The 72089-nt window shown below is 44.5% G+C and overlaps 1 protein-coding gene and 3 pseudogenes across 1 annotated transcript; 2 read left to right on the top strand and 2 right to left on the bottom strand.

Moving 5' to 3' along the window:
• The first annotated feature begins 14614 nt into the window (after positions 1-14614).
• LOC134362326 (5.8S ribosomal RNA) lies at positions 14615-14767 on the top strand (annotated as a pseudogene).
• Positions 14768-23083: 8316 nt separating this feature from the next.
• LOC134361800 (small ribosomal subunit protein eS6-like) lies at positions 23084-23826 on the bottom strand (annotated as a pseudogene).
• An 11363-nt stretch (positions 23827-35189) lies between these two features.
• On the bottom strand, positions 35190-38178 carry LOC134362133 (histone RNA hairpin-binding protein-like; annotated as a pseudogene).
• Positions 38179-51679: 13501 nt separating this feature from the next.
• LOC134362090 (thymidylate synthase-like) lies at positions 51680-61913 on the top strand. Its single transcript, XM_063077436.1, has 7 exons — positions 51680-51884; positions 53710-53783; positions 56273-56447; positions 58964-59065; positions 59877-60052; positions 60559-60630; positions 61754-61913. Exons 1-7 carry the CDS (start codon positions 51680-51682, stop codon positions 61889-61891), a joined length of 942 nt encoding a protein of 313 aa, XP_062933506.1. The 3' UTR covers positions 61892-61913.
• The last annotated feature ends 10176 nt before the right edge of the window (positions 61914-72089 follow it).

Genomic DNA, 72089 nt, shown 5'->3' with positions numbered 1-72089 from the left:
CACTGTTTAAGGTTCAATAGGGACAGTCACTTTCAGAGTTTTCCAATCTCTATTGTTCTTTAAAAATATTAATTTGAGAAAGTTCTTTCAATTGGTTGCACATAACCCCTCCTACTGCATAGCTTTTTTTCCTTTTTTTAATGATGTCTTTTGATGAGCAGGAGTTATTGAGTTTAATATGAACATATTTATCAATGTTTTCCTTTATCATTTCCACCTTGTGTGGCTTTCTAAATAAATTTTTCACTCTCTTGACATCGTAAGAACATTCTCCTACGCAGGTTTCTAAATATTTTGTTTTTTGTCTCTTGCCTTTAATCTTTTAATTTACCTGGAATTGATATTTATGCTTTACAAGAGGTAAGATAACACATTCTCTTGTAAATACAGAAAGTCAATTGTTTAAAAAATAACTGTTTGTTGAGAAGTCAGCCTTTTCCCCAGGACTGAGGTTCTTGACCTGCAACACTCACATTGTCACATGAGGCAGGGTGGCTACTGATCATCTGCTCTGCTCTGTTGGTCTCTATTTATTGGTCCCTACACAGTCCCACAATATCCTTATAACTATTGCTTTGGAATAAACTTTCCTCATTCTCTCCCTCTTGTGGAATATACTAACATTTATAAAGCAAACGTATTTCACACGGCCTAGTCTCCAAAGCCCTGTAGTATCAGGTTTAGCCTAACTTCTTAAAATTACATATAGAAATGTTGACCTTGCAAAAGACAGGAAACTTTCCTCAGGCTAAAGTCTCTGCTATAGGTAGAGAATTGCTGGCTCAAGGACAGATGTCCTTGGTTAACCTACTGATGGTTATGTAAAAATACTGTAGTAATTGCTGTAGGGAAAAACAGCATTTGCTAAGAACAAGCTTTTGTTGGTGGATCGACTTAACCTTTTGCAAATTGCAGTATGGAATGTCACTCTGCTTATTTCAATGATGTTACTAGTTTTCCATTTGTTAGCCATAATTCTACTGATATCCTTGTGTTTTTGTAATGGTTAAATCAACTGAATTTTCTTGTAAAACTTCCTTGTCTTTACAATAAAAGGGAGAGGCTAACTTTGGAGGCGGCTGACACACTCAGTTTTGCCCCTCCTAATGGGGAAATTACTGAAGTGCAGTCTGTCCAGGCCTCAGTGCAGACACGGTGCATGAGTATTCACATAATTCTTTTTCTTCATATTTGTTAAACAAGGAAAAGAGGTGTAACACTCTCTCTCTCACCATGGAAAACAAGTCGCCTAATGTGTTCTTTTTCTCATGTTGGCCTCGTGATGAGTTAGGGAGTGCCTGCTGGAATTTATCCCACAATTCAACATATAAAGTTTTAAGTTCTCATACCCTCAACTGTCAGATAGCATATGAGGGGGTGGGCAGAAGTCTCAGTGGGTCCAGTATTTTTTAAAGTTTGCATGCCGACAGCTTGATCAATGGCCTGCAGAGACAAGGGGCAGAATGGGTGCTGTCTCTTCTGGCTGAAGTAACGCCTTTGTGCCACAGGCTGTGGGAGGTTCCCCATCTCTGTGGTTTGATTATTCGATTCTGATCCTGAACTTGCACATTGTGGATGACTACTCCTGAGCAAATTAGGAAAACTGACTTAATTACAAGAGGGTACAGATCATGGAGGCTGAGTAAAGTGGTAGAGGGTTGGAGAATGGATAAGGTTGCTGGAGAATGATCAGAATCAGACTAAAAGTCAGGAAGGCAACAAAGAGTCTGTGTAAATTCCAGCATTATGAAAGAAACTGCTACTGCCACAAATATTTCACACCTGTAATTTTTCACCAATTCACTTTCCCAGAAAAAGAAAACAGCCAATTTTCTTCAAAAAGACTTGAAACTTTTCCCATTTGATAATAACATGCTGTCACAGGACTTCTTCATAACATTTAAGAGAACAAATAATAGACATACAGTAAAACAGAAAAGGTTTGCATGAGATAACAGGGATGAATGCCATAGTGAAATCTACTTCCAAATAAAGGATGATCTTGCTGTCCTGCTTAATTCAGTTATAACCCAACTGTCAAGTTTTGCAGATCTTAAGAAAACACCACTCATAGCAGAGTAGGCTAAATAACTTTGCAAAAACTGGTAAGACAACATTTTAATCAAATGATATTCTTTCTTTCCATCTTCAATGGGATATTTTCAAGAAGTTTCCCATTGATGAAGGTTTCCTCAGCATTATCAATAAACCCTTGCTTGTGTATATTATGGAGCCATTAAACAGGATTCTCCCCTTTTGCAGGCACTTGTGTCTATATATAATTAAATATATTTCTTTGGTTTATGACAAATCAATTTTTATTTATTAGAAATGTGACCTTATTTCTGAAGATTCGGTTAAGCATATGGGAGTACATTACACTTTGTTTATATATTTTGTTTATATATTTGTTTGTTTATATATTTGTTTATATACTGTTTGTCAACAGTAAACATTATCTTTGGATCAATATCAAACTAAAATATCTCAGGTGGGAAAGAAATTAATTTAAGAGGTTTATCTTCATTTTTGTATTTTCTTTATTTTCCCAGCATATCTTGAATACTTTGGAATAAATGGACTTAAATAGGATAACATAGTTAATGAGACACTTTCTAGTGATGGAAAACAACTCCTTGATTACTGTTTTTCTTTTATATAATCAAATATGCATTGAAAAAATAAGATTAATTGAAATTAGCTTGAAAAATTTATCTAACTTTATGAGGTAATAACTCATATTATTTAAGCATTACCTGCATATAAGTTCTATTTATTATTAAATAATAGTCAAAATGTAGCTTTATTAATTAGGAAGAGAATCTGTATTGATTCACCTTTACTGAAATTTTCTTTAAGAAAAAGGTTCCAGAATCATAGAAACTTGCCCCATAGCTTCATCTGCTGCATAACCAAAGTCCATTATCTCTGTGTCCTGGAAATACATTGTGTTTCAGTCTTAGCTTCTGCTATTAAAAGTGTTCTTTTTTTTACCTCTTGCAGAGTACTTAGCAGGAGGGCCTGCCCTTTGAGTGGGCAGTCACCCACAGTCTCTTGTGGTCTGTTCTGACAGAATGGTGATATAACTGGACCTGATCTTCTGGAACCAGAGCTACCTACCACAGCAGGTGGCAACATGCAGGAAGAGCCTGCATCAGTGGGCCTGGGCACCCCTGAGCCCATGCAGGAACAATCCCATAGTTGGGGTGGCTGTGGGAATGGCCAGGATAGGATGCTTGTGGGAAGCGGGGGGTGGTGCTGAAATGGAATCCATAGACTGAAACCAACCTGTCCAGGTGGTGGGTGGAGCTGATCACTGCCCCCCAACAGAATGGAATAGGGTCCTATGTCCCACGATGGAGGGGAAAGCAGCGAGAGATGAAATTATGAGTCCTATTTGATTTGTTTAATTGATTATTATGTGAGGGGAGAGAACTAGCATTTTTTAGCATTTTAAAGTTCCACTGACTGAATTAGGAAAATTGACTGGGTCCGCCTGCATTACTTATGTGCAAAGGGATTGCATTTTCCTCCCTCCCTCCCTTTGTTCTTTTTTCCCTTCCTTTCCTCCATGGACAACTTTATGTATTGTTTTGGAAAAGCATGTTTCTCACAAGACCATTCCATGCTAACTATCCTTGAGACCTGACTTGTGGGATGTGCATGCACATACTTGTGTTTGCTTGTGTCTTTATCAGCTAGGCTAATAAAGGGACATTGTTTCTAATCTGTGCTTTAGTCTTACAGCAGGCTTATCTTTTATTTTTATTATTTTTCATCATTAGAATAATATTTAATTCATTGAGTCTTCTATTCCTAATGAGATTTTCGTTTCTGCTTGAGATTTTCTACCCACCCACCCCCTTTTTTTTCCCCATTTCTGCCTTTCATTTCTCTTTCATGCCCTTTGTTTTCTCTACTTTGTGGATTTTGGCCCCCTCTGAAGCTGGCTTATTACTCTTGGAACTGAAATCAGACAAAAGCAGGTGTACTCATAGTGGGAGAGTCACAGTTGCACTAAATGTTCATATTTTAATATTCTTGTCACAGAGTAAATGATTTCCTGTTGTTTATGGTAAAGCCACAGGAATGTGGACATCAGCAATATTTGCTATCAGGAAACATCTCTCTTTCCCTCCATCCTCCCTTCCTCTCTCTAGCTTTTTAGGATTTACTTCTTTCCTTCTTTCAGTAGGGTGCAATGTGTTTCACTGATAGATTTACTTTTAGTTATTGATCAGAGATGTCATTCCTCAACATGAGCCCAGGTGTGCCACTCAGATAATCAGTGTTCTGTGGGAATGAAAGACAGGAAGAAGGAAGTATGTGATATGGCATGTCTTAGTAATCGGCCTTCATTATTTCCTATATTGATCATGGCATTCAAACCCAAAATCTGTGATGATTTGTGTTATTTTTTAATTATTTGATTGTGCTAACTATAGGTTAAATTGTTAACACTCAATGTTGTTATTTAGCAAATATCTTTACAATTAACCCATTCTATTACCTCTGCTATTTTTTAAGAATATGGACTGGATATAGAATGGTTGTAAGTACCAAGAAAATGGTTTGAAGGGTTAAAGTTGGTTGAATTAACATTGTGAAAATGTCCATATTACTCAAAGTGACCTACAGATTCAATGCAATCCCCATTAAAATTCCAATGACATTTTTCTCAGAAGTGGAAAAATCTATCCTGACATTCATATGGAATAACAAAAGACCACTAATAGCCAAAGCAATTTAGAGCAAAAAAAAAAAAAAAAAAAGCTGGAGGCATAACACTACCTGACTTTAAACTACACTACAAAGCTATAGTAACCAAAACAGCACGGTACTGTCATAAAAATAGACACATGGACCAATGGAACAGAATAGAGAATCCAGAAATCATCCTACACACCTACAGTCATCTGATCTTCAACAAAGGCATCAAATCTACACACTGGGGAAGAGATTGCCTCTTCAGCACATGGTGCTGGGAAAACTGGATATTCATATGTAAGGGAATGAAAAAAGACCCATATATCTCACCATATACCAAAATCAACTCAAAATAGATTAAAGAATTAAATATACATCCTGAAAGAATAAAACTCTTTAAAGAAAACATAGGGGAAACACTCCAGGAAGTAGGATTGGGTATAGACTTCATGAATACGACCCCAAAAGCCCGGGCAACCAAACGAAAAATAAACAAATGGGATTATATCAAACTAAAAAGCTTCTGCACAGCAAAAGAAACAATTAACAGAGTGAAAAGACAACCAACAAAGTGAAAAAATATTTGCAAAATATACATCTAACAAAGGATTAATATCCAGAATATACAAGGAATTCAAACAACTTCACGTAAAAAACCAAGTAACCCAATTAAATAGTGGCCAAAGGAGCTGAATAGGCTTTTCTCAAAGGAAGATATACGAATGGCCAACAGACACATGAAAAAATGCTCAACGTAACTCAGCGTTCAAGCAATGCAAATCAAAACCACTTTGAGATACCATTTCACTACAATTAGGATGGCTAATATCCAAAAGACTGAGAATGATAAATGCTGGTAAGGTTGTGACAAAAAAGGAACCCTCCTTCACTGTTGGTGTGACTGGAAGATGGTGCAGCTTTATGGAAAATGGTATGAAGGTTCCTCAAACAATTACAGATAGATCTACCATGTGACCCGGCTGTCCCACTGCTGGGAATATAGCCAGAGGAATGGAAATCGTCATGTCCTAGGGATACCTGTACTCCCATGTTCATCGCTGCACTATTTACAATAGCCAAAAGTTGGAACCAGCCCAAATGTCCATTGATGGATGACTGGATAAGGAAAATGTGGTATATCTACACAATGGAACACTACTCTGCTATAAAGAAAGAAAAGAAAGAAAGAAAGAAAGAAAGAAAGAAAGAAAGAAAGAAAGAAAGAAAGAAAGAAAGAAAGAAAGAAAGAAAGAAAGAAAGAAAGAAAGAAAGAAAGAAAGAAAGAGAGAAAGAGAGAGAGAGAGAAAGAAAGAAATACTACCATTTGCAGCAACATGGATGGACTTAGAGAAAATTATATTAAGTGAAATAAGCCAGACACAGAAAGAGAAATACCACATTTTCTCACTTATATGTGGGAGCTAAAATAAATAAACAAACAAATGGTGGGAAGGGGAGAAGACACAGCAATCACAGTTCCTTGAACTTGTTAGGACAAGTGAGCAGATACGATGTTGATGGGAGGGATGGGGTAGAGGGAAGGGGAAAGGAGGAATTCGTAAAGGGGCACGAAAATCAACCACATTGTATATTGACAAAGTAAAATAAAATGAAAAATAAATACAGTTGGTTGAAAGCCGGAAGCCTTGGTTTGATTCTGGAGGACTTGGGGCAGGTGGCGTTCAGCCCGAGGCTTTTGTCTGTTCCTCTCGTCTGCGCTGTTGTCTACCAACCTCTCCTTATCTCCTGAGAACGGACACCGGGGCCTTCTGTCCATGCACAACGTCAACCTGCAGAGGATGAACCGACTGATAACCGAGCTTCAAAACTGTTGCTCCACATTCGGCCCCACAGCATCCACTCACCCTCCGTGTCCGCTACAGAAGTGGCGACTGCACGCTGACCCTGTCCCCAGCGATGACCGGCTCTGCCGACACCCCTGCTTCTCTAACTGTGCAGGCACAGCTTGCCCCGCAGCCCTGACCGTGCGATCGCCCCCTCGCTCCGTGCAGCCTTCCCTCCTTCCCTCTCCACATCACCGTTCCTAGCGTCCTCGACCTTCACGTCCGTTCTTCTCCTGTCTCTTTCTCCCCAGCTCTGCCCCGACGCTCCAGCCACAGACTCAGCCCCGTCTGAGGCCTTGCTCGTCCGAGGAGAGCAGCCCCCCGTGCTGCAGCCGTCAGCGCGCAGGGCCCGCGGCCGCGACGGCGCCCACTGCAGCTCCCCACGGAGGGGCGTCTGCGCGCAGAGACGCCTGCCGGGGGCGCGGGCAGGGCGGACGCTTCTGCGGCGGGGGGAGCTGGCCCGGGCGCCGCGCGGTCGGGGCAGGGTCCAGGAGGGGGCGCCAGGGCCGGTGTCCTCCCACACGCTGCTCCTCTCCGGATGAGCCCGTATGGCCCCGCCTGCGGGAAGAACGTCTCACTTTTAGAGAAGCAACTCAGACATCGTCACTGTTCAACAAATCCTGAGTGGATAAACACACGAATGGAAGAGCGAGTGCTTGTCACGTTTTCTTTTGTCTCAGCCTTGGCCGGGTGGGAGCCAGACGGAGGAGGGCCCGGGGCCACTGCGGAAGGGCATCTAGAAGTGGGTGGTTCCACCTTTCAGCGTGTGGAGGGTCTTAGGACTGGATCTCAGGCTGGAGCTGCTTACCAAGTCCCCTCCGTGAGAGCCGGTGGCTGACCAGCCCTCTGGCTGTCCGTGCTCTGCGCAGGGGCGCTGAGGTTGCTGGCTCTGCGAGCTGACCTCTTAAGTGGCTTGCATCTGCGTGTGTCTTCGGTTGTCCCTGATTCACAGAGAACTGGCGCTTGAAGTCATTACCCACCATGGACTAGAACCCCAGGACTCTGCCCGGTTTGATTTGCTACAGTCAGCAAGCATCAGCCTGCCCCTGGACAAAGGGCCTGCCTGCTTTGCCCTGGCCGGCTTTGCTGCACAGGAATGCCTCCCGCCGCTCGCCCGCGCCCCGATGCCTGTCCTTCCCTCACTGGGCACTTCCTACACGTTGCAGCCCCTGCTCTTCCTGTCCCCGCAGGCAGGAAGGAGGTAACGGTTCCCCACCTCTGGAATCCTGGAGCCCTGAGCCGTGGGCCAGCCCAGCCCGCACAGTCAAGGTGGGCAGAGGCGTCGTGCCAGCAGGGCTGTAGGCAAGGTCCCTGAGAACAGACTGTCTCCTGGGGCAGGCGGGGATGGGGCTGGAGGGCCGCGGGGCAGGAGCTGACGAGTCCTAACTGAATCAAATGCGAGAGGAAAGCCAGGAAAGACAGCAGCAGGGAGCAGTGCACAAAGCATCCTGGGGCCGCGTGCTGAAGGCCTCCCCAGGGAGAGAGCCGCGCCAGAGAGCACAGAGCGGGTCTAGCTGAGCCCGCACAGAGGACGTCGTGCCAGGTGCCAGGCAGAGGACTTGGCCGGGCTTGGGCGGGGATTGGCACCACCGTCCTGGCTGCCTTCTGCGGAGATATGAAGGTAGATGATGTGTAGCGGGAAATATATAACTGACTATTACTAATCCCTTGATACTCTCAAGTAATGCCCTTGTTTCTGAAAGTCCATATAAGCACTTATATGCAGGTATTTTCTTTTGAATAAAGGCCCGAACATTGATAGACCTCATGCCCCATCTGGCAATGCAGCACAGAATCAAAAGCGGACCTAGGTTTGAATCTCAGGTCTGCCTCTTATTAGCTATGATTGATGGCATGGTCCTTACCCTCCCTGAGCCTCAGTTTCTTATTTGTACAATGCGTATGATAACATTGACTTGAAAATTAACTGAGAAATTGCATGTGAAACTCCACAGTGCCTGGGACGTGATGGGTACACAGTGTTCTCATACTTATTAATTTTATATTTTCAGAGTGAAGTCAGGGTCTTTCTACAAAGGGCATTCTAATGACTGGACCGGGCACGTAAACAGACTTCCTTCATCTCCGTGGGCTGAATCCCTGGCAGTGAGGTACCTACCTCACATGGTTGTTATTCTGCATCCTGTTTGCATCCCTTCTGTTTCCCCTCGCCTTTCCTCTTTCCTGCCTCTCATTCTGTCACTGTTGGTCTCCCTCTGAAGTCGAGTACTGTCCCAGCTGTGGCACTGTGAAGTGTTCAGCTGCCCACCAGTGGGAGCACCTGACCAGAGAAACCAGGGGGGTCAAAAAGGAAGTTTGGTGCCACAGTTTCTGTCTGCTGCCTGTGACGGTGTCATTGTTCCCAGGAGGCCGGCATTTACACTCCACTTCTTCCCAGGACCTTTGCTAAGCCTTTATTTATATAAGCCCAGAAAGCCCTCCAGCAGATTGATTTAACATTTAGTCATTTTACAGTTCTTTTCTTAGACAGACTTATGTAAACCGATGATCAATACCTTGGCAAATCGTTTAGATTTCCTTCAGAGGTAGCTAAGCCCAGATAGAGTTATTAAAATTATAGAAATTATCATTCAGAGATTAAAGATTTAAACTTGGTGACTCTATATAACAAATAATTGAACCGAACTTTGGTCCCTTGGAATGTAGAGCAGTGCTCAGCCAGTACAGTGAGCCTTCTGGGAGACCTGGAGCTTGTCCTGCCTGGCCTTGAGGACTCACCTGAGACATCTCCCACTGCAGGTGGCCACCCCTGTGCCATCTGTGAACCCTCAGGGATCTGTGATTCTGGCTCATTCAACAGAGGGAGAGGCGTGCTTAGATTGACTCCACCTTGCACAACAGCCAGACGTTTAGAAGAATCAACCTAGAAAAGAATAGAAAGCTCATTCCACTTATTACTGGTGAACCCCATGACAGCCTCAAACAAACCCACCCTTGGCTATAACTTCTGACTATTTTTGATCTTGTTCATCAGTGCTTGCTGGTTGAAAGTGTTCTCTTTTGTGATGAAGTGACTATTAAGTGTTCCATAAAGTTTACTGCATATAGTGCAGGATTTCCACTTTGGTCTTGCTGTAATGATCAAGTAATGAGAAGATAAAATAAGTCTGCCTAAATTATAAAGATTAATACTGCTAAAGTTTTCTCAATAATTAAATCCACATAACTAAAACCAACAAAATGCAAAATAAAACCATAGCTCTGCCATCACCATTCAGTTTATTTCTATAATTTAAAAATAATTCTTATGACCAGGGCACCTGCTATAATTTGAATGTTCATTGCCATAGTGACATGCTGTCATGGCTCTTTATACCATAAGGGGCACCACTGTATGCTGGTCTTTTAGAACACAGAAGAAGTCTCAAGGCTCAAAAGATGTACATGTTTCCTACAAAAGTATATCCCATCCATTCCTGGAAATATATAATCTACCTAGGTGACAGGTTGTATATATCAGCTCTGTGGGTTTAGTTTAATCTCAGTCTTCTACCAATAAATAGATCCATTTTTGTGTGCTGTCAAATTAGGTTGTTCTAAATATGTAAAACTGATCAATCCTGAGATCAATTCCAAATATAAATGAATGCCACCCTGTAGGTCCTTCTGGGTCACAGCCCGTTGTACTTGATAGGTTGTTGGTTGACAGTATTTTTCCTTAATATGGAAAATAACACATGGCTGGAGTGATGGCCGTTAGAAAGCAACTTTGTCATTAGGGAAGTTTTCAGAACTGCCTCCAATGTTACATTCATAAAAAATGAAAGGTTGATTGTGTCTACCTTTACAACATTTAAGAAAATAGAAATTAGGTCAAACATCACATGGGCCAAAAAATCCTCCTGGCTGACAGAATGTGGGCAATCTTTATTCATTACACATTTCTGAATTACTATGTTTACCAGGGTTGTTGGCTTTAATGCATGATTTACAAAGAACTGCACATTGCAAACTTCTTAATGGGTTTGATTCTATTCTCTCAGAGTAAAAAGGCTTTACTTTTTTGAACGCCCTTGATTTTCTGTACGTAGGATTCTAAACAGAGATAGTGAGATATCATGCAATATAATTTTCTGCTTTTCTTTTTATCACTTCCTTTAATATGAGCCTTCTTCTCATTAGTAAGAGGTATACGTGTTGTCTTAAAGAAAATTAGGTTGTTACTGCAGGAATGCAAAAGGAAAGAAATAGTGCAGTGTTCTGTTTTTACATATTTTCAAAATAAGCTTTTTAAGTCCAGATCAGAAATGGTAGTTTTGAAAGACAATGCTTTTGATTTGAAAGAGATATAGTTCATTGAATGAAGAGAGGACCCTGAAATAACCTGTCCTACTGTCTTAATTTGCTCAGGCTTCTGTAACAAAATACCATGAACCAGGTGGCTTCAACAACAGACATTTATTTCTCACAGTTCTGTGGACTGGGGGAGTCCACACATGGTGGAAGGCGTAAGCTAGTTCTCTGGTCTGTACTTGGTCTCTAGGGAGTGGACGGAGTGGTAGGCGTCAGTGTCAACCGTCAGGCCAGCCATGCCGCCACATGTGGGGCCCCAAGCTGGGGACTTGGACTTGGTCTCCAGGGGTCGGCAGATGGAGTGGTAGGCATCCGGGTAGAACAGCTGGCTGGCCCCACTGCCACCTCCAGGTCCCCGAGCCGGTGACAGGGACTTGGCCTCTGGGGGCCCGCGGATGGAGTGGTAGGTGTCCGGTTCGACTGGCTGGCCGCCTGCGCTGCCACCTCCAAGGCCCTGAGCCGTGGACTTCTATTTGTTCTCTGCTTGGTGGAGGGAGTGGTAGGTGTCCGGGTCGACCGGCTGGCCATCCGCATAGCCACCTATGGGACCCTGTGCCTGGGACTTGGACTTGGTCTCTGCGCGCATGAGGATGGAGTAGTAGGCATCCAGTTTGACCATCTGGCAGGCCACACCACCACCACCGGGCCCCCAAGCCGGGAACTTGGACTTGCTCTCTGGGGTCCCGCAGAAGGAGTGTTAGGCATCTGGGTCGACCAGCATGCCTGCCATGCTGCCACCTCTGTGGCCCTGAGGTGGGGATTTGGATGGTCTCTGTGGGCCCGTGGATGGACTGGTAGGCCTCCAGGTCAACCATGTGGCCGGTCACACCGCCACCACCGGTGCCCCGAGCCGGGGATGTGAACTCGGTTTCAGGGGATCTGCGGATGGACTGGTAGGTGTCTGGGGAACCAGCTGTCCAGCCACACTGGCACCTCCGGGGCCCAAGCCAGGGACTTGGAATTGGTCTCTGGGGGCCCATGGATGTTGTGGTAGGCATCCGGGTTGAACAGCTGGCCAGCTGCACCACCACTTCTGGGTCACGAGCCGGGGTCTATGGGGTCCTGTGGATGGTGTGGTAGGGGTCTGGGTCAACTGCCTGGCTGGCCAAATCGCCATCTGTGGGGCTCCGAGCCGGGGACTTGGACTTGGTCTCTGGGGGCCCACAGATGGAGTGGCAGGCATCCGGGTCGACCAGCTCACCGGCTCACCGGCCACGCTGCCACCTCCAGCGCCCTGAGTCAGGGCCTTCTACTTGGTCTCTGGGGAGTGGATGGAGTGGTAGGCGTCCAGGTCGACCAGCTGGCCGGCCACGCCTCCACCTCAGGACTCCAGGCCAGGGACTTGGACATAGTTTCTGGCGGCCCACGGCGGGAGTGGTGGGCGCCTGGGTCGAATGGCTGGCTGTCCCCGCTGCCACATGCGGGTGCCCAAGCATAGGACTTGGTCTCTGGGGGCCCGCAGATGGAGTGGTAGGCATCCAGGTCGACCGGCTGGCTGGCCGCACCTCCACCTCAGGACCCCAACACGGGGACTTGGTCATAGTCTCTGGGAGCCCACAGATGGAGTGGTAGGTGTGTGGGTTGAACGGGTGGCCAGCCATGCTGCCACTTCTGGGGCCCCGAGCCGGAGACTTGGACTTGGTCTCTAGGTTCACGCAGATGGAGTGGTGGACATCCGGGTCCGCTGGCTGGCTGGCTGGCTGCGCCACCACCTGTGGGGCCCCGAGCCAGGAACTTGGACTTGGTCTCTGGAGCCCGCGGACGGAATGGAAGGTGCGTGGGGTGACCAGCTGGCCGGCCATGCCGCCACCTCTGGGGCCCTGGGTCAGGGACATGGACTTTATCTCTGAGGCCTGCAGATGGAGTGTTAGGAGTCCGGGTTGACCAGCTGGCTGGCCACGCCACCACCTCCAGGGCCCTGAGGAGGGGACTTGGACTTGGTCTCCAGGTGCCCGAGGACGGAGTGGTAGGTGTCCGGGTCGACCAGCTGGCCGGCAGTACCTCCACTACTGGGGCCCTGATCCAGGGATTTGGACTTTGTCTCCAGGGGCCCATGAATGGAGTGGGAGTTGTCAGGCTTGACCAGATGGCCGGCCTTACCACCACCTCTGGGACCCTGAGTCAGGGACTTGGACTTGGTCTCTGAGGGTCCACGGATAGATGGAGTGGTAGGCATCCTGGACGACCAGTTGGCCAGCCGTACCACCACTTGCAGAGCCCTGAGCCGGGGACTTGGTCTCTGGGGGTCCACGGATGGAGTGGTAGGCGTCCGGGTTGACCAGCTGGCAGGCCGCGCCTCCATCTCAGGTCCCCAAGCTGGGGACTTGGACATAGTCTCTGGGAGCCCGCGGATGGAGTGGTGGGCGTCCGGTTTGACTGGCTGGCCCTACCGCCAACTGCAGGGCTCCAAGCTGGGGACTTGGACTTGGTCTGTGGGGGTCCGCAGATTGAGTGCTGGGCATCTGCGATGACAGCTACCTGGGTGCGTCACCACTTCTGGTACCTCAAGCTTTTGAACGAGGAATTCCCAGTAAGTGCTGCTCATAAGCTTGCGTTGATTAAGTCCCTGCCCTTTGTGCACACCGCCGGTAGCTTCTACCGATTGGATGGTTTAGTGAGGCCCTCGGATCGGCCCCGCCGGGTCAGCCCACGGCCCTGGCGGAGCGCTGAGAAGACAGTCGAACTTGACTATCTAGAGGTAGTAAAAGTCGTACCAAGGTTTCCGTAGGTGAACCTGAGGAAGGATCATTAACGAGAGCGAGCGTTGGCGCCAGAGCGATCTGGGCAGGTTGCCGCGTGCTCGCCCGTGCAGCACAGATGGGGCGGGTGCTGCCGGGCCCTGCTGGCCGCGAGAAGAGGCGCTGGGGACTCGGGACAGGGGGCGAGCTGTCGAGGGAGGCAGGCGGGCAGGTGGGCGGTGGGGGTCACTGCGGTCGGTGGGCATCTGCGGTGGGGGGTGGCTCACGGCGGTAAGGGGGTGGGGGGCTCAGGCCCCCTCCCTACCAGCAGTAACCGCCCCCCGCCAGCCCCATCTCCGGTCGAGGCCGCCATCGCCGCCGCCCATCTCCTCTGCCTCCTTTCCCACTAGGGCGGTTTGAGGGTTTTGGGGGGCTGGGTGGGGCAGCCGCGCGCCACCCCCCATGAGCCTTTGGCATGCCCTACGCTCCCTTGGTCGTGACTCGTCCAGGGTGGGCGGGAAGATAATCCTGTCTTGCTCGGGCCGCAGCCAGGGTCTGTGCCGACTTGTCGTGGGGGCCACCGGTGTGCGCCCGCCCATCCCCCACCTCCTCATCCACCCCCCATCCAGGTACCGAGCGTGTCCCAGCAGGGAGGTTTAAAGACCCTGGGGTCGCTCATCCACCCGGGGTTGGGGCGGTGGGCCTGTGGGGAGTGGTGAGGGCCTCGTGCCTTTCCCCTCTCCCCCAGACTCTGTCCTTCAGGCCGGGGCGCATCGCTGGACCCTGGGCACAGCCACGGCGGGGGGGGGGTGCCTGGCGGCCATCAGGGCCGTTGCACATGCGGTTTGCACATTCCATGCTGCATTGGGGGCCTGGAACACCCGGGTGCCTGTGGGGTATCTGTGCTCCCCCTGCGGGGATGATGACGCTGGACACAGATGGTGAAGAGCCCCTCTGACCTGTCGGAGTCTGGTCTCATTGCCATCTTACTGGCCGGCCTGAGGCAACGCCCCCCAAGGGGCTCTGCCATGCCAGGGGGAGGGGGTCCTCTCCCTCTGTTAAACCTCCTAGGACTCTGAGCGGTGGATCACTTGGCTCGTGTGTCAATGAAGAACGCAGCTAGTGGTGAGAAGTCATGTGAATTGCAGGACACATTGATCAATTGACACTTTGAACGCACTTGCGCGCTGGGTTCCTCCCAGGACTAGGCCTGTCTGAGCGTCGCTTGAGGATCAATCACCCCCAGGGGGTGTCTCTGGCCTCCACAGGGTGTGTGGCTGGGGGTTCCCTCGCAGCACCCCCTGGGGACCCTCCGTCCCCCTAAGTGCAGACCTGGCGGTGGCACCGCTGCCTTCCATCCTCAGTCCTGTCTGACTGTGGCCCCGCACCCGCCAGCTGGCGGTGCACTGGGGGCATTGGGAGGGGTGTGGTCAGGGAACCTTGGCAGCTGCTGCTGTCCCTTGCCACTCACAAGAGGGGAGGGGAAGAGCTGCTGTGTGCCATCATCGCCCTTCTCATGAACAGGCCACGGTCCCTTCAGGAGTTCCTTCACGCCACACATGGTCTGGGGTTCACCGGAGCAGTGGAGATGGTCCCGTGCTGGGTCACATCCGGGTTGCAGTGGGTCACCGCTTGCCCCCAAGCATTGGCCCAGCATCAAGCCGGCCCCTCCTTTGGCCCTGCTCCATCCCCGTCAGTCCGGTTCATGCCAAGGCAGAGTCGCAGTCACCCGTGGGGTCGTTGCCTCCGGGAGTGCGCCCCTGCAGCGACCCAGGGGATGCCATGGCAACAACCACCAATGCGCATGGCCCCCGGGATTACGGTGCATGGTGCTGCCAGTGCCCCAAGTCCTGTGGTGTTAGAAGTGGGGTGGATGCGCCACGGATGCTGCCCGGCTCTGGGTGTTTGGTGTGCCCGGTGAGGGAGAGGGCTTGGAGGTGGGTTGACATCAGGTGTCGGGAGGAATGTTGGTTGGGGACAACCGCCTTCAGCTCCTATGTTCCCACCACTGTCTTTGCTCCAGTGGTTGGCCCCATTTAATTTTGTCATTAATCTTCCTTGTTAGTGATGTGTGCATGGACCCATTGTGGCTGTGGTCATGCTCTTGTACCTGTGGAATGAAGTTAGTATGTTGGATTTCTATCCACATTCCCTCAGGGACACGGTGGGTCCAAGTGCAGTAATGTTTATAACTAATTGATCACCAACCAGTTACAGATTTCTTTGTTTCTCCCCACTCCCATAGTTTCCCTTGATTTACCAAGAACATGTTTCCCTAGTAATAATAAGAATGATATATTGCGTTTTTGTTAGTTTGAGTAGGATCATTTAACTTTTCACTTTGTTCTTTGTACTGTTCCCAGAGTCAATTGGTAAAAAAATTAGAAAGTTTTACTATAAAGGTGAATAGCTAAAATAATAAAAATATATTAAAAGGTTTTTGATATTAATATTTTGTTTAGATTAGTTTATAGTATAATTGTTTTTAATAGTAGTATAAAATACAATAGAACGTTATAATCAAGTTTCATTATATAAAATCATGTTGTATATATTGTGATTTTGGTCATAAATTAGAATAATAAATATAAACATAAGACATTAAATTGTTAAATATAAGTAAGATTTTATAAGAATTTAGAATATAAGTTTATGTATAAGTTTAAAAGGTTAAGAATTGTGATTCAGACCAAAAGTCTGATGCTCTCTAATGCCAAGCATGCTGCTATTGTATAGTTTCCTGGCCACAAGCCACAGGCTTTGGGGTAAACTATTGAAGCATGAGAGGGTGTTTTTATCACAGCATGAATGCTTTGGAACATTCTGATTTTTCTTTTTCTATAGAGATAAAATAATAAATGTTTCGGTTAAAAGATATATCATCATGTAAAAGGTTAAGTAAAAAATATAAATAAAGCAAGATTCATGTGGTCATTGTCCACACTTGCACTAGACATCTGTGGTCCATTTCTTTCTCTCCTCACCGATGCCACACCACCTATTCAGGTCCAATAAATCCTGCAGAGCTGGTCTCCTGCAAGTGGCGCCTGAATAAGGGACCTGAATTAGGTAAGTCTTTCTTTGTGTTTCGTGTGGATAGGCCATCACTCGTGGGTGCTGCAGACCCCCTGGTAGTCAGACCAGGAAAAGAAGGGTGAGAAGGCAAGAACTTTTGAGAAGTTAGTACCCTCTGTTCTGGAGAGGTATGACAGAGTGCTGCAAGACACGCTTAAGTTAGTACCCTAGTCGGTCCTTGAGCCAGAAAACTTGCTGTGCCACAAATCTTTATCTTACATCAGAGACTTTGTAGCCTGAGGAAAATTTCTTGTCCTTTGCATGGTAAATATTTGAAACTGCAAGGCTTTGGAAAACCAGGCCCTGTGAGGTAGATTTGCTTTATGAATCCTCTACATCAAAGAGGTACCTGTGCTCCCATGTTTATCTCAGCTCTTTTTATAGTAGCCAAGAGTTGGGACCAACCTAAATGTCCATTGACAGATGACTGGATAAGGAAAATGTGGTATATTTACACAACGAAACACTACTCTGACACAAAAAAGCATGAAATACTGCCATTTGCAGCAACACAGTTGAAGTTAGAGAAAATTATGTTAAGTGAAATAAACCAGGCACAGAAAGCAATAGTAGATGTCATCACTAATAAGTGGGGGCTAAACCCCCCCCAAAACACAAACAAACAAGTAAATAAAAAAAGAAAGAAAGAAAGACAAAGTCACAATAATTTGTTGAACTTTCAAAAGGAGAGAATGGAACTGAGGTTACCAGAGGTGGGAAAGTGGGGAGGTGGTAAGCGAGGAATTGGTAAAGTGCCACAAAAAACGATTACACTGTGTACTGCTGAATATGACCGCTGAGGTCAAATTTGATGGCTGAGGAGATGAGATGCTGAAAGGTGAACAGAGGGAACTGATATTTACTGAGCGTATAGTTCACTCCATGAACTTTTAATAGAATATTGAATTTAACCTTCACAATGGATCTGAGAGTTGGACACTATTTTTATCCCTACTTTATGTATGAGAAAACTGAGACTTAGAGGTCATATAGGCAGCAAGTCACCAAGCCAGGCTGCCCAGGTCCACCTGCCTTCTCCCCGACTGTGCTGACTCTGCTGGAGTCTCATGCGTAGAAACATCATACTTCTGGTCTACCAAACCTATCAGTATACCTAGAGCTTGAGAAACAATTGCTCTAGTCCAGTTAACATTTTTATAGGTTTTAAACCAGTGTGCTTTAGAATGAATTTGAGCAATAGAGCCTCGTGGGCATAAGAAATTCAGAAGAAAATTACTGCAAAGATTTGTGTGATGGTGGAGCTTCCTTCATGGTGACTGCCACAAACCATCTACTGTGGCTCTCGTATAAATGCAGTGTTTTCTGTGTATCTGGCTCCTCCCACCACCTTTCTCCCACATATCTTTGATTTAGGAGTAATTTCACACTTAAAATATCAGTGAGCTGTGTTGGGTGGGTAAGGGGCAAAGATCAAAGGTGATGGCAAGCCAGACACTGGCAGCTGTCTTAGTGGGCTGGAAAACTTGTTTTGGAGAAGTTATTTGATGGGGCAGTGGGTGGGCCTTGGCCAGGCCCCTCCGACACCCACCGCCTGCCCAGTCATGGCCACTGAGCCACTACAGGAAGAGCCCCGGGCTCCTGAGCTGGGGGGTGGGAGGACAAGGGCTTCAGCTACACCCCCGTGACATCTGCACCCAGCCCAGCAATGACCAAGACACTACTGGAAGCCCCCTGGTCTCCCCTGCAGGAATGAGGGGGGTGGCACAGGTCTCAACCCTGCCCCTGGTCCTTCCTCCTTCTCCCCCCTGTTTCCTTCCCCCTTCCCCTCCTTCTCCCCACCAACTGCTCTGCAACAACATCATAGAAAGTAAAAGATTAATATTAATAAACAAACCAAAAAAATGTTATCTGAACTAATGATTTGTTTCTAGTAAAAAGAACAAACTCTGAAAACCACTGTAAATTTATATTGGTTTTATATTTTTAAAATTTTGTGTTCTTTTTTCCTATATTTAAGCTTGTATAAAATCAAGGGCTAAATATCTGTCTGTAGGGGAAAAAGCTATTCAGTCCTAATGGAGAGAGGAAATAGGAAAGAGGAAAACTCCAACTGTTCTCTACTTAGGTACCTGAATCTGTTAGTAGCATGTGTTTATTACTCTTCCGTCACACGGTTGCAAACTTCATGAATTTTCTGAAGCCAAAGGAGAAGAGCTTTTGTTTTTCATGTGAGATTTAAGATATTGACATATACGATATCATTTGTTTGTATTTATATATCCTGCTTTGTTCCACAAAGGATTTAGAAGAGCTTTTAAGGATCGTGAGATCAACACAGTGATAGATAGATAGAAAGGTAGAGATATAAATAAAAATTAGTGTCATTGTATGATGAATTTAGTGTCATTGTATGCCATAATTACTGACATTAAGCTGATATTCCTAAAAGCCAAAGTATGAAGGAAAACCGTACAGTACATCATTTATATTTTGTCCTGAAAGCATAACATTCTTCAGTGAAGAAAAGATTTTTCTGACACCTAGGTTTGATGAGGACATCTTCTCTGACTTGCCCTGGCCCGGTATTTTTTGTGATATTCTGACAACAAACATAAAGAGAGGTGTCATAGGAAACTTTAAAAAATTTTTCCTTAACACAAGCTGAGGACATAACGAGCAAGTCCAACTCCATGGAAGCAATTTGCTGGTTAAATTAGAAAGTGTGGGTCAATTTACACATCTTGCTGATCATCTACCTTAATTTCCAGAGCAGAATGTCAAAAACACAGCCCACTGCCTGGCTGAGCACTTTCCTCAGCCACACATAGGGTGTGCTAATAGGCCATAGAACTTTCTTCTGCTTAGACCAGTCTGGGCTCAGATCCACTTCAATACAGTGCTTGTGGCCTTCACTACCCATTGACAAGAGGTGGCAAAAACTGAAGCCTATTTGTCATCATGGACTGGAACTTCTAGGGTCTCAATATGCACTTCACAGAGTACACAGGCCTCTGAAATTATACACACCATTTTCTGTGTGTGCATCTAAGTGTGCTTTTCTAGGGCCAGACTTGGAACTCTCAGTCTCTGGAAAGGTCACAGTCGGGGATGCATTGACACAGGTCCTTTAAACACTCCTTCTTCAATATTTCTGTCAAGAGCTTTTCAATCAAAGAAGCAAACGGTTCCAGCAGGAAACAGTTCAAAGGCGCAGTCTGGGGAGGTCGGGGCAGTGTTCTGAGCTGCTGATTAAAGGCAGGGCCCTGTGCACTGAAGATCAAAGCCCATCCTCAGCCACCACACTCAGAACTTAGAGCTCGCCCAGGCTGGCACCTGGCCCTGCCTGCACATGGAGGGGGCAGGTAGACCTCTACAGCCAATCAAAAATATTTCTCGAGTGTCTCTTGTGGGCCAGAAAATGAGGATACAGTATTGAACAGATTCCTGTCCAGATTGGGCTTATTCTAATGATTACACAGTCAATTACTATTTTTGTTATTTCCAATGAAGGGCAAAGAGGGCTGGATTTATCCTTAAAAATGGGTTGAGTATCTTCTAGAACACAAACAAAAGAACAAACACGTCTTCAAAATTCTCACCAAGCACAGCCAAGTACTTACTACTACTGCTAATCAATACTACTTAGGATTGATTTTCACAGTCTTTTACAGATCAAAATCATCATGTTAGTTTAGGAATAAAGCAAATATGTTATTCGTAATAAGAACACAACTCAATTCATCTTGCCAGCTTAAGACTATAGAAATATATTGTATGTAACTTTGGTCAGAAAGTACTTTTCTGGTGGAATTCAGAGAATAGATGATTCAGACAACAATTATGAGTAGATTCACTAAAGTTATTTTAAAATATTGAATATTTACCATAAGATGAAGGCACAAATCGACAGCTTTAAAAGAATTTAGCGTTTCTTAGTTTTATGATTGTTAGAAATGTCCTATAGCAATGGTGATAGAACATGTGCTGGCTCCCATCTGGTGGCTTCTGTTTCTCCATGAAATCTGAGAAACCTGCACTGAGAAGGAAAGGAGGAACACAGAGGTTTGAGGAGAGTGGAGCATGTTGAAAATTGTCATTGTGACTTGTTCTCTTTACACAAGTCTCTTTACACAAAAGCAGAGAAAAACTACAGCTACCTAAATTAATCAATTTTGTGCTTAATTTTTAACTGTCAATGCATATCCAAAGCACACCACACATTTGAAAGGTAGTGTACCATAAGACTGTAGGGTCAGACTATCTGCATTTAGATCCAGATCCTTTACTCACTAGCTGTGTGATCTTGGGCCTCAGTTTCCTTCTATGTATGGTGATGCTAATAATAGGTCATACCTTAGAGAGGTGTTTTAAATATGAATCAGTTGTCTGTGTAAATGCTTTCAATAGCAACTGAAAACACAGTAAGCAAGTGTCAGCAAGAATGATTTAAGGTAGACCAACAGCACAAGAGACTAGCACTAAAGTGAACATACAGAATAAATCACCCCAGTAGAAAGAGAAATAATTTTTTAAAACATTAAGAAAACTTTTAGAAACTAGAATGTAACATTACTAAATCAGTGTTTTCATAGAACATGGAGAAGATATGGCAATCATAAACAAGAAAATGACATAGGACTAATCCGTTAACAAGATAAGGAAAATTTACAGCATGAAAAGTAAAAAGACAAACCTCAAATACTTAGCAGATGGGATCAGGAGCTCCACGGCAGACGGCCTGCTGCACAGCAGACTCTGCTTTCTCTTCTCCCTGCGCCACAGCTAGATTGGGTCTCCAGCCACTGTTGCGGTTTGGTGTGGACAGCAGACCTGGAAAGGGCTGAGTCTCACTCCCCAGTCTGGCCCATAAAACTCGCCCCTGCTTGTTTCTCTGTGTTGTGAGACTATCGTTCAGTCACATGACGGCAGGTATTTTGCAGTAGCTGGAGCCTCATTTGTCCAGCATCACCCTCCCAGGAATAGGAACCTGTGGGCGAATGAGTCTCCTCACCAGACCACAAGGATCAGTGTCAGGATGGAGCCGGGTCACGCGGGAGGACAGGGAGGTGGGAAAGAGAAATAGAAGCGCTCCAGGAAGAAAGGTTCTTCGGGCTGCTGTACCTGTGACTTTCTAAAGACTGAAGATGTAGAAAAGGCAGGGAATGATCTGCACAGTGTCCTAGACTTGAATGTGTTTGTGATCAGCAAGTACAACAGTGCGGTTTTTCTGTAACAAACAATAGCTGCAGGCCCTTCTGGACGTCACCAGGTGCAATGCAGGTTCATACACCACTTCTCTGTTTCCCATTCAGATGAAAATTTGTAATGCCCTAAACATATGCTACACTAAAAGTGTGGCAATCAGAGTAAAATCAGACTAAGAATCATTAGGGCACTTACGTGAGTTGGTAGAAGGCAAGCCACACTAGATATATTAGGTTTGGTTGTTTACAATAGAAAATCCCAAATAGCAGTGGCCTAACCATAGAGATGCAGCTCTCAAGAAAAGCTGTGCAGAGTTGGATAGTTCAGTGCTGGGATTTGGTTCTTTGGTGCCAGGGGCCTGGGTGCCTACCATCTTTATGCTCTTCCTTTCTAGAGCTACCCTCTGAATGGAAGGTCACCTCATGTTCCAAGACAGCTGCTGGAGTCAGTCCTGACATTGATGATGGGTGAGAAAAAGGGATAAAACCTTTTGACCCCTATGTCCTTAACCACATCATTTATGTAGGAAATGTAAATTAAACCTACTATAAATTACGACTCCATATCTAGTAGAATGGCTAAAATTAAAAAGACTGACCAGTTCTTTTTGCTGTAACTGCCCGTTGCTATGCAGGAGCCCTGCCGATGCGGTGGCGAGGCGGGGGAGGGAGTGAGTGCTCCACTGTCCTCTGATTAGGTCTCAGTCTTTCAGTGAGCCCGAGTTGGATGTTTCTCTTCTCCTTTCCCCACCCTACAGCAGCCTGGAGTTGGGAGTATCCAACCCCCCGGTTGGTTCGGCTTGGGTAAAGCCCCAGTCTACTAGTCTCTGGTAAAGTGTTTTCTCCGTAGCCAGACCTTGTTAAAGAGAACAGAGAGCTCTGGGAGGATTTCAGAAGTGCCACATGCCCCCTTCCCCCACTGGATGCACAAGCGCAGGTTTCTTTATCCTCACCCCGAGTACCTGGTGGGGCTCCTGGCACAGGGCTCCCTGGATTTTTTAACTCTCAACCTAGTCCACACTAAGCCTCCAAAATTGGTAACTGTAGTGTAAAGAGTCTACTGCTAACGGCTTCAGCTACGGGGCAGCCGCTGCCAGGAACCTGTGATTCTGTCTGCCTGTTGGTCTCGCCAGTTTGGGGGAAGCAGTTTGTCCCATGACCTCGATTCTCTGATGGATCTAAGAAGACTTGTTGATTTCCAGTTTGTCCAGGGACTTTCTCTGTTTTTTCTTTCTGTTTGTTTTTCTTTTCTTTTCTTTTTTAAGGTTTGATCTTATTTGTTTGTCAGTCTTTAAAAATCTTATTTTTGACTGGACTCTGAAGTAGATGCTCTCAGAGAGGACAGCCTACGTCTCTGGGCAATCTGTTCCTGGCATTTTTCTTTGACCTCTTTTATTCTCTTGGTCAAAAGTGGAGCATATTCTGCAGCCTCTTTCTTGTTTTTCTTAGTGCTCTGTTTCTTCAGAGTAACATGCCAGCCTCTCCATTGTGGGACGTGTGGAGTAACAAGACACTGAATCTTGGGTGCGTTGGTCCCAGGTTTCTCACCTTCTTTATTTAAGGGCTTTCTCACATCCTATCGGTGGACATCATCTTCTTTAGAGAGACTGAGAAGTTTGAGGATTCTGCGAGCTCTTTTGGGCCCCAGACAACGAGGCAGCATGGCATCAGTCAGTCCAGGAATATCCTTCTCTCCTTTTTTTACAATCACCAAACTGAGAACGCTCCGACTGGCATCTATGGTGCAACCCCAATCAGACTTGCTCTTTCTTTCTCCAGCTCTCTTTGGCCTGTAACAGGAATGGCCCTTACTCAGTAGCCATGGACATGGCCATGGGCCAAGATACTCTGCTTCCTGGGGAAAGCTTGGTTGCTGTTTCCACCACTGACTCGGACCACGTAACCCTCCCAGTCTTCACCCAGAGTGTCAGCAGCAGCTCCTGCAGCCACACACTTCTCATAAAAAGTACGAAGTTTGCGTTCATCGTCCACGTCCATGAGTTTCTGGCAGCCAGTGGTGGGGAAGGGGAGACTCACCTTCATCTTGAGGCAGCTCATCGCCTCTGAGGTGCCGCAAAAAAGAGTGTTCAACTATTTTCTTATTTCGAAGACAGAAATGACAGCTTCTAAGGTCCTTACATGTTGGACTCAAGCTTACACTGTCATTTCAATTTCAGTTTCCAATTACACATAGCAATTGTTCAATGCATATATAGAAATGTGATTTATTTTTGCATGTTTATCTTGTTTCTTACTACCTTGCTCAATTCACCTGTTAGTTGTATGAGTTTCTGTAGATTCCTTGAGATATCCTATACACAGAATCATGTCATCTGTACATAAGGGCAGTTTTATTTCTTTCTTTCTAGTCTGCATTCCTTTATTTCCTTTTCTTGCGTTATGGCACTGGCAAGAACTTCCAGCACTAGGCTGAATAAGAGTGGTAAGAGTGGAAATCCTCTCTGTTGCTGATCTTAGGGGGGAAATATTCAGTCTTTCTCCATAGAGTATAATGTTAGCTGTAGGTTTTTTCTAGATGCTCTTTAAAAAGTTGAAGTTACCCTCTATGCCTATTCAGAGGGTTTTTTAAAAATCATGAACAGGTGCTGAATTTTGTCAAATGCTTTTTTTCATGGATTAGTGATTATGCGATTTTTCCTCTTTAATTATTATGCCAGATTAAATTGATTTTCCCATTACTGAACCAGCCTGCATTCCTGGAATAAACCCCACATGGTCATGGTGTATGGTCCTTTTTATATGAGTATGTTGCTGAATTCTATTTGCTGATGTTTTGCTAAGGATTTTTGCATCTATATTCATGAGGAATTTTGCCAGCAGTTTCCTGTTCTTGTGATGTCTTTGTCTGGTTTTGGTATTAAAGTAATATTAGCATCATAAAATGAATTGGAAAGTGTTCCCTTGTATTCTATAGAAGAGACTGTGTAGAATTGGTGTTAATTCTTCTTTAAAAGCTTGTTGAAACTCGCCAGTGAAACTGTATGGGCCTACAGATTTCTTTTTGGGGAGCTTTTAATTACACATTTAATTTTCTTAGTAGATATAGGCGAACCAAGTTATCTTTTCCATATGGGGTGAGTTTTAGTAGTTTGTGGTTTTTGAGGAATTGATCCATTTCATTTGAGGTGTAAAATTTATTTGTGTAGTGTTACACAAATAAATATAGTGTAGTGTTACTGGTAGTGTTCTCTTGCTATCTTTTTTATGTCTAAGTGGTATATGGTGATAGTCCTGGTTTTATTCCTAATATTAGTAACCTGTGTCTTCTCTCTCTCTCTCTTTCTTTCTTTCTTTCTTTCTTTCTTTTTTTTTTGGTCAGTCTTTCTAGAAATTTATCGATTTTGTTGGCTTTTTTCAAAGAATCGGCTCCCTGTTTCATGAATTTTCTCCGTTATTTTTCTGTTTCCAATTTCATTGATTTATTTATTATTTCTTTTTATTATTTCTTTCCTTCTGCTCACTGTGGGTTTATTCTGCTTTTCATTTTCAAGGTTCCTGAGGTGGATGCTTATATTATTCATTGGGACTTTTCCTCTTTTTTCAATATATGCATTTAGTATTCTAAATTTTCTTCTCAGCTTTAGATGTGTCCCATAAATTTTGATATGTTGTTTTTAAATTTCCATTCAGTTCAATGTATTTTTCAAATTTCTCTTCAGACCTCTTCTTTGACCTATCTGTTATTTAGAAGTATGTTGTTTAGTTTCCAAGTGTTTATATTTTCCTATTATCTTTCTGTTATTGATTTCAGTTTGATTCCATTGTTGTCAGAGAGCACACTTTGTATAGTTTTAGTTCTTTCAGACTTGTTGAGGTTTGTTTCATGGCTCTGGATCTGGTTTATCTTAGTATATATTCCATTGGGCCTTGAAAAGAAAGTGTTGTTGGGCGGAATGTTCTACAAATGATGATTAGATTCTATTGGTTGATGGTCTTGTTGAGTTTTTCTCTAACTCTGCTGATTTTCTGTCTAGTTGTTCTACCAATTATTGAGAGAAAGCTGTTGATGTCTTCAACTAGAATTGTGGATTTATCTGTTTCTCCCTTCAGTTCTATTAATTTTTGCATCATATATTTTGCAGCTCTGTTATTTGGTGCACACACATTTAGGATTGCTATAACTTCTTGGTGAAATGATGCTTTTGTCATTATATGTCATCTTTCTCTATTCCAAGTAATTTTATATGCTCTGCAGTCTGTGTTGTCCTGATATAAATATAACTACTCTGCTTTCCTTTGATTAATGTTTGCATCTTTTTCTATCTTTTTACTTTCAACTTCCCTGTATCATTATATTTAAAATGAGTTTCTTATAGACATCACATAGGAGGTTATATTTTTAATCTACTCTATCAATCTCTGTCTTTCTTGATGTACTTAGACCATTTGTATTTAATACAAACATTGATATAAGGGCTTAAATCTGCTATTTTATTTTTCACTTTCTCTTTGTTCTCTCCATTTTTCATTTCTGTTTTCTTTTTCCTGTCTTCATATTGGCTACTGACCACTTTTTTATCGTTCCATTTTGATTTATCTATAATGTTTCTGAGTGTATCTGTTTGTATAGCTTTTTTGGTGGTTGCTCTAGGTGGGACATTATATATACATAACTTATCACAGTATACTGGTATCATTTTACCAGTCCAGGTGAAGTATGGAAACCTTTCCTCCTTTTAGATCCCTTTACTTTACCCCATTTATAATACAATTGTCTTAAATATTTCTTCTACATACATTTAGAACAAGATTAGTGTTATAATTTATGTTTTGGCCATCAAATAATTTAGAAAACTCAAGAGGAGAAGAAAAGTCTATTGTATATACACATGTTTTGCTTACCATGTTGTTTTTCCTTCTTGATGTCTCACAGTTTCTTCTTTTACCATTTCCTTTTTGTTTAGAGAACTTCCCTAGCCATTCATTTCAGGTAGATCTGCTTGTGACAAATTCTCTGTTTTCTTTCCCCTGAAAATGTCTTATTTCTCACCTTCATTCCTGAAGGATATTGTCACTTTTTGCCACTAGGTATAGGATTCTGGACTTGTAGTTATTTTCTTTTGGCACTTTTGTAAGCATGCAGTGTGCTATCAAAATTAAAACTAAATAAAATAAAAATGAATGTGCTCCTATGCTTTCATAAAAGTGCGATTCACTGATGAGGAGGAAGGCCCATCTCTGTAATCTGGGGGACTGTGCTCACCTCTGGGTATTACATCTGAAAAGAAATTACAGAAATCGAGGTGTTGAGAGCAATGAGATAAATAGGGTGAATGGATACAAAACCACATCCAATGACTTAAAGAAACTAAGGCTGTTTCTTCTGAAAAGAAAATTCTCTGGAGCCTTATTTCAAAGTCATATTCCAAAGAAATAAGACTTGTTCCATAGGACCCCACGGGGTTTCTGTGAGAGAGGATGATAAAGGAGAGAGATTTCCGTTTAGCGTCAGAAAGACTTTTCAACAACCAAACCTGCCCAAAGATGCACTGCGCTGCCTGAGGATCATGTTCCTGTCATTACGAGTGCAGGGGCACGGGTGGGATGAATATTTCCCTAAGATGCCACACATATTTCAGACGATTGATGTTGCAATACCATATCAGGCATCTCCACTTCAATATGGGATTCTAGGATGTAAAATGAAATGAAATGTATTTAGACAGAAAATCTTCAGATTTGCAGATTTCATTTTGATGTTAACAACCATACAAAAGTTTTCCTGCATAAACGCATTTTATTACTACAGTTAATGATGACTACTTATAGGAAATGTGCCTGCCTTGTTTTGGATCTTGCCTGATCTTTCCTGTTTGTAATTCAAGGTGATACTATAAAGTGATATGTGTGATTTTAACAATAGCACTTAATATAGTGCTTTAATAATAGCACTCAATATAGCACTTAAAATAACACTTACTGCATACCCTTCACTGTCTGGGAACTTCTATATATTCTATTATTATCTCCATTTTACAAAAGAGGAAACTGAGGCATGGAGAGATTAAGTAACTCATGCAAAGTTATATAGGTAGTAAGTGGGGAAGGAAGGATTTGAACCCAGTGTGTCTGGCTCCAGAGTCCAGGCTCAAAACCAATATACCATCCACCACCCTTACTCATTATTAAGTTTAACCAACTTGTCAGACCTGTCCAGTCCAATGAATGTATCCCCTTCAAAGGTCACACCCTTAACCAATGGTGCTGCTGGGCTCAGAACATTTTTGGAATTCCTCCTTTAGACACAACCTAAAAACCTCCAGCACATTCTTCTGAACATTCTCAAGAGGCAAATCTTTCTCCATTGAGACTGAGCTTAATTTTTTAAAACAGCCTCACGTCATTTGTCGTCAAATCTGATGAATGGAGTGGCTGGAAAAGCTGGGTAATATCATTTGTGGTTTAAAACGGTAAATGTCACTGAAATGATGAGCCTAATTTCTTTGAATGGGTTGTAAACTGTCTTTGAAGGTCCTTCCAAAAGAGAAGCACCAGAAGGGTGGTGACTGACAACAACAGCATTGGTATAAGCCTCTAATCACCAAGGCAACCCAGTGTTTTGAAGGAACAACACTCACTTGGATGTGTACATCTGGTGATGTTATTTTTAAAGTTATATGCTACACAGATGCATCCTTTGCTATGTAAAAGAACTGTTCTTGCATTTATCAAGAAATAAAATGGAGTAGAGAGAAAGCACCAAACAGGAGATTCTCACGCTTTAAGTGCTCAAATAGCATAGACCTTCATTAGGTGACAGTGGGGAGAAAAGACCCAGACTTTGCCATTTCAGGTAGAAGCAACAAGTCCTTAGCTTCCTAGTGACACAGACCTGGGTTCGAAGCCCCACACAGCCATCTCCTAGCTAGTCTTGGGAAAAACTATCTCTTTGAGCCTCAGTGTCTTTACCTATAAAATTATATTACTTTGTCAGGATGTTGTCAAATTGAGAAATAATCTATATAAAGTGATCTGGCACATAATAGATCAATAACAGGAAGATATTAAAAATAACAATAGGTGAAATGCATAAAAATATATAAATAAGTACATCTTTCTCTCACAGAGAGTACAATAACCTCAGGAAAATATTGCCTAAAATGAGTACGCTTGGTGATCCAGCGTTCACCATTCAGGACAAAGGGGAGGACGTTTGGGACCCAGCAGGAGGGAAATACTTAGAAAATGTACGGCCTCTTAGGAGAGGTAGATTTGCAATCTGTACCGGCTCCCCGCTCTCTGGCTACCCCTTGCATCCTCCAGAGTTTGCGAGCCTGAGGCCCAGGGACGGAGTCTGGCTTGCACAGACGCGCTTGGAGACTGCAGCGGGGCCGCTGCGGCTGTGCACGTGTCCCTACACGGCGCGCCCAGCCGGCCGTGACCTCGGTGCAGGAGCAGCTGCTCAGAGGTGCCGTTTACTTGGCACACAGGTACCCACTCCTTTTTTCCCCGCTGTATCTGCCCAGAGGGGTGCTTTTGCCTGCTTCGCACAAGGCGATGTGTATTTATCCGAGGTCCTGCCACCGCGATGGGTTTTTGCTTGTTTTGCTTTTTTACCTGTTAGGTCAATAAGTATGAAAAACCAGGGGTTTCACATGACTTCCATATTTCTGGCTTCTTTTGAAAACCTGGATGTTCGTTCACCGTAGGCCCACATTCCTTCCTGACAACCATCACCACTTCGCCGGAGCCCACCCGCCTCTGCTGGCTTCGGCCACTCTGTGGCCCGCGGCCCCTGGCCGCCTGCGGGTCTCCCCCTGGGGCGCTACCGCTCGGTGCCAACGGCTCTGCCTTCCAGCCAGTGACATAGCTGCCTCCAGGGGGCAGCACTCGAGCGCACCGTCTGAGTGACAGGCGAGGGACAAGGTCCTTCAGGACAGCGGTTTCTGTCCTCGCCGCTCCTGCCGCTTGCTCCGCAGAGCCAGAGAATGTCGCTGCCATCAGCGGCCACACTCCGATGCCCGCCACTCCCGCGCCGGCAGAACAAAGCACGCCCTGTCCTCGCCGGCGACAGTGCAAATACCACTGGCTGCTTCCGAGGCTGCCAGCAAAACTCAGGCGACCTCGGGGACTATTCCAATCCGTTTCTTCGCTTTTTCAAAACAGCCAGGAGGGAGACACCCTATCCCTACAAAACCACTGGCAGAAACCAGGCAGAGGAAGAATCACTCTGGCACCCACGTAACAACGCTTGGGCAGTTCCTGGAATTCTCAGCCCAACCAGCTCAATTCCACGTTCGAGGAAATCGAGGACCAGCCTAGTGTTTTCAGTCCACGTCCTGATAGGTCCTGCTTAACGGAGGTTATCAAAGTGAAGAACTGCGCAGGCCACGTGAAGCCGGTTACTCAAGCTCAGCCTGCTTTCGGGGCACGGATCTTCCCGGTGGACAACGCGATGCTTTGCTGCCTGCATTTCTCTCCCTGGGACTTTTCTTTGGACATTGAAAACAGAAATATGAATAAGACCACTTTTACCTGTCTCATTCAAGAACAGGATTGTCAACCTCCATCCTCAGCCCTGATGAAACCCTGCAGTCCCTGACAGTGATGAGTGGGAAACTTTCCAAAAGTACGTAGCAGCACAATTACCAAGAAGAGATAGGATGTTGTTACCTAATAAAAATGCCATAAATATACAATGATGAACTACCACGGGAAACGAATTGATAGGAAAGGACACGTTGCAATGTGGGATAGTAAAAATCGCTTAAACTTTGCATGACCTTGAAGAAAGTCATGGTGATGTGGTTTTCCCAGGTCCATTACATAGTGCATTGAGATATGGCTGTTTCCAAGTCTTACCATCTAGTGAACTGAATTTAGAGTCTTCCTTCCCTGGACAGCCTGGAGTCTCTTGAGTCTCCAGGTTGCCTGCATTCCTGTCCATGCTCAGCATCCTTTAGGCAGGATCAGCTAACGAGACAATGAATTCTATGGGAGGCACCTTGCTTGTGGCAGTGGGGACAGAAGTGCCTCTCTTTGATAATCTTGAACAGTGGTGAGCAGAGGGTCAGATCACCCTGAGGTGGTGTCGCAACAGAAAAAGTGGCTGTGACACTGAGTTCCTGGATGGTTTTCTACAGCTGGTCTAGATTTTTCATGGCTCTTTAAATTAAAAGAATTTCCACACTTTCAAGTATTTGAAAACAAAGCCATGTGTGAGAATATGAGATCCACTTATATGCCCTTGCAAGAAATAGGTTGCATTCCTTTTTCTGCACTTAAAAAAAAAAATCACCTCTGTTTTTATTTCAGAATGCCATATTTGTAAATGATCTCAAATTAATCTTTAGCATGTGCCCATTTTGTTTTGATTTACTAAACTTTAAAAATATGCTTATAGTTCTCTTTTAACAGCTTGTGGCAACTTTTTCACAAATTGAAATATATGAGCAAATTAGCAAAATGAATACAATTAGCAAGCACCATTCAACAAGCACTATGGGTACAAATACCTTTACAGGACACAAAAAGCATGGTTATAGTAGATTTTACAATGCTGTGTAAGGTTTCTTATTTAATGTCACTCTTAATTAGCAAAATGCAATGAAATTACATGGAGAGAAGCAAACTAATATAGTTACCAGAATAGTAGTTTTACATGCCTGTGGGTACTTTTCACTTTTAAGGCAATTATGTGATGTAGTGGCAAGAACAAGAAGAACTAGGTTAGAGAGAATTCTCGTTGTTTATCTTAAGAGCTTTGCAATGTTGAGCAAATTGCTTAAATTCTCTGATCCTCATTTTAGTTATCTATAAAATGGGGTTTGTAATACTCTTATCATAGGTTGGAAAGGTTAAATGAAAGTCTGTGTAAAATGTCTAACATGGTGCCTGGTCCAGCATAGGATTCTCAGTAAAGATGGCTCCCATTATTAGTAGTTTTTGCAAGTGGTGGTGATTTAAAATGTTTAGGTAAAGCTTTCAGAAATAGTTGATTTTCAAATGATTTAAATCATTTATCACCAAAAATGTCAGTAATCATAAAAATTAATAATGATCTAAATCATTATTAACTAAACTATTTCCCTTAATATCGCATCACAAAGGCAAATCTTAACTTTGGTGGCTGAGTTACCTATTCTTCTTAAGTGCAAACCATTGTTTGGTAGCTTATCTTGCATGTTGTCACTTGACTCAGCAGTTGGATTTTTATTATTATTATTATTATTTTGCTTCAGTAGCATTAACCTTTCCTACCAAGATCCAAGCAATCCATATGCCAGTTTTTTCTCAGATCTCTCATAAATTGTAAGTACTAGATACTGGCTAGATATTTCCCGTGCTTACATAAAAGACACATAAATCAGTCTCTATATGATGTTTCTCACTGTAGAATGAGTTTTCTGGTTCAAGAACCAGGCAGTTTTACTGCATATCATGTTTCCATTTTTCAGCCAAAAGTTTGAGGGTAAAGACTTGCCGCAAAAAATCTTAAATTTTCTCAACCGTTTTCTCGCTTAGCATATGCAGAGGTTTGAAATGGTCAGTGGTAGAATAGTCCTGTCTGCATATTCCTTTTGAAGACATTAGAACAAGGGACTTGCATTTTACAGAGAAGGCTGGCAAGGTGTTTGGAAATATATCCAGAAACCTGAGGAAATTAGTGGAAAGAGAAACTTGTAATTTCTATAAATTGCTAGAGTACACTTTGATTTTACAGCAGAGGAATTAGATTAAGTAGTTTTATAAGGACTGAGATTAAGAGAATGCTAGCAAGGAAGGGTATGTCTTAGGACTTCTTAATTGATTAATCAGTGAAGTTATCAGATCCCAGTTAGAGAAGGTTCCAGGTTATACAAAACTTAAGATAACTGTCAAAGAGCTATAATGGCTTAATTATCTTTGAATAATACCTCTCAATGGAGAGACATCATGAGGAATCAAAATCTACATTTTTAAATTTTAATTGACACATTGTAATTACATGCACTTATGGGGGTACAATTTGATGTTTTGATACATATATGTGTTGTATAATAATTGGGTTAGAGTAGTTAATGTATCAATCACCTCATGCATTTATCATTTCTTTGTGGCAAAAACATTCAAGAGACTCTCCTGTAGCTATTAGGTAATATCCCAAACTTAACTTTTAGCCATAGGCACCCTACAGTGCAATAGAACACAACCACTTATTCCTCCTATGTAGTTGAACTTCGTACCTGTTGGCCGACCTCTCTGTCACACCCCCACCCCCCTGCCCCTTCACCAGTCTCTGGTAACCACTCTTCTACTCTCTGCTTTCATAATACCAACTTGTTTTTTGCTTTTTAGATTCCACAAATGAGTGAGATCATGTGGTATTTGTCTTTCTGTGCCTGGCTTACTTCACTTAACATAATGACCTCCAAGTCCATCCATGTTGCCACAACTGACAGGATTGTATTCTTTTTTATGGCTGAATAGTTTGCATTGTGTATATATACCACTTTTTCCCCCTAACCCATTCACCCATTGTTGGACACTTAGGTTAATTCCGTATCTCAGCTATGGTAAATTGTGCTGCGATATACATGGAAGTATAGCTATCTCTTCCATTACTGACTTCATTCCCTTTGGGTATATACCAGTAGTGGGATCGCTGGATCAAGTGGTAGTTCTGTTTTTAGTTTTGCGAGGAATCTGCATACTGTTTCTCATAATAGCTGTGCTAGTTTACACTCCCAGCGACAGTGTGCACCTATTCTCCTTTCTCCACATCCTCGCCAACACTTGTTTTCTTTTGTGCTTTTGATAATAGGCCTTCTAACTGGAGTGAGGTCGTATCTCACTATGGTTTCGATTTTCATTTTCCTGATGATTAGTGAAGTTGAGCATTTTTCATAAGCCTTTTGACCATTTAGGTCTTCTTTTGGGATATGTCCATTCAGATCCTTTGCCATTTCTCAATTGGGTTATTTGGGGATTTTTGCTATTGAGTTGTTTAAGTTTCTTATATGTTCTTGATATGAACCCCTGTCAGATGTATACTTTGCAAATATCTTTTCACATTCTGTAGATCGTCTCTTCACTTTGTTAACAGTTTGCTTTCATGTGCAAAAGCTTTTTAGTTTAATGTACTCCCACTTGTCTATTTTTACTCTCATTGCCTGTGCATTTGAAGTCTTATTTAAAAATTCCTTGCCCAGCCCCATGTCATGGACCATTTCTGCTGTGTTTTCTTCCAGTACTTTCATAGTTTTGGGGGTTACATTTAAATCTTATCTATTTTGCATAGTGAGAGGTAGAGGTCTAGTCTCATTTTTGCATATGGTGAGAGTTAAAGGTCTAGACTCATTCTTCTGCATTTGGATATCCAGTTGTGCCAGCATCCTTATTGAAGAGACTGTCTTTTCCCCAACATGTATTATTAGCAACTCTGTCAAAGATCAGCTGGCTGTAGGTGCATAAATTTATTTCTGGGTTCTAGTCTGTTCCACTGGTCTATGTGTCTATTTTTATGCCAGTACCATGCAGTTTTGGTTACTATAGCTCTGTAGTATAATTTAAAGTCAGGTAGTGTGATGCCTCCAGCTTTGTTCATTTTTCTCAGGATTGCTTTGGCTATTTAGGGGTTTTTTTGGTTCCATATGAATTTTAGGATTGTATTTTCTATTTCTGTAAAGAATGCCATTGGTATTTTAATAGGAATTGCATTAAATCTGTAGATCACTTTGGGTAGAATGGCCATTTTTTTTTTTTAAAGATTCTTTTCTTTTTATTTTTGCGATATCGTTCCATACAAAAGCAATAGAAACATAACAGTCTTAACAAGAAGTTTACAATTGGATATTTGAACAGAAATCTGTACACATTATCATATACAGCAATTTTACATGGCGATTAACTGATTGTAAAAAATGTTTTCTAAATTCCTCTGCTGCTTTAACTCTCGGAGTATTGCAGGTAAAGAGCCTACCACCCAGTGCTGTTTACAAGTACCAAATTAAGACTGTATAACTTACATAAAACCCATTAACTTAACACCTCAGCTTAACATCTTTGTTCAGAGCTCTGTATGAGGGGAAAAACCCACTCTGACATATCAATAAAAGGCCAAAAATCAAGTTTCCATAAAGATATTAAAGGTGTCTGACCCTGAGAATACTTTGCCAGATACCTGTAAAGAAAACTGACTCTAGATTGGTCCCGTGAATACATGGTTCAATCCAAAACCAACCCATTTGACTGACAAGTGGTAACAATGACTAAAATACTTGTGAAAAACCAGTTAAAGTATACGTGTCAGGTTAAATTGGAGCATGGTAGAAATTAAGCAATTAAGTTGTTGCAAAATTGCTTCAATTTCAATCTTCCTAGGATTTAACTCCATTTACAATTTAAAACATGCAAAATACACTCACTATACATAAAAGTAATGTTTCTTAAGAAAATAAGGCAAGAATAATAATTCCTCATGAGACAATGAACTATCAACACAGAAACCATCCAGGTTCAAGTACATGGCCCACGCCTGGCGATTGGCCGGCCCTCTACCTGGCCAGGCAGACGTGACTGTTTCTCTCAGTGGCCACCAGGTGGCACAGTTAGCTCATGGATGAGAAGTCTTTCAAGGGTTCAGTTAAACAAGCTTCCAAGTCAAAGTCGTCCTCCACTTGGCAGTCCACGTGTCTAACTTTGGTGGGTGTGCCAGAGTACACATCAAAGTTATCCTGAGAGCTCGTCTGGGACTCGGAGCTGCTTTCTGTGGATTCGGTCTCCATTTCCCCAAGGTCTACCGGATGTATTTCTTGCAAATCACATCCTTCTTCAGCTGGAGGATCCCCAAAATGCAGAGCCACCTTCCAAAGTTTGATCTGCTGGTCCCATGATCGTCGACTGTACTTAAATTTGTTGGGAGTCTTGGGATGAATGCCAGGTTGCCGAAGGTGCCGTGAGGCTTCTTTAACATAGCGATCGCAGGCAATGGTGTTCTTGCCGTAGTTGATCTGCTCCTGTCTCCTCATCAGGACACTCCCATCTGTCTCTAAGTCAGCGGGCACTGCAGATGGAGAGTCCTTTGAATCAGAACTTCCTGATGATGATTTTCTCTCTCTTCCAAAGTCATTTATGAGGAGTTTTCTTTTATATGTTGCAATTTCTTTGCTAACTCTGGTCCTCGTTTCATCTGCCACTGCACTTGCCCAGTCTGAACATCTAGAATGGGGCTTAGGGCCTTCAGGAGTGGTAAAGCTCTCGGGCCTGTGGTCGGCGCCCGGCGCTCTCCCTCTTCGTCGTCCTCGGGCTGCCGGCGCCTGCCGTCGGCTCTGCGCTTCCGTCCGAGGCTCCATCTAAAGTCTTTAGTGTTTTCTACATATAAGATCTTGTCATGTACAAACAGGGACAGTCTGATTTCCTCTTTCCAATCTGGATGCTTCTTATTTATTTCTCTTGTCTAATTGCTCTGGCTAGGATTTCCAATACTACGTTGAACAGAAGTGGTGAAAGTGGGCAACCTTGTCTTGTTCCTGATCTGAGAGGACAAGCTTTCAGCTTTTCCCCATTCGGGATGATGTTAACTGTGGGTTTGTCATATATGGCCTTTATTGTATTGAGGTTTGTACCTTCCATACATAGTTTGTTAAGCATTTTTGTTATCAAAGAGTGTTGAATTTTGTCAAATGCTTTTTCTGCATGAATTGAAAGGATCATATGATTTTTGTCTTTCTTTCTGTTAATATGGTGCACCACATTTATTGATTTGCATATGTTAAGCCATCCTTGTGTCCCTGGAATAAATCCCACTTGATCATAGTGAATGATCTTATTAATGTGCTGCTGGATTCAGTTTGCTAATATCTTGTTGAGAATTTTCTCATCTATGTTCATCAGGGATGTTGGCCTATAATTTTCTTTTGTTGTTGTTGTTGTTGTGTCCTTGTCTGATTTTGGAATCAGAGTAATGCTGGCCTCATAAAATTGGTTGGGAAGTATTCCCTCCTCCTTAATTTTTTGGAATAATCTGAAGAGAATTGGTATTAGTTCTTTAAATGTTTGGAAGAATTCAGCAGTAAAGCCAGCAAATCCTGGGCTCTTCTTTAACAGAAGACTGTATTACTGATTCAATTTCCTCACTTGTTATTGGTCCGTTCATATTTTCTATTTCCTTGTAATTTAATCTTAGTAGATTGTATTTGTCCAGGAATTTATCCATTTCTTCTATGTTATAAAATTTGTTGGCATATAGTTCCTAATAGTCTCTTATGGTCCTTCATATTTCTGTGGCATCAGTTGTAAAAAAAAAAAAATCTACAGTTTTTTAACTGACCCTAATCATGGGGTGACCAAGTGTCCCAGTTCACCTGGGATTGGGGGTTTCTTAGACCAGAGACTATCAGTGCTAAAGCCAGGACAATCCCAGGCAAACCAGGATGGTTGTCAGCCTACCCAACAGCCTCATATCTGTCAGAGTATCTGGATGACTTCATACTTTAAAAAATCTACCTGGCTTGCCTGATTCTAGACAGTTAACAAGCTTATATTAATTACCTACTGTGTGCCAGGATCCAGAGATTTTGATGTTCAAGTGATGAACAAGCATTGCTAATTGAAATATTTTGTGGTTCTCATGCTTTGTATCTTGTGCTGATAGCCCTGCATGGATACTTCTATTTCCAGATTCAGGTTGCTTGTGGAGCTATTAGATCGAACTCAGCAAACTAGAAAAATAAAAATTAAAGCCTTACGGTGGATTCTACCCTGATTGTGCTGTTGTCATCTAAGTTAGATATGATATCAAGAAACATATAGAATAATTCTTTGTGAAAGGGAATGAAGATGGGCCCAAAATAGATAATAAACAGCTTGCCTGTCTTCCTGCCTGCCTTCCCTCAAATATTAAGTTAAATGTAGTACATGTCCTAGCATTGTATTTTGCTTCCACAGAGGTTTATTGAATGCTTACTCTGGGCCAAACCCTGTGCTAAGTGCTGGGGCTATGAGGATGAATGAAAAATGGTCCTGCCCTCGAGAACCTTCCACCTAGGTGGGAGATGAACATACACGCTGCTTTGTCTTGGTTTGCTACCCTCTCCCCTGGATCCATTCTCCACCTTTCTCTGTCCTGCTTTGTGCCTCAAGGGTTTGACCTCTGAGCTGCATCACAGAGGCTCTTTGCTCTTTGGCTTCTGATTGAGTTCAGTGGGAGACAGTTTTGGCTGGCAGCTCCGGCGGTTCCTCTACAGCTGCAATTCCCTCCTCCGAGGCTCCAGCACTCACTGGACTCCTGTATCCAATCACTGATTTCCTTAACTCTGTCCACTTCTGAAAAGAGTCCCTTCCTAAAATTATTTTCATTATTTCCTTTGAGTGTACCTTTTGTTTCCTGGGCAGACCCTGACTGATTCAATATGAAAATAAACTATTGAAATAAAGGAAGGTGAGTACCGTCATGGAGGTATATACAAGTAGAACAATAAAAGGTGCATTCCTGTAAAATCAGGAATGCCCAGAGAGTGGAGATAGGTAAATGCCTCTTGAGCTGAACACTGAAGGATAAGTCACAAGTGGGAGAAAGACCTGGAAGAGGCAATGTATGGCATGGAGAGAAAATAACCTATAATGCAGTCCTGCAACTGTTAGCAAATTAAAACATCTGGAGCACAAAGTATATGGAAGGAAGCAGTGGGAGACAGTGTGGAGAGATAGGCCTGGGTCTGGGTCTGGTCATGTAAGGGTGGTAGGAAGCTTTGTTCCTTACACACACACACACACACACACACACTTGAGATTCATTAGACAATAAAGCAAAGATTTCTGCCCTTTGGAAAACACAAACAATAACCAATAGATATGACACAACTATATAAATAAATCATATAGTATGTTAGAAGGTGATAAACATCATGGTAAAAGAAAAAGAAGAGAGGAAGGATCAGGGATGAGTTGGGCGATAGTAGGCTGCAGTTTTCAAGAGGGGAATAGTCTTCATTGGATAGGCCATATTAGGAAGGTAATTTGTGCACAGAGTTGAAAAGAACTGAGGGAGTTAAGAATGTGGATACCTTCAGGAAGAACATTCCAGACAGAGGGATCAGCAGGTGCAAAGGCCCCATGGCAAGATCACGTCCGGCTTATTCCATGAGTATCAGTAAGGCCAGTTAAGCTAGAGCTGGAGGGGAAAAGGAGAGAGTAATAAGAGATGAGGTCAGAGAGCTTCAGGGTGGAGAAGGCCTTGAAAGGCCTTGTAGGCTATTGTAAAGCCTCTGTGTTTTATTCTTAGGGACAAGGGGAGTCACTGGAGACTTTTGAGCAAGGAGTTACATGCTGTGACTAAAGTGACAATCAACTGAAAAAATGTAACTATGGATGTACCATGGAAAAAAAAGACTTAAGATCTTTGATACTCAAAGTGTGGTCCAGAACCAGCAGCACTGACATCACCTGCGAACTTGTTGGGAATGCAGAATCTCAAGCCCCCAAGACAAAAACTAAATGAGAACCTGCACTTTAACTAGACCCTACGTGATTCATTTGTATGGTAGAGTTTAAGAAGCACTGGTTTAAAAGATTCCTCTAATAGGAATGTAGAGAATGAATTTGAGGCAGAAGAGACAAGTCAGAGAAAGGTGGGGAGGGTCTAAAGCAGAGAAACAGGAGGAATGTGAAGAGGGGACAATACAAATGAAATCAAAGAAGACAATGCTCAGCACAATGTAGACAATTCCTAGATGCTTTAAAAAGTATTTGAAATAATAAAGATTCACAGCAAAGAAATGTATAGGGAAGTACCATGCATCCTTCACCCAGCCTCCTCCAATGTTAACATCTTAAACAACTACAGTACAATATCAAAACGAATAAATTAACTGATACAATCTACAGAGGTTATTTAGATTTCACCAGTCATTGCATGCATGTGCATGTGTGTTTGAGTGTATCTGTGGGTAGCTGTACATAATTTTTTCATATGTGTGGCTTTGCCACCACAGTGAAGACAAGCCATCACCGCAAGACTTCCTCATGTTACCTCCTCGTAGCCACACCCATCCCTCCACCCCTAACCCCTGGCAACTATTTCACACATGCCATGTAAGTGGAGTCATGCAGTATGTACCCTTTGGGACTGGCTTTTTCATTCAGCATAACTTCCTTGTGGTTTATCCAAGCTGCTGTGTCTATCAGTCTTTCATTCCTCTTTATTGCTAAGCACTATTCCATGGCATGGATGTACTAGTTTGTTCCACCCATTGAACCCATTAAAGGACATTTAGGTGGTTCCCAAACTTTCAATTTGGGGCTATTATGAACAAAGCCGCTATGAGCATTCATGTACCACCTAGATATTTTTTGCATGAATGAATGAGATAGAATGAATAGGATTTAGTGATCAGCTGTGGGCAACGAAGGGGGATATAGTAGTAAAAAATGAGCCCCGAGACAATGTGCAGCCACCAAATACTACAAAAGACTTTATTTTTTTGCATATATGTATATACTCACACTTTATTAATAATCAAATAGTATCCTTTTTAAAATAACACAATTTAACAAAAGAAAACTGTGAGTTTAAAATCAAAAGTAAAACTTGACAAAATGAATAAAGATCACAGTTTTCAGCACAATCATTTAAAATATTTAAGAAATTTAGAATGGTCTTTGTTGTGCTTTGACGTTTTAAAAAATATTGATGTTTTACAAATTCTGTTTTATTCGTTGCTGGCATTCCTATTCTGTAATGTGCTATCATATTAAGCATTACTATATCACAGAGTTCTTCAAATTGTATTTAAATTCATTTTAATTTAAAGAAAGAACATTCTACACAGTCATGGAAAGTGTCAAAAAGAAAAATGGTAAAGGACACATATCAGAAAAATGTACATGGTGTTTTACATCATCTATTATAGAACAATTCAGGATAGTGTCCTTTTCTTTTCTCTTTTATTCTACACTTTAATGAATTTACACATAACCCCAGTGTTCCCTAGTTTTTTTGCCTTCCAGGATCACACTTTCCTTTAATATTAAAATAAGAATAAATCAAGTCTTTACATTGTGGATCGTGGAAAGAGCAGATACCCTTCCTCAGTTGGTATCTGACCTGTCTGCTGTGGGCTGATTCCTGGAGTGCTCCTGGATCTGAGTCCTCCCATGGAATGATGCTACAACCACTGTGCACACCCAGAGGTGCGAGGAGGAAGGCCACAGTCCCCCCACGCCTCTGTCCCAAGAGTTTGAACAGCCTCATTCCTAACACCACACCTCCAGGCTTGACATTAGGGGAAATATAGCACAAAACAGGGAACAATTTATCACATCGCCACCCGTTCTCTGCCAGAACCTACTGACCGCCTCCCTCTTAGGCCCCAGACCACCATCCACAACCCAGGAATGTAGCTTCCCCTCCACTCAGAGTTCTTTCCTCATGGCATTTCTTTCCAAAGTTCTGGGGCCCACAGCTCTGAGGACTCTGACCGCAACCCTGCATCCCACCCTCATCTTCCTCACCCCCCCACCCCTGTCAGGAGAAGTCAAACCATCAGTCAACTTCCTAGTAATTCAGAAGTTTCCAGCTTTCTCACCTCGGGCTCACTCCAGACTAACTGCAGCCCTTCCTTTCATATCGCCAAAGGCTATGGAGTCTTTTCTCAGATGAAAGAGATTTTATCGAAGGCTTAAAGATTAAAAGAAAAAAGATTATAATAAAAATAAAACATCACCCCAAGGCTGATTGCTTCCAATACTCATTAGTATCTAATTTCTTCTATTGTTACACATAGTTCAGGCATTTTTACACAATTTAAAACTTTTAAAACTTGTATTGTGATTTTACACTGAAAATCCAAAAATATGCAGTTCTTATAGTTACCATCTTTTTGTAAATTACAGGCGAACATCATATACTTGCATTGATAGGACGGAATAATCACATAAAATATATGCCCATTTAAATTTTGGTGAATGATGTAAGTTTTATATAGAAAGATTTTTTTTTTTTCTTTTTTTGTCGTTTTTTCGTGACCGGCACTCAGCCAGTGAGTGCACCGGTCAGTCCTATATAGGATCCGAACCCGCGGCGGGAGCGTCGCCGCGCTGCCAGCGCAGCACTCTACCGAGTGCGCCACGGGCTCGGCCCAAAAGATTTTAAAATTTCTATAAATGTATTTTTTCTTCCCTAACAACATCAGGTTCTCAGTTTTATGTAATTAGGAATAAGTGCTTTTTCAATAGTTTCATTTCATTTTCTCTGCAAAATGTCTCTCCCCTACTAGTTCCCACCCAACCTATGTTCTGCTTGATATTAGACAAAGATCATGCAACCTAATAGATGTAGCATGCAAAATTATTTTTCACCAAAACCTCAATTTCTAGAATAAAAGATGAAATAAATTATGTTAAACTTTTATTAGTGCCATTACTTGATTGTATTGTTACTCTTTGTCTATGTGTTTTTTTAGCCACCAAAATACCTCATATGATTAAGCTGAAAATTTTTACTTATGCATAAAATTATGTAGACATTTAAGTAAAATACATTAAGCTTGAAAATTTTAAATTTAAAAGTGAAAATAAACATAGATCTAAAACAAAAAATATATAAAAAAATAAATAAAATATCAAACACACACACAAATAAAAATAAATTAATGTGAGGGATGACTGTTCCCAGAGCAGGAACGTTCTCGGGCGTCTCTTTAGCCTTCTCTTCACTCCCACCCCCTCCCCCAGCAAGGCAATTCACGTTCAGTTCCCACTACTTTGCAGTGTTCCTAGAGTATTTGCAATCATTTTAGTAGGTCTCCTAAAACTTCTTTTGTACCATTTGCGCGCTTCATCCAGTTGCCTCTTCATCTATAGAAATTAACTGGGATGTAGCGAGAAAAGAAGGCGAGTCAACAGCTCTGCCTAGTCCTTGGAGTTGCGTGTGCATGTCAGGAGTCTGCCAGTTGCACGGTGCAGATGACGAACTGCAGTCCTTCCTCCTAAAAACACTGACAAAGATCCATCGTTACGCGAGTGCCGGACCAAAGCAGAGTGAGGCTGTGCTGGGTTTCGGTTGTGGCTGCTCCACACCCGCTTCTCTGCCTTGCTCTGTGCCCCGGGTCAACCTCTGACTGCTGGTTTCCTGGGTCCCCCCTTGAGGACGATGGCTCCCGCCAGGCACTCCTGTCCCGGCTCCAGCTCTGGCTGTCACTGGGCTTCAGAATCAGTGTCTCCTCCCCTTGCCCCGGCCCTCAGAGCAGTGAAGGATTCCCAGTAGAGCTGGAAAGCAGCCCAGTCCTTCAAATCCCTTCATCTGACCCGTAGGAGCTGAATTCCATTTTATTCCAGGACACAGCAGGTGATGCAAAATCTGTTAGGTATTATCTGGTCTTGGCGATCAGGGAAATGTGTTTTTTGTTTGTTTTTTAATGTGGGCACATAATTTTTAAAATTCCTCTCTTTCACCTACCGTAAGAACACAGCCATATTAATTCACAATTCTAATTTTTAAAAAAGTACGACTTCCACGACATTTTGGCTAGCAAGTGGTCCAATATTAAAGCTTTGTCACACGTGGTAAGTGATCTGCCTTCATGGACTCTGACACATCTCTTGCCTCCTTTCAGGTAAAAATCCGGCAATGACAAAGAGCTTTTATAAGGACTCTTGATCTATCTACAAAATACGTGTATGATTTCTTCAGCCATTATAATGGTGTCGCTCTGCTGTCCTCATCCTCCAAAACTCTACGGTCCGTACACAGGAAGAATCCTTGTCCATATAGAGAAAGTCTGATTCCTCAGGATAAATTTAACAAGTCCAGTGATATATTCTGATATTAATTCTGATATATGCTGATACACGACGGCTCCTGTTTGCACTTTCTTAGTGAATTTGGACTTGCAACTGCTAAGTCTATTATGAATCAGGAGGTGAGACTTTATGTTGCTGTACAACTGACAGAATGATTTATTCCTCCATAGGTCTTTGGAATAGGTGACAGTCACCATTCATACTTACTGTATTTGCGCATCCTATTGTCATGGAGATAGAGAACCAAATTGAAACACACTTGCCAGGGTCATAATAATGTAGCCAAAATCTAAAGAACAATTTTGTTTTTTAAGTATGCATGATTTCACGTGTTTGCTCCAATGGTCAACTGATTTCTTTACGCTTCCACTGAATTCTAAAGCTCAGCACTTCTACAGCTATTGACTCACGTGGACTTTATATCACATGGGCCCAGATATGACCCATCTGGCAGTCGGCTTGGGTTGGCCAGTGGATTAAAGGAGAGAGAGAGAGGTCAGGAATGATTCCCAAATGTCTGGATCTGGTGACAGGGAGATAAGGCAGGGCGAGCTTGAGCGGAAAAAGCTGGATTAGGAACTGTTGAACCCCGACGTCCCTGTGGGCCACGCAGACAGAGGGACAGCCAGCGAAGGCCACCCTTGCGTGTCTGCAGTTCTGGGTAACACCGTCCCAAGAGGGCACCCAGGCAGGAGAAAGAGGACCAGGCCCTAGGGAATGCCAACAGCTACGGGTGGGGCCCGGGAGGAGGAGAGACTGAGCAGGAGTCTTGGGTCTGTTAACGTGTCCGGTGGGGGGGCGGGGGTGGGGGGAACGGTGAGAATGAAAAGGGAGAAGGGGAAGGAAGCCCTGTCCTGTATAGATGAAAGGGACGTGTGAGCGACGGGGGAGGAGTCCGAGCGACGGGGGAGGAGTCCGAGGGACGGGGGGAGGAGTGTGAGCGACGGGGGAGGAGTGTGAGCGACGGGGGAGGAGTCCGAGCGACGGGGGAGGAGTCCGAGGGACGGGGGAGGAGTCCGAGCGACGGGGGAGGAGTCCGAGGGACGGGGGAGGAGTCCGAGGGACGGGGGACGAGTCCGAGCGACGGGGGAGGAGCCCGAGGGATGGGGGAGGAGTCCGAGGGACGGGGGAGGAGTCCGAGGGACGGGGGAGGAGTCCGAGGGACGGGGGAGGAGTCCGAGGGACGGGGGACGAGTCCGAGGGACGGGGGACGAGTCCGAGCGACGGGGGAGGAGCCCGAGGGATGGGGGAGGAGTCCGAGGGACGGGGGCGGAGTCCGAGGGACGGGGGAGGAGTCCGAGGGACGGGGGAGGAGTCCGAGCGACGGGGGAGGAGTCCGAGGGACGGGGGACGAGTCCGAGCGACGGGGGAGGAGTCCGAGCGACGGGGGAGGAGTCCCAGCGACGGGGGAGGAGTCCGAGGGACGGGGGAGGAGTCCGAGCGACCGGGGAGGAGTCCGAGCGACGGGGGGACGAGCCCGAGGGGAGGAGCGTGAGCGACGGGGGAGGAGCGTGAGGGACGGGGGAGGAGCGTGAGGGACGGGGGAGGAGCGTGAGGGACGGGGGAGGAGCGTGAGCAACGGGTGACTAGTCCGAGGGACTGGGGAGAAGTGTGTGCGCCGGGTGAGAAGTGTGAGCGACGGGGGAGAAGCGTGAGCGACGGGGGACAAGCCCGAGCGATGGGGGACAAGCCCGAGCGACGGGGGAGAAGCCTGAGGAACGGGGATAAGTATGAGCGACGGGGGAGAAGTGTGTGCGCCGGGAACCCAAAAGCTGAAGTGTCTCAAGCTCTGATGTCCATGGACAGGAGAGAAGAGTGTGTCCCAGCTCCAGAAGATAAAGAGAGATTTGCCTTTTTTTCTGTCTTTTGTTCTTTCTGGGCCCCCAGCAGATTGGATGGTTCCTGCCCACACTGAGGGCAGGTCTTTCCCACCCAGGCCACTCAGACTCTCATACTAATCCCTGCTGGAAACACCCTCATGGACTCACCTAAAATGATAGCTATACCATGTTTCTTGGCATTCCTTGATCTAATCAAGTTGACACCTAGAATTAAGCTTCACACAGTAGAATGTGAGAACAAGTTTGATAGATGAGATAAGAAATCTAAGTTCCACAGAGAGAGTGCAACAGAGGCTCCAGAGGCTGAGCAGGGCCCACATCAAGTCTAACATAAAAGCAAGACACACACACTTAAAGTTCAGGACAGAGTGCAGGCTGGCTCAAGAGTGAGCAGCTGCTTGCAGAAAGTAAGTTTGATGCGAAGTAAAGTATGCACAGTTCAGCCTGCGAAGTGTGGGCTGCCTCCAGGAAAGTGAGCAGCAGCCCTGCCTTCTGCTGGGGTCCAGCTTTCATACTTTCTCCACCTAATGAATATCTGCTGAAGGGGGTGGCTCCCAGTTATGTAACATTTAGTCTTGCACATGCTCAGTTGGTCTCTTCCTGGAGCAAGTTCATTGGTCAAATCCTTTCACGTGTACCAGGCACATTCAAGAATGTTCTATGCTCTCTAGCACCTCTTACTGGAAGGTCGTTCAACACCAGGGTTATATAACCCCTCTCTACGGACCATGCCCAGCCACTGGATTTGCGTAAGCCAGCCCTTTGTGGTCTCATTTTCCCTGTGTTGGTGCTAAAAATAGGTCTAACTGCCAACAGTACCTTTCCTTCGGGGGAGAGCCCAGAGGAGGGGGCCTGAGACCTCAGGAAGTGGCTGGAAACCCAGAGGCCTGTTCTGATACCTGGTACCCAGGGAAACTGAGCACGTCCTCTATCACATCCATTCCTCCTTTGATGGAAACTTAGGTTGCTTCCACCTTTTATCTATTTAGAATAATGTTGCTTTGAACATGCGTACTGCATAGTTTCTTTGGGGGGGGGCGCTGGGGGTCTGGTTGGTGAGGGGAACCCAACCCTTGCTCTTGATGTTACAAGGCTGCGCTCTAACCATCAGAGCTAACCGGCCTGCCCCTGCATAGCTTCTTTTTAAAATTAACACTACAGTGCTCTCTTTTAACAAAGTCATACATATTTTATGAAAAACACAGATGTTTTTGGCTGACACTCAACTTCATAATTTGGACATTGGTGCAACATAATAATAGCAGAGCTATTTGTCAGAATATATCACTAAGGATTCCATTGGAATTTATATACGAGTATAGCCAGTCTTTCAAAATACAAAAAGAAATGTGATTAAAGGGAAGATTCTAAACATTTCAAGAACTTTCCACCCGCTCTTGATCTGTTAGATAGGAGGGCTTGTCAGAGAAAGTTAAGGGTTCACAGGCAGCCAGTTGAATGTAGACAACTCCAAATGAAGATAAAACCTTTCTTAAACCACAACCAAAGGCCATTAAAAAAAGGAATCCTGGATTCCTTGGTGTAGAATACACCTCAAATAGAGCCTCTTCAACTATACATTCCATATATTTGCTAGAGAAGATGCCAAAAAATAAGGCATAAAAGGAACCTATTTTCTAAGCAATGAGTTATCAAAAGCTTCTCGAGTGGAAAGGAAAGGAGGAGTCCAGTCTCAAAGCAGCTCAGTGATAACAAGCCTTTGTGCGCAGGCTCACCCGGGTTTTAGTCCTGGCAACTCTATTTTCTAGGTTTGTGACCTTAGGCAAGATCCTTCACCTCGCTAAACACCAGTGTCTTCATCTATAAAATGGTAACAGTTTTGTTTTATAGGGCAGTTGTGAGAACCACATGAAATAATCCATACTGTGTGGTACATGACAAACATCAATAAACGGTAGCTGCAATGATAAAAAAAGTATATATATATATACATATATTATATATATGTATATATTCACATATATATATTATTAAATATCTGACTCACAGTTGGCTCTCAAAAATGTTAGTCTCCTGCTCTACTTTACCTAATTTTACCAACACTTTTGAGAGTTTGTTGTGTGAAGAAAAGGAGGTTTTTCTAGACCAACAATCTTCAAATGTTTTTGATCTCTGATACTCCCTCAAAGGAAACTGAAAAAGTTACCTACACTCTTGCATGTGATTTTTCAGAGTAAATTGAAAGAGTGGCAAATTTTCATTTTTCCATGTATCGTAAATACCAGCATTTAAAAAATAAAACTATTTCATCCCTCTCTAAAATCTACCCAATGGAATCTAAATATCATAGCAACTTGATACTCAGCGTTATCCACTTAAACAAATATACAAACAAATTTTTCTTTAACAGTGAGAAATTTTTATCTCATTCCATTTTCTCTTAAACTCTTATTTTCAGTCTACTTTTCTCAGAGAATTTTATCTTAATTTAATGTATTTTTATGCTTAAACATCTTTTACTGATTGATCAATAAAATTAAACATTTTTAAATTTTAAAAATTAAAAATTTCCTTATTCCAAATCCTAGATATTAAATATTCATTTTTGGATTGATTTATTGTAATCATTATTTGTATATAATTGATCAAAATAACATAAATATATCACAAATTTCTATGACTATTAAACACTAAAATGTAAAAAAGGTAATGTTTTTAACAGAAATATATCTGTTAATGAGAAGAAAGAGCTTTTTATCCCCCAGTAAGTTTCATTTATCCATTAATAATTACTATTTCTCCCTAGGATGAGACAGGATTCAGCATCAATACCATCACTATTTTTTGTCTTTATACTACAGACACAAGCACTGTGGAACCTGCTGGCATAAATGCACTTACTCATTGGAATGCTCTTTCCCCAGATCCTCCTCTGCTGGTTTCTTCTCAGTACTCACATCCCAGCTCACATGTGACCTCAGTGATGTCTTGCCTTGTGACAGGATCTAAAGTCCCCGCTACTCAACCACTCTCCAGCCCTTTACCCAGTTATACTACTACCACAGCTCTTGTTGCTATCTGCAGTTATCTTATTTGTGTACTTATGTATTGTTGTCTCTGTTAGAAAATCAGTTCTATGAAGATAGGCACCTTGTCTGTCCTGATCCTTGTTGACATGTAGGAGGTGCTGTGATATGTTTATTCATGAATGAATGCATGAAGGATGTTTGTCTGAGAGGATCATTCATTCTAATCAACAATGATGGAGCAGCCACTTGGAAAGGAACCATCTCTCCCTATTATTATCAAACCAAGATCCTCCAAGGAAGGCAATGGAAGAGAAATCTGCACGTGGGCAGGGGAGCCTGCTCCTTTGTCTTGAGGCTCACTTTGTGATTCAGCTGATATTTGGCTGGGACAATTAAACCAGGCTGAAAATAAAACAAGGAAAATGAACACAGAGGTAACGTGTGACTGGATACCTCGGAACATTTTCAGCCTGGGATTCTGCCAGTGATTGAAAATGTGTGGGGACACTTTTTGGTTGGTGTAGAGTGAGAAAGACCTGCACTTGGTTGGCTTTCTGCAGGCCTGTGTCAAAAACCAAAATTACAAATTTAAAGATCTTGATTGCTTTTACTGTGGTTCTAAAATCAGGCAACAAATTATTCCATAAAATAGAAAAAGTGTTCCAAGGAGCAGAGCAGAGGAGGTTGGTTTTATGGACAGAAAAAGGCTGAAGAAGGCAGAAACAGAACAAAAAGCTTATTTATCATTTCAAAATAACTTTCCTTGTAAGGAAGACAGAATAGAAAAATAACTCACTAGTTAACATGAGGTTACTTCAGGATATCTCTCTCGTGTAAGACTTAAAACACAATGTAGAACACAGCCTTGTAACACCAAGCTTGGTCTTGGGTTCAGGCCCCCAAACCGGCCAGACAGAAAAAGAAAAAAAAAAAAAAAAAGAATTAGAGCAGAGGGAACTTCATTATTATACCTGTTGAGGATTAAAACTGGCCTGACCTTTGGGAAATTGGCTATTTCATTTTTCTGACTTCTCAGAAGGTCAGATCACAACCTAAGTGATGTGGAACTTAGCAGGATGGCTCTGTTTTGATTTTAAGCCTGGGCTGGTGGGGCCTTGTGCAATCACTTAGTCCAAAACAATGACTTCTGATCATTTTTATTTAACACACACTAAAGCTTTGCAATATGCAGGACAATTCCACCCAACAAAGACCAACCCCACCCAAAATGCTGAGAGAGTGCCTTCAAGACACTGCAGCTCCTGGCCCACCCAGCACAGTGCCCCCACCAGACATCTCAGCTTCTTACACCAGGGGCACTCTCAAAGTGGTCCAGCCCACTAGAGACACCTTTCCTGTCTAAACCCTATTTCTAAGTTCAAGTTTTCTGACTGAGCACCTATCTCTTCCCAAATGACCATCAGAAAACACTCCCACCCTGAAGATGGCCCACTCCCAACCTCCCTATCCAAAAAGTACAGTACAACATGTCAGGGCTCAGAACACACTACCCCAAAAGATAGCATCTTGCAATACTGAGTATTTCAAGCTGAAGGACATTGAGAAAACCGCAGAAGCAAGAAGGTCACTGTGACCTTCCTCCACCTTTCTCACCTGAAGCAGGCCGGAAAAGAATTCTCTGACCTAACTTCCCTGCAAGTAGGTCACAGGATCCTCATACCAAGGGTTCCTGTCCTTTACCCAGTGGCCAAGAAGAATCTGAACAAACAGGCCTTGCTAAGTTTCCTCCAGTTTACTGCCATTAGATCCTACCCTTTTGTCCTCCAATCACGCTTCTGCACAATTGTCCATAAAAATACAGTTTTCCCTGGGTCTTTGGGTATTCATTTCCAAAGACTCCTGTGTCATGCAAAGTTATATTAAATAAATTTGTTATGCTTTTCTCTTGTTAATCTTCCTTTGTTACAGGGGTGTCAGCCATGAATCTTGTGATAGGCGAGGAAAAGATACTACTTTTTCTCCCCTACATATTGGAGGTCCATCTTCCCAAAGAAGATACAGATGACTTTTAAAAGTTATTATCACACCGGTATGGAGGTGGGGTGGAGTTAGGTGGGGGAGGGGAAGAATCTAGGTTGACTCAGCAACGGCCAGCCTAGCATTGAGATGCATTAAATATGTTGAAAATACCTGCTATCCCATAACTCAATGCATTTCAGTTTACCTTTGTGAACGCTCTTGCAATCAAACAGCAATAGCATCAATTTTCCAAATACAGAGCTCATGAAATGTTTCCTGAAACACTTCCTTATTCTGCTCTTAGTTTTTTCCTCTCCAGCTAACCCAAATAAATGGTCAGTCGTTTTGTAGGCCATCTCTGCGATTCCATTTATTTTGTAAAGGCTTGGTGCCACATAAAAGCTTGCAGCATAGTTTTAGCCGACCTAATGAGGCAGGGCTGCAGATGAAAGACATTTTCTATATCTAACTTCTCCCAGAATCTCTTTTCCTGTCAGAGAATTTTAAACTTCACCTTGAAGGGTGCACTCAGCAGAAAGATTCTGCAATCTTACAAAGACAATAAACATGAGAAAACCATCAAACCCCCCATCGCCTTTATGGAATGTCAACAAATAGTGTTTAATAAGTTTCAGCAGAACTCACACCTTATTCTTCAAATCCTCACAGACCGGGGTTAAAATTATTGAGCACCTACTGGGTGCTCAAGAAACAGTTGTGGATGCAAAAGACTGCTTGTTGTATGTACAACACACTTGTGCATTTTAAATTCATTGACAAATAGTTCTGACTCACCAGGGTTCACATTATGAATATTCCACTAAAATTGGAAACCGTGAAAAACTTGGAAAAGTTCAGGCCATCATTAAATCAAGTAAAAATGCTCCATTCCTCCACTTTTCCAGCTGGAGGCCTCCGGTGAGGACGGGGAGCAGACAGAATTGCAAACCGCTCGCCAGCCTAGCCCTGGGTGTAGGAAGCAGCTCTCCTATCACAGGGCTTTGTTTGTTTTGCAGGTTGCACGAACACGTGCGGCTCGTCCGGGCTCCCCCGGCTTAGAGAACTTTGCAGCTAGAGCGGCCCTTCTCGGCCAAGGCACCAACATGCAAGTCCGGGATGTCTTTCAAGGCCACAGGCTCCTCCCGGATCAAATGGGCTAAATCCAGCGAGTTCTCGGGGGGCTGTGCGCGGTCCCGGGGGGCGGGGACGCGCGGGCCGCCAGGAAGAGGCGGGCGCTGCGGGCGGCGGGAAAAGGCCGCCCGGAAGGGGCCCGCCCGCCGCGCGCGCCGAGTTCCCGCCACCGTCCCGCCGCCCGCGTCGCTCGCGCCGCCGTCCCGCCGCGCCATGCCCGCCGCCGGCTCCGAGCTGCCGCGCCCGCCGTCGCCGCCCGCCGCGCAGGAGCGGGGCGCCGAGCCGCGGCCGCCGCACGGGGAGCGGCAGTACCTGGGGCAGGTCGAGCACATCCTGCGCTGCGGCTGCAGGAAGGACGACCGCACGGGCACCGGGACCCTGTCGGTGTTCGGCCTGCAGGCGCGCTACAGCCTCAGAGGTGACCGGCCGGGGGGACGGCGGGCGGGCGGGCTCGGGACGCGCGGGGCCAACCTTCGCCCCAACCCTGGGAGGCCGGGGGCACCCTCGTCCCCGCTTCGCACTCGCTGAAATGGGGGCGCGGATGAGGGCGTGATGGGCGTGCGGTGCCCCGGGGAGGAGTGGCAGCTGGCCGGTAAGCGCTCGTAACCACCCCGGTCACGCTGTCCCCGCCACAGCGGCCCGACCCCTAGTGGCGCGCCCGCCTGCAGGGCGGCGAGGGCTGCCTGGGCTTGCCCCGCGGTGGCGTGGAAGGCCCGCTGTCGCCTCGTCCTCTCCCTCCCCGTGGGGACCGTGCCGCTTTGCAGTTTTTTTGAAACCTGGAGCGTGGATGCTGCGGGCAGAGCAGCGGCGGCGGGAGCGGGCGGGCGGCGGGGCCGCACCTGCGGCTGCGACGTTCCCCGTCCAGCCCCGCGGGCCAGCGTTCCTCGTCAGCCTGGGGAGAGGAGCGGGAGAGGCGAGTGGAAGTGCTCGGGCTCCTTTCCTCTCCTGCTTTAAGGCAGGGGGCCCCAGGGAGGAAGCGTCTCTTGCGAATTGTGAGCGTCAGGCTTGCAGGGGACCAAGGGGCCCCGGGATCTGGGTGGGCCCGGACATGAGGCAGCAAAGCCCTTCTGAGTCAGACCCGCCGGGCATCGGCACGGAGCGCCTGCGGCGTCGGGGAGGGGACCCCTCCAAGGTGTTTAAGCCAGGGGTTAACACCGTCCTTGACGGTAAACGAAGAGCATCCTTGACACAAGGTGGAGAGTGGCTTTGAGTGGGGAAACCCGCTGTCGGTGAGGCAGAGTCACCGTAGTGGAGGGAAAACCCTCCACCCTGCACCCGTTCTAGAGACTGTGAAAAATAGATCAGCTGCTGGGTCACGATGTGCCTTGGACAGCTGGTGTGGGGGGACGGGGGTGTCTGGGCAGAGGGATCCACTTTCCTACAGCTTCAATGCCCAGTGGCCTCTGACAAGCCGCAGACTCCCTCTGCTTAGACGTTGGGCAAACTCCTTTACCTCTCCGTCTTCAGTTTCCCCATATGTTAAAAATGGAGGAAGTAATGCTCAGGAGGCAACACTGACAAAAGCAGGTGCTTGAAAAGTCTCTCCCTGTTACATGAATATCAGCTACACGGAGTAGGTACTGCATTTAAAGATGAGCTTTTACACTTTATTGCTTGTCCCCTTTGTCCCTTAACATGTGCAACTTCTCTATGACTCCTGGAGCCTGTAAAATGGAGATCCTAGTGGTCCCTCGAGGAAGGTTGTTTTGAGGATTAAATAGGATCTAAAGTGTTTAAACAGTTGCTGTTTTTGGTACACTAAAAACATAGGGTTAATTTGCTTTACAGGTATTTAAAAATATTCTTTAGTTTTAGGCAGTGTGGCATCTACTATTCCCTAGTCCTGAGCAGGTTTCTCTTGGGGGATCTTCATGGAATTAGTTGTGGAAGCCTTTGGGCTTTGCCCCGGGGCACATGTGAGTGTTCGCTTCACACCCATGTGGCAGGAGTCACACTAACTGGGGAGTGGATGGTAGCTTTTCCCCATTTCCACATTGGCATATCCCCATCTCATTGTGTGGAATTCCCGTGTCCAGTGGTCACCAGGACTCAGAAGGACTTCTCGGTCTGCATCATGTCACTGACTTGCCTTGTAGCCTGGGACCTCTACCTGCATTCCTGGCACCCACTTGCCAGGAGTCATAGTTTTCTGGGCGCCCCATTAGGGCCTTATGTCTTGGGTCAGTTTTCTCTGATAGAGAAAGTCTTCCCATCTCCAAACTATATGGCAAACTGTTTTTCAGATGAATTTCCCCTGCTGACAACCAAACGTGTATTCTGGAAGGGTATTTTGGAAGAGTTGCTGTGGTTTATCAAGGTAAAGAAGTCGCTACTATTGGAAGTCAACAGTATGTTCTCTACACAGCAGCTGGGGGAGGGGCCTTTTAAAAGTCAGATTATGTGACCTCAGCCCAAAGCCCTTAGTGGATCCCATTCACTTAATAAGAGCCAAGGTCCTTATCAGGGCCCCTTTTCCAGCTCTGGCCTTGGCTGCTGCTCTGTGCTCCACCCATCCTGGCCTCTGTGCTGATCTTTGAGCACATGGAGACATTCCCGCCTACAGCTCTGGCACTCACAGCTCCCACTCCCTGGAACATGTAGCCTGGCACCCTCACCTCCTTCGAGTCTCTCAGCAAGCCTTCCTTGATCTTATCCAAGAATGTGATTTCCCCACCTTCATCTGATGTATAATGTCAGTCTTCCCTTTCACCCATTAGAAGAGCAAAGGCAGACGATAAATAAATAAGCTGTGCTGTAAGCTCCATGAGGGCAGGGAACTTGTTTCTCATTCGTTGTTGCATCCCCAGGGCCTAGAACACAGCCCACCACATAGTAGGCACTCAAACTGGATTGATCACTGAATGTAGATACCAACTGATTTCCCATCTTCATATAAACTAGAAGAGTTTCTTCAGTAACAAGGTATGCCTCTTCCAAAGGACTGAGGAGGGGGCCGAGCCCGTGGCGCACTTGGTAGAGTGCTGCGCTGGGAGCGCGGCGACTCTCCCGCCGCGGGTTCGGATCCCATATAGGAATGACCAGTGCGCTCACTGGCTGAGTGCTGGTCACGAAAAAGACAAAAAAAAAAAAAAAAAAAAACAAAGGACTGAGGAGGTGCCTTGGGCAAGGGCTAGAGTGGTGTGATGACAGGCGGCAGCCACACCTGAGCTCTGTGTCCTGGTCCACGACCACTGATTTACTGTCCAGTGCTAGTCAGAGGGTGCCTGAGGAGACGGGCTTGGTTCTGGGCCATGCTAGAAGTTGGGATCCTGTCTGTAGAGCTCTTGGTGTGGCTTGTATAGTCTTGGGCCCTACCAAAGCCAAGACTTCTTACCCATTTTAGAAAGGTTTAGACTTAGATCCAACCCATCTTCGTTAGTTCTGTATTCCTGGGGTATTTGTTTGTGTTGATCTATCTCAACAGTGAGCCTCTGGTTCCAAATGCATTATCAGAAACCTCAGGAGAGGACCTTCAACTACCCAGAGCCTAGTCTGAACGGATGGAAAGGGGAGACTTTTGAAGCAGTATGTGAAACTTTGAGAAATGGCTTGTTGGAAGTGAAAAAATTAGGACAAACTCAACAATAGAAATGGAGGAAGTGAGGTGAAGTCCTTACCAAGACTGTCAAACTCACCTCTGACAGTTACTCTGCCGGTGACTCCATCAAATACAGGAGTCAGAATGTACCTGCACTGCAGCTAGGGATCTGTGGACAGAATGGAAGATAGGGCCACGCAATAGCTAGCATCTAATTAGATAATGCAGGCATTTTGCTTGCATTATCTAGTCCTCACAGTAATCGTATGTGACAAATACTGCTCACGTACTCTTTTACGGATGAGGATACTGAGGCTGGAGAAGGTAGGTGGAAGGGCCAGGCCCAGAGCCCAAGTGTACATGGCACCAAAGCCTTGCTTGTAACCATTCCAGCACAGTATGCCCAGAGGCATCAGAAACATATGGGGGTCTGTCCTTGACCTGGGTGCATAGTCTGGGTACAGGTTAGGATGTCATGGGCCAAATCTATTGGAATGAAATGTAAGAAAATAAACACAAGGCTTTGTAGTTGGCAAAAAAAAAAAAAACAAAAAAAAAAACCACAACTGTGTAAGTATACACGGGGTAAACATAACTTTAGAGTGGCACATATATGAATGAACTAAGGTCTAAATTTAGATCAGTGTGACTGATGATTGCCAGAAAAACTCATACTGTTTAGTCTGATCATTAGAAATATCCTACGTCGGGCTGACCCCGTGGCTCACTCGGGAGAGTGCGGCGCTGGGAGCGCAGCAGCGTTCCCGCCGCGGGTTCAGATCCTATATAGGGATGGCCGGTTGGCTCACTGGCTGAGCGCGGTCACAAAAAAGGACAAAAAAAAAAAAGAAATATCCTGTGTCAGGTATAAGATACACTGAACAGATTGCACACGAGGCTTTAAATTCATTTTGGGGTATCACGCTTAGACATAGAACATATTAGATAAACATCAGACTGTCAGATGAGATGGAAATATGTAAACAACTTGGAGGTGTTTAGTCTAGAAAGTTTACTCGAGAGGAATAGGAGAAAAGATTTGAGAGGGTGATTCCAAAAAAGGGATCAGACTGTCCTGTAGGCCCTCAAAAGTTTGGGCTGGGACCAGCCTGCTTGAAGATAGGACTGTCTGCACATGGTTGGTGTCAAGCACCTGTCCCCAGCATGTCAGCAGGGCTGGAGGCCTGCAGGGTGGGAGGCTCTTGGGATCAGTCCAGGTGGCACAGGACTCACTTGGATGCCTGCTCCACTCCTCTCATCTCTTCCAGGGATCCACAAATGCTAAAGAACTGTCTTCCAAGGGAGTGAAGATCTGGGATGCCAACGGTTCCCGAGACTTTCTGGACAGCCTGGGATTCTCCACCAGAGTAGAAGGGGACCTCGGCCCAGTTTATGGCTTCCAGTGGAGGCATTTTGGGGCAGAATACACAGACATGAATTCAGGTGAGGAGACAGAGGAATGCCTCCGATTTCCCCAGTGCCCTTCCTAGGCTGAGTTTGCTTCATCATTTCAGATAAAATCTGGGGGATAAGCAGTCATTGTCTGGGGAGCTCATGTATAATCTTGATGTTGTGAGAGGCTGTGCCAGGTTCATGTGGAGGAGCCACAACTAACCATGATGAAGGTCACATTATACTCTTATTGATTGGCATTTATTGGGTGCTTGGCACTTTCCATACCTGTAACATTAACAGATAGCTGCATGGTTGGTGTCTGTTGGGGAAGAGGATAGGAAGGAAGTTCATCTGTGGGACAGGATGCCCAGGTGCCTTGTGACAGCTTCAGTCACCCCTTTAGAGCACGCTGTAGGTGGCGCTGGTGTGATAGCACAGTGCCAGGGTCACCCTCTCTAACCCCCTCCGCTGGGACGGAGAAGAGTGAAACATCTCACTGCTGGATTTGATCGTCGTCCCAGTTGGCTGTATCACTTGCTGAGTGTCACAGAGCCCACCCCCGTCCTTTGGCTCTCCCTATTGCACCTGTCCTTAGAACAGGGGTTGCAAAAGCAAATGGGCACCTTGGATGCGAGTGCACGCAGGAAGTGACACTTTGCTGGCTGGGCAGAGACCAGCAAGCTGGAGGGTATGCATCTCATCTACAGGGGACAGTCACCTCACCTCCAGCCACTGGAGGGATTTGAGCCCAGTATTGTCAGAATTCCTCAGTCAAAGCCTAAAACCTGGCCTGGCTGGTTTAGCTGCATTGGTAAGAGTGCAGTGTTATAACACCAAAGTCAAGGGTTTGGATCCCCATACCGGCCAGCTGCCCCCCCAAAGAAACCCTAACATCTGCATTTAGGTGCCATCAGGAGATCTTTTAAATGTTGACAGCTTCAGGAACTTTAAAAATATTGTGTGGATCTGGAAACAATTCATAGAGGCAGAAAGTAGAATGGTGGTTACCAGGGACTGGGGGGGAAGAAGGAGCAGGGAGTTGATGTTTAGTGGGCACCGAGTTTCACTCTGGGATGGTGAAAACGTTCTGGAAATGGATAGTGGTGATGGCTGCACAACAACGTGCGTGCACTTAATGCCACTGAATCGAACACTTAAAATGGTCGGTTAAATTTTATGTGTGTGTACTTCACCACAGTAAAAACCCTGTGTGGGCTGAACTATTGCTGCGGGTCCGCCTTCTACAGGCTGTTAGCCTGTGACTGCTGTTCTAGAGCATCCTTCTTAGGACAAGAGGCTTCTCTCCTGGCTAGTGGCGCCTTAAATCCTGCCTAGTTTTCAATGATTTCTTGTTGCATAAGGGGCCTAATAAAATTATGGCCTTGGTTTAGAGTTGTATAAATGTCTAGCTGTTGGATTTCAGTGGGGGAATTTGTCTTTTTTGTTTTTAAATTTTTATTTGGAAATAATTATAAATTTGCAGGAAATTGCAAAAAAAAAAAAAAAAGTACAAGAGGTCTCCCGTAGCCTTCACCCAGTTTGCCTCCATGGTAATATCTTGTGTAACATGCTGCACAAATTAACATTGGTGCAATATGCAGAGTTATCAGATTTCACCAATTTTACATGCACTCATTTGTGTGTGTATGTGTGCAATTTTAGCACGTGTAGATTCATGGAACCACCACCAAATCAAGATACAGAAATATTCCATCATAGTTCATCTTTTAAAAATCTTTTATGCTACCTTTATTGGGATTGTGAGAGGGAGAGGACTTTCATCTGAAAAATTTGAGAACTGCTGGACTGTAATGTTGTCTGACACCAGTAAGTGGTAGTTTAACCAGAGCAGAATGAAGTTCTGTGCTTCAGTTAACCACTCACTGCTCAGTTTCCAGTTCCATCTTAGATGGAAGGCAAACAATTAAAGTCCAGAGACCAGAAATGGGAGAGAAGTACAAGGTCATGTACTCATTATAGAGGTTTCCTGATATTTACAGGTCAATTGTGTGTTTAGCTGTTGAACTGTAATGTAATTTTAGGTGGACTGTGGGCAGGATAGTTCCTAGGTCACAGAAAGGAACCCACAGTTCTGTTGGAATGTCTTTGGAATGCTGGATTCTATTTAGGATCCAATTCTTTCTGTGGGACAAGGATAAACTACCTTGTCAGTGAAGTGTAACAAGAATGATTGGTGGAAACAGAGGCTAAGTCTCATGGGGACCACTAGAAGAAACTAAGATTGCTGAGATTGGAGGGGTTAACAATAGAGGGAGGGGGAAGGACAGGAGGAGGCACCATGACAAACCAAATATTTAAAGGCCTCGTGTATAGAAAAGAAAATAAGACTTTGTCATGGCTCCAGAGGATAGACCCAAGAACTCAGATAGGGCCTTGAACTCAGCCAGAGATCTGAGAAACTTGCAGAATACACTGGATGTCTCGTAACTTTACATAAAGGGGGGATATTGTTGGAAAGGCTGTAACAGATGACCTCAAAGGCCATCTCCTGAGATGCTGTGATTAACGGATGTGTGTGTCCTCTCTTTCTGACAATTCTACAGATTATTCAGGTAAAGGAGTAGACCAGCTGCAAAAAGTGGTTGACACCATCAAAACCAACCCTGATGACAGAAGAATCATCTTGTGTGCTTGGAATCCAAAAGGTTGAAAGCATCCCAGTCTTTCTCTTTGGCACTAGCTGTACTGTTGGCACAAAGGGAAGCAATGTGGCATTGTGCAGAGGCACCGCAGGGCGGCAGGACCTGGGTACTGCCCCCAGCCACACAGTTGGTTGTGTGACCCCCAGCAGTTCGCAGTTCATCCCATTTTCACCTTCAGATCATGGAGCTGGGCCCAGAAGACGTTAATCTGTGTATATTTATACTCATTCTTACTCTAAAAAGAGCCCTTAAGTTGCCTATAAAATTACATGTAGGGTTTTAACATTTTAAATTGGAGCAGGTTTCAGGTTACCTCCAACTCATGTTAACACTTTTAACAATTATATTGTAAAACTGAACTCTTACCAGGGTGTAATAAATACCCAGAGTGGAATATTTGCATCTGCAATAAAGACAATACAGGACGGTGTGCCTGAAATGCCAGTTTCCTGTGGTCCCTGCAAATGAAATAATTCCTTCTGCATTTGTAGTTTGGTGCCAGGAAGGTTGCACAAATCCTTAATTTCAGCTTGAATGGAAGAGCATTGCCTCAGTTGTAAATGTACATCTGCAGAAATCTCATGCTGGTGGAAAGACAGGTCTCAGCTTCATACCAGCACTGCAGGGGTGGAGGGAATGAGCTGCTTTTGATGTGCCAGGAAGTTGAGGGTCATGGGCATTCTGCAGCTCAGTAGCTCTTCCTCAAGGTCTGAACCATGAGTTAGCTTCCGTTTGTCTCCTGTTTTACTTTGCCTATAGCTGAGTTCTTTCAAGCTGCCACCCCTCCTCATTTTCCTCCATGCTGGGTCCTCAGATCTCCCTCTGATGGTGCTGCCTCCGTGCCATGCCCTCTGCCAGTTCTACGTGGTGAACGGTGAGCTGTCCTGCCAGCTGTACCAGAGGTCAGGAGACATGGGCCTCGGCGTGCCTTTCAACATCGCCAGCTATGCGCTTCTCACGTACATGATCGCGCACGTCACAGGCCTGAAGGTGGGCTGCTCTTGGAGGGAAGAGCTGTTGCCAGCCTGGTGCCCTGACCTCTGAGTCTTTAACCTACAGAAATTAGCTGCAGAGAATTCAGTGTTTTAAAGTTTGATACGTGTAAATAAAACATTAACCGGCTCACTTTGTAACCTTTCATGGAGCTTTCTATCCTTCTGGTCTGTATATACAACAGGTGTATATAGGTTATTGTGGGATTGGTTTTTGGTTTTTGGAGGGGTGTGGGCAGCTGGCCAGTCCAGGGATCTGAACCGTGGACCTTGGTGTTAGCAACATTGTGCTCTAACTGAGCTAACAGCCAGCCCATGTGAGTTGCTTATAATACAACTTTCACGAATTAACTTTTCTCAAAAGCTACACTGGTTAAATTTTTTGTTTGTCTTTGAAAAGACTGGGGTGTCTGCATACTCTGTATAATGTGCTTTTAAATGAGGTATTTTAGGGTAATGGAATTAAAACTGACTGTTTTGATTTCTCCCATGGGGTTTATTTAGCCAGGTGACTTTGTACATACTTTGGGAGATGCACATATTTACCTGAATCACATCGAGCCGCTGAAAATTCAGGTGAGAATTGTACTTGTTACACTTGAGTTTGGGACCTTCTCTTGATAACAGGTTGATCTCTGGAACATCCCTTATGCAACAAGCATTCTACTCATCACTATGTCTGAGATAAAGATGATTGCTCCAACTGTGGGGCTTTAAATTGAAGGAAAGGTGGTGAGTGCATGGGCAAAAAACCTGAATGACCACAGGCACTTAACATGTCAGGTGCTGTAAGGTACTAAGCACCAGTACCAGAGAGGAAGAGCCACGTTTGGGACCATCCCAGACATGGCATTTTAACTTGTATTTTTGCTTGAAGGAGAATTGAAATGCAAATGTTTTTCCTTAATTTTATGCTAAATACGATATTTAGGTCTGAACTTTCCAAAGTCTGTCTTTTCAAATCCTTAGGTTATAGCAGTCAACAGATGATTTGAAATGGCAAATATTTAAGTATCTGTGTTTCATGAGCCCCACGACAAAAAGATTTAGAACCAAAAGTCTTTCAGCCCTTTCCAGATTAAATGTGATTTTTAAAAGTTACTCCTTTGAGGGGGCTTGGCTGCTTTTGAGTACAAGGTAACTTGGGACTTATTCAGATGCTTCTCTGTGGCTGTCTGCTCCAGTCGTGTTGGACACAATAACGTGAGGTTGTGATCTGTGTCCGCATCCTAATTGCCACTGTCTGTCTGTCTCAGGAATCCTGGCTTGCATCCCTTTCTGTTCACTCTTCAAAGCTATCATCTTTCCTTCCTCTTCTGCCAGAGACACTAGCGATAGGGATTATGGAACTCAAGTAACCATTCTGAGTGCTGCTGTAAGTTACAGATTGAAAAATAAAGACTATGGCATTGTCTTTAATAAATTTACCAAGTGATTACAAAAATTTATACCTGATGAGCCACCACCAGGCTCCTGACACTGTGAAATATAACAAAATACCCTTGACTCTTGATCTGTGTGAGAAAAGCAGTTGGTGATACTCCACCAGCGTTATGTAACCAGGGACAAGGCTTCTGTAGCAGTCCACCCTGTAGAATAACTTTGTTGATAAGACTGTTTCATGAAGTGACATGGCGAGCAAAATTAGAACAAGCGGTACAAATATGGCAAAATAATGGTCTTATTTTTTTGTTTTTAGCTTCAGCGAGAACCAAGACCTTTCCCGAAGCTCAAAATTCTTCGAAAAGTTGAGGCAATTGATGATTTCAAAGCTGAAGATTTTCATATCGAAGGGTACAATCCTCACCCAGCAATCAAAATGGAAATGGCTGTTTAGAGTGCTTTCAAAGGAGCTGTCTGAAGGATACTGCCTGACCTATCACTTATTATTCATTAATTTTTAAGGATATTGCCCTTGGCAAATAGAACTGTGCCAGTTCTTTTAGTAATAAAGGCCTTGAGTTTGGTTAACTCACTGACATTGTGTGCAAATGATGAGATTATGAATAAAGTGAGGAGAGTGAAAATTTATATACTTGAAAAAGTACATGCATTTCAACCCCACATGTTTGGAAAACATAGGAAAATCGTCAGGACCCCTCAGATGTTCAGAATTTTGTGGAGCATTTGATGTAAATGTGCACATATGCCCAGGTGTTCCTTGGTTATTGTCTAATGTAATTGCTCATGTGCACCCAGGTGTCCTGGGTTGTGGACTTAGGTATAAAGGACTAAAAGCTCTGATACACGGTGCTTCTCAGGACACTCCAGGAGGCTGCTAGGGTGGCTGCTTCTAGCTCTGAATAAAGCCTAATAATTTTTTAGCCATGGCTCCCAGGACCTTTTCCTATTACCTAGCTCGTAGACCTGTGCGTGAAGGGTTTGTGTCCCAGTCTGTACAATGGGCTTGAGGGGTCTGTAAGCCCTAGCCCTACCTTTACAATTAGCATAGTTGGCAGGATTCTGAGCATGTACAAGAGCTAATAGCCCCTTGGGAGGAGGAGGAAATGTGGCTGTCCTTGAGCATGTGGTGCCCGGTGGCCACTTTTCTGATGACCAGAGTCTGGCTACTACTCACTACACTGCAAGCCGATCAAGATTTGCAGAAGCAGAGTTGGAAGCATGGCTAATCATCCTGGAGGATGACGTGCAGCGACTGGCGATCCCTGTTCTTCACACCAGGGAGGATGACAAACCCGGTGGTGAGTTGGGGGAGACCATGCATCTCCAGGCGTGGCCTGTTGTGCATCAGAAAATGAAGTACGAGCAGCCGATGGGACCAGGCAGACAAGCGGTGGGCAATCCACTGGTGACCCAACTCACCACCTGTGTCCCCTATACCCAGGTTGAATTAGTTGACTTGGGGAGACAGTTCCAGCAGAAACGGGGAGCCCCTGGCTGCTGCGGTTATGGGACCTAGGGGTGGATAGTGCGATGTGCTCTGGTGAGGAGATGGAAAGATTGGCCTCCATCGCCATGCACCCGTCCCTGCGGCAGCAGCTGCAGAATAGCCACAGGTAGGCGCAAGGGCCAGGTAATCACTCCTTAACTGATTGGGTGAATGCAGCTGCCCGAACCATGTGGGCAAATGCTGGAGAGCTGCCCAAATTGTGAGTACATGGCAAACACATGCCGAGTTGGTTCAAATAATTCAGGAGCTGAGGAGGCAGCAGTCCGTGTTTAATGTGAACACCGTGGCCCAGACGATGAATGTTTTACAGGCAGCATGAGAGACAGTGCTGCAAAATGCCCTGTCAACATCCTTTGGGTCACCGATGGCCATACCGGCTCCATACATTGGTTGTCCTATACATAAAGTAACGACCATGATAGCCAGTCTGGGTGAAGTAGAGGAGAGGAGACAAGCAAAAGGGGTCCGAAAGGTGGCTAAGACCAAACCCCCAAGAAATGCTTGGGATTTTATCCTGAAGGGACCAAGCAAGACCAGCCATAAGTAGATGTGGCTTGACCTGCATGCAGCAGGGGTTAATAGCAAGAAAACTGGCCAGCAGCCAAATGTGGTCCTGTTTGCCTTGTGGCAGCAATTATACCCAGCACAGCATTTCACTAAATGTCCGGAAACAGGTAGCAAGATACGCCCAGTGGATTTAAAGGATTTTTTGGTGCTCCCAAGGAGGCAGATGAACTGTTCCATTTTGATTAGAGAGTAGGCCAAGGTGCTCGTCTTTTGGGGGTAGGCGAGGACTGAAGGCCTCATGTTGAACTGACAATACATTGGTCAAGGACAAATGTGCAGCATGTATTGGCATTGGGGGATACAGGTGCAGAATGTAGCCTGATATGTGGCAATCCAGATAAATTTCCAGGGGCCACAGTTCATGTAGAGAGCTATGGAGGACATACTATTGAAGTCAAAGCTGTGTCATTGCCATTGGGCATAGGACAGTTGCCCCCCTCATGTATACTGTATATGTATCCCCAGTCGCTGAATACATCTTGGGTATGGATGTACTTTATGGTTTGCACCTGCAAACAACAGTTGGAGAGTTTTGGCTGTGAATACGGACAGTAAAGCCTGTGTTACAGGGATATGTTAAACATGACCCACAGGTGCTACCCAAGCCAAGACATGTAGTTAATGTAAAGCAGTGTTGCCTACAAGGAGAACATGCAGAGATAAGTGCCACTATATTGGAGTTAGAGAAATTTGGCATAATTCATCTGGCTTATAGCCCATTTAATGCTCTGGTATGACCAGTGAAAAACCTGATGATACCTGGAGAATGACTATAGTCTATCGAGAACAAAACAAAGTACTGCCTCCTTTGCATACAGCCTGCCTTCAGTTCATGACTTGATGTGTCAGCTGATGGCTCAGCTGGGAACTTATCATGTATTGGACCTAGCAAATGCTTTTTTCTCTATTCCAACCTCAGCTGATAACCAAGATCAGTTTGCCTTCACCTGGGAAGGGAGGCAGTGGACATTTCAAGTATTGCCCCAAGGTTGCCTGCAAAGCCCAGTGATCTGCCATGGTTCTGTGGCTGGGGACCTAGCCAAGTGGACTAGGCCCAGCATGGTTACAATGTTTCACTACATTGATGATGTGTTACTAACCTGATTCTCTTACAGATTTAACCCAGGCAGCTCCAACGCTGCTAAGTCATTTGGAACAACGTAGGTGGGCCACGAACACAGCCAAAGTGCAAGGACTTGGGCTGTCAGTCAAATTTTTGGGAGTGGTCTGGTCGGGTAAGATGATAGTCATCTCAGAAGCTATTTTTGACAAGATACAGACATACCCTTGGCCCACAACCGTAGCTCAGCTACAGACATATTTGGGACTTCTGGGGTATTGGAGAGCTTTCGTACCCCATATGGCCCAAATGGCATGCCCGCTGTATGCACTAACAAAGGAGCCCCCTGGGATTGGACTGAGGAAGTAGAATGGGCTATCCAGGCTACAAAAAGGGCAGTACAGCAAGTACAGACTTTACAAGTGGCTGATCCCACTAAGCCTTTTGAATTAGACGTACATATAACCCAAGTAGGGTTAGGATGGGATTTATGGCAGAGACAAGACTGATTTTGAACACCTGAAGGATTTTGGTCTCAGCAGTGGAAGGGTGCTGAAGTGTGTTATTCTCTAATAGAGAAATAGCAGCTGTGTATTCTGCCCTGATGGCTACTGAAGCTATCACAGGAACTGCCAGAGTCCTAGTAAAGACGACATACCCCATAACAGGTTGGCTGTGCACGTGGGCAACTGCCCCTACACCGGGCATAGCTCAGACTCCCACTCTGTCTAAATGGGGAGCATATATAGAACAAAGAAGCTCTGTGTCAACAAGTCCTCTGTCTAAACAGTTTTGGACTATGCTAGCACCAGTAGAGGTTGTAGAGGAAATTTTGACACAACTCTTATCCATGGAGGTCAAGGCCACACCTTTCCATGAGGGATAGGGACCTATTATGGAGCAAGCTTGGTATGCAGATGGCTCTAGCATGGGACTCTCAGCATCGTGAACAGCTGTTGCTGTCCAGCCCTTAACAGATACCATGTGGTATGAAAATGGCACAGGGCAAAGCAGTCAATGGGCTGAACTGAGAGCAGTATGGATGGTGATAAAAAATGAGCGTGGGCCATTGTTTAACCCTTTTTTTTTTTTCTTAAGATGACCGGTAAGGGGATCTCAACCCTTGGCTTGGTGTTGTCAGCACCACGCTCAGCCAGTGAGCAAACCGGCCATCCCTATATAGGATCCGAACCCATGGCCTTGGTGTTATCAGCACCGCACTCTACCGAGTGAGCCACGGGCTGGCCTTAACCCTTTAGATCTCTACTTGGAAATATCAACAGTGGATGGTAGGCCACAGGCCCCTGTGGGGACAAGCCATGTGAAAAGAGTTATGGGAATTGAGACATGAGAAAGAAGTAACTCTTTGCCATGTCACAGGACACTTCCCTTTAGCTAGTCCACGCAATGACGAGACCGATGCCTTGGCTAAGTTAAGATAGCTGGAGAGAGCCCCAGCTACTGATGTAGCCCAGTGGTTGCATCGACAAATGCAGCATGCTGGCAGTAAAACCATGTGGATGGCAGCTCAAAGATGGGCCCTGCCTATAAAATGGGAAGTTGTAGTGAACGCCTGTTGCATTTGTCCAGTATGCACTTAAGAGAGTCCACACCCCCGACGGGTGCCGCATACAGGGATGTGCAAATAACTCGAGGTAGAGTGCCCCAACTCAATGGCAAATGGACTTTGTCAGACCACTGCCAAGGTCAGAGAATTCCAGATAAGTCTTCACAGCTGTTGATATGGCTATTAGTCTTCTGTTTGTCTGGCCTTGTAAGCCCCCAGACCAGGTAAGCACTGTGAAGGCACTGAATAGCCTTACAGCCATGTATGGCCAGCCTCCAGTCACAGAGAGTGATCATGGAACCCACTTTACTGGGCATGAGGTACAGAAGTGGACTTCCCAGTTGTCTATTCAGTGGAAGTTACATATGCCATATCATTCCCAGGCAGGGGGAATGATTGAAGAACACAATGGTCTTTTATAAAAGGGACTAAGGCTATTCACCCAACCCCCATCCATGAAGGTGTGGACATGGCGGTTATGGCCGACAGGATTCTAAATGAGAGATCCCGCAGGGGCGGACCCTCTCCAGTGGAAGGTCTGTTGCATGGGGCCACAGCACCTATACAACTGCAAGTCACTACAGTTTTTGGAACCAGGATATGGCAAGAATGGAAATATTCTTATTGGCCCCAACCTGTTCGCAGGAGGGACAGACAGCTCCCCACATATGCTGGGTAGGCCTAATAGGGCCTTGTGGGAAAGAATTAGAAGGAGACTTGCAAGTTTCACCTTGGGTGACAAGTACCTGGCCTCCCCGAGTAAAGGTAACATGGCCTGGAACAGATAAGCACTCTCTTCCAAGGGTACATTCGTATTATCATTATGGCCAATTATGAGTTCCTCTATACTGTTACGTGTAGAACCTACAGATCCAACAGTGTTAGCGGATAACGTATGGTATCATAAACCAAGTGAGATACTTATTCCTGCAACCATCCTTTCTCAGGATGGCAAACTGGCATGTACCTACCAGAGGGGTGAGAACTCCCCCTATTGGTACCAATAACCCTCTGTCTTTCACCCATAGTGTTGTGGCTGCAGGCACCAGAGTCAACTGGGTACATACATACATTTGTGTGGCCAATGTGTCAGCTTGCTGCATATGCACTGAACTCCCCATCAGTATGGCTACAGGATTCCCATGGAAATCACCCCAATGATGACTACTAACCAGACGTGTGGCTAATAGTTGAAACGATACAACTACAGGACATGCCTTAAGGCATACTGAATAGACAATATGTTATATGAGAGTAAGGGTCATTTATCCTCTCTAAGGGAACATTGTGGAAGATTCTGAAGGAGTAGATTGTACGGTGAGGGACCCTGAAGAGGTGGATTGTATGGAAAATATAGGAAAATGGTCAGGGCCCCTCATGTTCAGAATCTTGCCTAGCATTTGATGTAAATATCCATGTGCGCCAAGGTGTTCCTTGACTATTGACTAGTGTAATTGCATATATGTGCCCAGGCGTCCTGGGTTATGGACCTAAGTATAGAAGACTAATGGCTCAGATACACACGCCACACACACACACACACACACACACACCACTGGCTCCTCGGGACACTCTGAGAGGCCACTAGGGTAGCTGCTCCTAGCTCTGAATAAAGACTATTAATATTTTACCCATGGCTCCCAGGATCTTTTCCTATTACCTAGCTCATGGACCTGTGTGTGAAGGGTTTGTGAACCAGTCTGTATCATGCTTGAGGGGTCTGTGAGCCCTAGCCCTAGCAATCCAAACCTGCTCTCCCCAGGCCCAGTTTTGTTTTTTAGAATGTCACACAGCACAGGTCCAGAGTAAGGGACAGGCTTTTATTTATTTTATTGGTTATGAATATTCATAAGATACAAAGCTGACTGTCACTAATCGTACCCAAGATGTGAGGGTCAGATTCATATTGGCAGTATACCCCTTACCACAAATTGCATTTGTACCCTGTGTCCCCCACCCAATTATCCCCAACCTCCCACTCTCTTCCCCTTTCCCCCCCCAGTCCACTTTGTAGTCCAAAGAATGTTCTCCCTCTGCAAGTCCAATGCACTACTGTGGTCTTCCTTTCCTTCCTTCCTTCTCTCTTAGCTCCCACATGAGTACAGGTGGTATTTATCCCTCTGTGCTTTGCTTATTTCACTCAACACAAGTTTCTCTAGGCTCATCCATGCTGTTGCAAATGGGAAAATTTCACTCTTTTATTGCAGAGTAGAATTCCATGGCGTATATATACCACAGTTTCCTTAACCAATCATCCATCAATGGATATTTAAGTTGGTTCTGTGTCTTGGCTATTATAAACAGAGCTGCAGGGCTGGCCTGTGGCTCACTTGGGAGAGTGTGGTGCTGATAACACCAAGGCCATGGGTTCGGATCCCTATAGAGGGATGGCTGCTTAGCTCACTTGGGAGAGCGTGGTGCTGACAACACCAACTCAAGGGTTAAGATCCCCTTACCACTCATGTTTTAAAATAAAAAATAAATTAGTAGAGCTGCAATGAACAAGGGAGTGCAGGTGTCCCTTCAACATGATGATTTTCATTCCTCTGGGTATACACCCAGAAGTGGGATTGCTGGATCGTATGGAAGATCTATCTGCAGTTGTTTGAGAAAACTCCATACTGTTTTCCATAGTGGTTGTACTAATTTACAGCCCCACCAATAGCATAGGAGTGTTCCCTTCTCTCCGCCAGCATTTGCTATTCATGTCTTTTTGATTATAGCCAGTCCAACTGAAGTGAGGTGGTATCTCGGTGTAGTTTTAATTTGCATTTCCCTGATGACTAGTGATGTTGAGCATTTTTTCATGTACCTGTTGGCCATTTGTATGTCTTCCACTGAAAAATGTCTATTCAGCTCCTCTGACCATTTTTTAATTGGGTTATTTGTTTTTTTACTGCATAATTGCTTGAGTTCCTTGTATATTATGGATATTAATCCTTTGTCAGATGCATAGTTAGCAAAAATTTTCTCCCACTCTGTAGGTTGTCATTTCACTCTGTTGATTGTTTCCTTTGCAGTGCAGAAGCTTTTGAGTTTGATATAGTCCCATTTGTTTATTTCTTCTTTTACTGCTTGTGCTTTTGGGCTCATGTTCATAAAGTCTGTGTCCAGACCTAGTTGCTGAAGTGTTTCACCTATATTTTCCCGTAGTAATGTTATAGTTTCAAGTCTTATACTTAAGTCTTTAATCCATTTTGAGTTGATTTTAGTGTATGGTGAGAGGTGAATGTCTAGTTTAATTCTTCTACATATGGATATCCAATTTTTATTATCCTTTAATTTTTTTTATCCTTCATGATAAAGACTCTCAATAAATTAGGTATAGAAGGAAAATAGCTCAACACAATAAAAGCCATCTATGACAAGCCCACTGCCAGTATCATTCTGAATGGGGAAAAACTGAGGGCCTTTCCCTTAAGAACAGGAACAAGACAAGGATGCCAACTCTCACCACTTATATTTAACATAGTACTGAAGGTACTAGCCAGAGCAATCAGGTAAGAGAAAGAAATAAGGAAATCCAGATTGGAAAAGACAAAGTCAGACTTTCCCTATTTGCAGGTGACATGATACTATATATAGAAAAACCTAAGGACTCTCTCAAAAAGCTCCTAGAGCTGGTTAATAACTTCAGCAACATTGCAGGATACAAAATAAATGCCCCCAAATCAGTTGCACTTATGTACTCAAATAATAAACTAACAGAAAGAGAAATAAAGAAATTAAGCCCATTTACAATTGTCATGGAAAAAAAAAAAAAAAAAAAACCTAGGGATCAATTTGACCAAGGAGGTGAAAGACCTCTACAATGAGAACTACAAACCACTTCTGAAAGAAATTAAAGACACAAAAAGAAGGAAAGATATTCAATGCTCTTGGGTTGGAAGAATTAACATTGTGAAAATGTCTACACTACCCAAAGCAATCTACAGATTCAATACAATACCCATCAAAGTACCAATGACATTCTTCACAGAAATGGAAACAACAATCTTACACTTCATACAGAACAACAAAAGACTGCAAATAGCCAAAGCAATCCTGAGCAAAAAATAAATAAATAAAAATAAAGCCAGAGGCATAACATTACCTGACTTCAAATTATACTACAAAGCTATTGTAACAAAAACAGCATGGTATTGGTATAAAAATAGACATTAAGACCAGTGGAGTAGAATTGAGCACGCAGAAATCACCCCTCAGGCTTACAGCCATCTGATATTGGACAAAAGCAACAAAAATCTACTATGGGGAAAAGACTGCCTCTTCATCAAGTGGTGCTGGGAAAACTAGGCCCAGGTTCTAAGGTCGTGCTGTCCCCCACTGCCTGTCTACTTTTTCCACTTTCCCCCTAGAATTACAGCCCAGCTCCGGGGGGACCACAAAGCTCTGCTCACTGCCTATCACTGCAAAGCTGATGCAGGCTCTTATCCCCAGAAGACTCTAGAAGACACCATCCAAACGACAGAGCAGGAGCCACCTTGGGCTACTCAGTTTGAGTGTTCATCTGCCATACAGACTTTCAGAATAACGTGGCAGATGTTTATTTCTGGCTTCACCGAGAGATGGCTCATGCCTTTGACTCCCACTTTTTGACCATGGCCTACTGAGACATGGCTCCTAACATAGAAACCAAAGACTGCTCTCAGGACTGTGGACATGCTGGGGGCCCTGCCTCTCCCTGAAGCCTCAGGTTTCCATGGAGATAGGTTGTTTGAGAACTGGTGATACAGACACCCCTGAACCCATCTTCATGACAAAAATCCAGAAATCACCAATATTCATGGAGATACTTAGGCCATAAAGAATGACCCAACTGGTTAGGAGCAAGCAGTGACTCAGAATGACCATGGACAATACACACCCACAAGGGCCCACAACACCTGAGGCCCCACTCAATACATGAAGAGTACCCAGCACACATACCCACTGACACCTGAATGTTCTTGCTTCACACCAACTTTTGTTCATACATCCTCAACACACACACACACACACACACGTACACACACACACACTAGTGATGTGCTGGCAAATGCTTCATAAAATGTCTTCCTGGAAGAGGTGTAAAGGCCTTGATTTGTGGTGTTTACCTGATATTAATACCCCAGTAGGACTGATTTCAAGCAACCAACCTGATGCCACTGGACACAGCAAAGAAGAGATGTGCAGCATCAGCAACCCAAAGCTGGTACAAGACAGCTCCAGCACACTCGTGTCCTTATCAATATGTGCACACGATCTACCTGCACCCCAAGTATGACCTGCAACTCCCATGCCAAGCATGCAAATAAAACCACTGTATACCTGCAGAACATACATTCCCACATATCCTGAACACGTTCAACTGCTACCTGCACCCTGAGCTCATGGACAGACCATTTCTTACTAACTACATTTTTATAGACCGAAGTCTACCCACTGTGAATGGTTACACACCACTCCTACAACTATACACACACACACACACACACACACACACACACACATTGATGCCTGAATACAAACATGTACGACAAACACACTGCCCATACATACACAATCAAAACCCTATATGCACAGGCTCTTGCAAACCACCATGTATACAAACAATTGTCTCATGCACCACTCTATCCCAAAAAAACCCACACGCAATTCCACAGCTCTGACAAACACATACTCTACAATTCCTGAATGCACACACAACCTACACAGCCTGTTTCCAAACACAGACTCAGATACTCCCACATCTCCCAGAATACAATACATAAGCCCCCAAAACTCAAATGCACATATGGCCACAAACAACCCATACTTAGCAAATACATGTAAGTCCACCTCACAAACAGTGAGAACACCCATACAAGTGACACTAAATTCTGCAAGTATTACATTCCAGATCAGATACAGGGGACCCCTAAAAGTCTTGATATACTCACGCACCCCTT

This window comes from Cynocephalus volans, chromosome 13 (genome assembly GCF_027409185.1).
Source record: "Cynocephalus volans isolate mCynVol1 chromosome 13, mCynVol1.pri, whole genome shotgun sequence".
NCBI classification, from domain to species: domain Eukaryota; kingdom Metazoa; phylum Chordata; class Mammalia; order Dermoptera; family Cynocephalidae; genus Cynocephalus; species Cynocephalus volans.
Note: the sequence above shows the minus strand (reverse complement) of the source record. Positions and strands in the feature narration are given on the sequence as shown.

What these genes read in the sequence shown, in the direction of transcription:
- LOC134362090 (XM_063077436.1), top strand. Translation starts at nt 51,680, where the DNA reads ATGCCCGCCGCCGGCTCCGAGCTGCCGCGCCCGCCGTCGCCGCCCGCC. An exon ending in GGCGCGCTACAGCCTCAGAG is followed by an intron (nt 51,885 to 53,709) that starts GTGACCGGCCGG and finishes ACTGTTTTTCAG; the next exon opens with ATGAATTTCCCCTGCTGACA. An exon ending in TCGAGCCGCTGAAAATTCAG is followed by an intron (nt 60,631 to 61,753) that starts GTGAGAATTGTA and finishes TTTTGTTTTTAG; the next exon opens with CTTCAGCGAGAACCAAGACC.